General features: G+C 36.3%; 5 protein-coding genes across 5 annotated transcripts; 2 read left to right on the top strand and 3 right to left on the bottom strand.

Annotated features, from left to right (window-relative positions):
• The first annotated feature begins 4121 nt into the window (after positions 1 to 4121).
• LOC104216009 (endoglucanase 18-like) lies at positions 4122 to 10110 on the top strand. The gene is made up of 8 exons (XM_009765970.2): positions 4122 to 4372; positions 4996 to 5208; positions 6101 to 6301; positions 7365 to 7442; positions 7525 to 7677; positions 8496 to 8604; positions 8716 to 8882; positions 9506 to 10110. The coding sequence occupies exons 1-8, from the start codon at positions 4166 to 4168 to the stop codon at positions 9911 to 9913; spliced, it is 1536 nt and encodes a 511-aa protein (XP_009764272.1). The 5' UTR covers positions 4122 to 4165; the 3' UTR covers positions 9914 to 10110.
• A 5657-nt stretch (positions 10111 to 15767) lies between these two features.
• On the bottom strand, positions 15768 to 16214 carry LOC138876363 (uncharacterized). Its single transcript, XM_070155275.1, has one exon. The coding sequence runs from the start codon at positions 16212 to 16214 to the stop codon at positions 15768 to 15770; it is 447 nt and encodes a 148-aa protein (XP_070011376.1).
• Positions 16215 to 20225: 4011 nt separating this feature from the next.
• Positions 20226 to 22527, bottom strand: LOC104216018 (probable WRKY transcription factor 29). Its single transcript, XM_009765980.2, has 3 exons — positions 22133 to 22527; positions 21708 to 21821; positions 20226 to 20846 (listed from the first exon to the last, which is right to left on the bottom strand). Exons 1-3 carry the CDS (start codon positions 22465 to 22467, stop codon positions 20354 to 20356), a joined length of 942 nt encoding a protein of 313 aa, XP_009764282.1. The 5' UTR covers positions 22468 to 22527; the 3' UTR covers positions 20226 to 20353.
• A 29789-nt stretch (positions 22528 to 52316) lies between these two features.
• Positions 52317 to 55338, top strand: LOC104219790 (meiotic recombination protein SPO11-2). Its single transcript, XM_009770527.2, has 11 exons — positions 52317 to 52398; positions 52628 to 52711; positions 53132 to 53261; positions 53338 to 53475; positions 53578 to 53666; positions 54189 to 54317; positions 54393 to 54487; positions 54622 to 54684; positions 54764 to 54840; positions 54922 to 55052; positions 55134 to 55338. The coding sequence occupies exons 1-11, from the start codon at positions 52321 to 52323 to the stop codon at positions 55266 to 55268; spliced, it is 1149 nt and encodes a 382-aa protein (XP_009768829.1). The 5' UTR covers positions 52317 to 52320; the 3' UTR covers positions 55269 to 55338.
• Positions 55339 to 55603: 265 nt separating this feature from the next.
• Positions 55604 to 60697, bottom strand: LOC104219789 (G-patch domain-containing protein 1). The gene is made up of 11 exons (XM_009770522.2): positions 60500 to 60697; positions 59594 to 59678; positions 59208 to 59284; positions 59086 to 59113; positions 58909 to 59002; positions 58754 to 58820; positions 58233 to 58317; positions 57363 to 57544; positions 56607 to 56834; positions 56172 to 56282; positions 55604 to 56019 (listed from the first exon to the last, which is right to left on the bottom strand). Exons 1-11 carry the CDS (start codon positions 60575 to 60577, stop codon positions 55954 to 55956), a joined length of 1101 nt encoding a protein of 366 aa, XP_009768824.1. The 5' UTR covers positions 60578 to 60697; the 3' UTR covers positions 55604 to 55953.
• Positions 60698 to 60948: the final 251 nt, after the last annotated feature.

The raw sequence follows: 60948 nt of genomic DNA, 5'->3' as shown, positions 1-60948 counted from the left end.
TACTTGTCTTTTTTCTTCTCATTTTTTTTTGTTTTTTACCTTCAAAAAGTAAGATTTCCCTATGAAACTAAAATTGACAACATTTATAATATAGAGGTCTCCTTTACTGTCCATAGAAAAATCATGTTCCTAAGAATGTGACACCCTGGGCGAATTCCACATCGATAAAATGCGGGAGAGATGCTGGGTATATAAGTAGACAGACTTTAGACATTAGTGACGCGTTTTAAAGTTGTGCAGAATTAGGCCCAAAAGCGAAAAACATCGCTAGTGGGCTGGGCTGTTATAATACCTCAATAATTACAAAAATTACAAAGATACCTCAATAATTACAAAAATTCCAACTTCTTTACCTTTCACAGAGGAGAGTTCAGATAATGAACTGGGAAGGGCAATATGTACGCAGACCTTACCCCTATCTTGTGAGGATAGAGAGGCTATTTCTCAATGAAACAAATCAAACAACATTGTATTTTTATCCAAAAGATAACAAATAAAACTATTAATAAAAACTAACATGCATGTATAGATCTATCCATCTTTCTTTTTCATATTTACTAGTATTAATTTTGGAAGTATATGGAAAATAAAAGTCACATGGCTTATTTGGGATGGGCATAACACAAGGACTTGGAACTCAGATCAGATATATACAATAAAGCTTCAACTATACACTCGTGATTTTGCGAGATAAGAAGGAAGCTTGTGTATATCAAAAAAGTCGTTGAGACATTTGAAGTTTGTCCGTTTCATTTTTGTTCATCAAATCTTCTTGGGATGCATTAATTTGGAATAAAATATTGGATAGTTCACAAAAAGCCAGAGGAAGATGAAAGCTGAATCAGACAAGCAAAGGAAACAACGTGGAAATTAGTTTAACCATAACCCTCGTCCAAGTTATCATCTCATTTTGTTCTGTGAATAAAGTTTCGCGTGGTAAGTAGAAAAGAAAAAGATGACTTGGATACTTTTAATGGCATGAAATATTTAGAAAAAATTATGCGGGCTTGTCTTAAAGCGGACAAACACACCATGTTAAGAGTATCTTTGGGTCGTTTTAGCCCAACAATTTTTTCTTATTGTTCTTTTTAGCTCTACTTAAGGGTGACGAACGAGGAGGTCGGATTGGATATGGTCTGGTTGGAAACAGATAACGTAAAAATGGATAAAATATATGATCCGACCAATATTTAATACGAATAGAAAATATTTTTCTTGTCGTTCTTATTAGTTCTACCTAGGAGTGACAAACGGGCGGGTCGGGTTGGATATGGGCAGGTTGAAAACAGATAACGTAAAAATAAATAAACTATTCAATCCGACCCCTATTTAATACGAATACAAAATAGGATAATCGGCGGATAATATGAATATCTATATTATCCATTGCTTCTTGAATATAATCACTTTTGGAAGAATTCTCGGCCTTAAATTTGAGTATTTACAAATATAAAAACTAAACCCACTGGTTATCCATTTTGTAAATGAATAATATGGATCTTATATATTCGATCCATTTATAAAAAGTTTATTATTTAACCCATTTATTAGCGGTGAATTAATAATTATTTTTTAATCTATTTTTCCACCACAAGTTCTACATTATTCGACTATGTTACATGATTTATATCATTTTCTTTTCCTTTTTCGGTAAATGTCCCATGTGTTCATCCATTAATTTCATCATTTCACTCTCCAATGTTTTCTACCGTGAAGTTTTAACTAAAATTTTATGGGAATATCCTCTTTTGTGATGTAGTAAATGTTGGACTAGTAAAGATTACATCTTATATGCGCATGCTTTGCACATAAAATTGACATATAGAGAAAGCTTAAACTTAAATTGAGAACTGTGACGTTAAGGAGTGGGTTCAGCATCTCAGCCCATGGCTCTGCGTAATCTCTGTTGACTGTTTTAAATGGATAATAATAATGAACACCTTTGGTCCCATCTTTACCTTATCTACTGTATTAGAGTCGGATTCAGAATTTAGATTTTATGGATTTAATTTTTAAAATGTTTAGTATTGAACCGATTATATTTTTAAACTTATGGTTCACATCTACTATTTTGATAATTTTAGTGAATTTTAATACATAAATTTATACATTGCATCAAAAGTTATGAGTTCAATTATTTACAATGGCATATTTTTGGTGGAATAAAAAAAACTATGGCATATTTTTCAAAGTTTGAAACTTCCAAGTAAGGATTTCCTTTCAACTTCCTCGGCGGAGACGTTGTGGTAAAGTAATCGAATAAGGCAAAGAAATGGAAATTACAGTTCCTCATGTTAAGGGACACTTTGTATTTTAAAAAAATCCAAATTAATTTCGTATATGCTATTGCCCTGGAAATTAATCCAGCATTATCTTGTCAGCAATAGTAATCATAATAGGGATCTTTACACAAATAGCCGTCTATATTTATTGTTTATTTTTTTAGCCATATACATAGTTTATATATTGATTATACACGATTTTACATATATAATGTATAAAACATACATCTATTATACTTTCACCGGCTATTTTTACTTTAAGCGGTTGGGTGGATGACTATTTGGATTAATTCTTGCAATTGTTATGCGATGGGGTTGCTGAGACCATCTCCAACCTTATCCCCATTCCCCATAATGGGGTAATTTTTGAGGTAATTTAGCTCCAACCCTCCCCCATTTTTGTTCCCAAAATAGGTGATGAATAATGTTCCCTCAAATATGGGGGTACACTATTCATCTCCCCCATTACTATTCATCACTTTATTATTATTATTTTATTATTTAATCTTTTAATTTATCTCTTTATATATAACTAATTATGTTTATATTAATTTTACATCTTAATATTAATTTTACATCTTAACTTTAGTGTATAATTTTGATAAATTAATTTTCGTGCATTTATTATTTTTATGTAAAATTGTAAGTTAATTTTATTAGAAGTTATAATTGTACAAAAAATATATAATTATCTCAAAGATGCTCATTTTGCACATAGAAGAATTAAGGACAAAGATGCTTATTTTGTACTTTGTAATGCATTAATAGATCATTTGTGGGAGAATACTAGAGGTTGAAGTTGAATATTTATGTAGTATTTCGAATGAATTTTATCGTTATGTAATATGTATTTAATTAATCTTGTATCGCAATGATTTCACTTTTATTTGAATTATTAGTTAATCTATAATAATTTCTTACAAATTATATTATTTAAAATTTTATGAAATTGTTTTAATGGAAATTATAAATTAATAAAAATAAAAGATGGAATTTATTTAATGGAAATTAAAAAATAAAATTGAAATAAAAGATAATAATATAATATAGAAGAGAGAAGAAGAATATAAAAAAGTTTGGGGAAAAAAATGGGGGAATGGTTGGAGTAACTTATCCCCAAAATGGGGAATCCCCATATTGGGGCCAAAAAATGGGGTAAAGGTTGGAGATGCCCTGAAGCCAATTTTGCATCAATGGTTTTTAATATTAGTAGTAAGAAAGTACAATAATAATAACTACGCTTCAATTTCAAACAAGTTCGGATCGGCGATATGAATCTTTACTTCTTTTATTAAAATCAACTTAAATCATCATCATTACTAAAATAAAATTAAAGTGTGTGAATATATATATAGTAGTTCTCTACCAAGTCTAAAATATATTTTCAACTAGTGGGTATCACCTATACGGATCTTCCTCTTCTATTGTGATCTACCTTTAACAAGGTCTGCATTTGTTCCAAGATTATCAGCAAAAAAATAACACCGTAAATAATTAATCTCTACGTGTAAATTAACTATCTGTATATTTTACTATTGTTGTAATTTGTTACATGCCTCATTTTCATGTTACTAATTCCATTTATCTTTTTAGTGGCCTTATAGAGTAATAAAAATCATTCTAAATGCATATAAAAATAACTCGACTTTAATTTGTAGAACTATTTTAAGTCATTATCCCCTCAACGCACACGAATTATTCTCACATGGCATAATTCTCTAACTTCCCAATATTACTTAATGGGCATGTCCCAGATTTTGCGCTTCTTTTCAACTGTCAAAACATTCACATTTCATTATTAGCTCATAGCCCTATAAATACCACCAAAACATGATCAAACTCTAGCAACGACTAAAAATTAAATAATTATAAACCTTATAATAATGGCTCGTTATTCTGCAATTTTTGCTGTTACAATAATTTTTTGCATTTTGGCTGGTCCAGTTTCCAGCTTCACAGCTTCTGACTATAAAGATGCAATTAGCAAAGCTATCTTATTTTTCGAAGGACAACGTTCAGGAAAATTGCCAGTTTCTCAAAGAGTCAAATGGAGAGGAGATTCTGCACTCATCGACGGCAAGATTGAAAATGTATGGGTTATATATATAGCCTAATTACTAAAGTTCTCATATTCTTTCTTTCTGATGAAAAATATTCAATCTGTCTCAAAAAGAATAATATTCGTTTTTACTATTGAAGAGTCGAATAGTAATTTTTTTTAACATCGAGAATTTCATTTTAAGAATATTCTCAACAATTTAACTAAAGATATTTTTTATATATATGGTATTCTAAATATGTAGTATATTTTTTTCAGAGACAAATATATTAATTTACACAAAGTTGACCAAAAAAAATATTAATTTACACCTAAAACTAGATCCAATCACCTTTATACTTGGAGTCACTATTTTTTTTCTGGACATAAAGGAGTAAAATTTTCATGAAACTTCAATAGAAAAAGACGAGAGGTGTCTATGTTGGTGGGAGGCAGCACGTACCCAATGAATTTTGTTGAGGTGCTTGTAAGTTGGCCCAAACATTATAAAAAAATAAGTTTTAAGATTTGTTTTTCAGAAAAAAAAAACTTTGTTAATAACATAAACCATCGTTTTGCATGCAAATTTCGTCATTGTTTAGTTACTCTCTCTTCGTTTTATAAAAAAAGAAAATTATTTCAATCTATTAATATATCCATTAATCTATCTATTAGGTGAATTTGATTGGAGGCTACTATGATGCTGGCGACAATGTGAAATTTGGATGGCCTATGGCATTTTCATTAACATTATTGAGTTGGGCTGCAGTTGAGTATCCAACAGAAATCTCTTCAGCAAATCAACTTCTCCACCTCCAACGTGCCATTCGGTGGGGCACAAATTTCCTAACCCGAGCTCATATTTCAAGTACCACTCTCTATACTCAGGTAAACAACCCACCCTTTCATATGCTTTTTTTAATAATCATTCGGTATCTGGAATTCACTTACTCGACTATTATATATTCGTATTGTACAAATGTCTAATAAAAGAGAAATACTCTCTATCATGATTTTTTTTATTGGCATAGCTCGAATCTACCATTTTTAGTTAAGAATAGAGAAATCATATTCATCCCACTCCCTTGTGCTGGAACATATATAGCATGGCTATTGTCAAATTACAAATACCCCTTATCTAAAAATTCAAAATTAATAAAGATGGAACGCAATTGTTTATTTATTTTAGGTCTAAAATACGAGCTCTCAAATCTGTATCCTGCCTCTTTTTAATGGTCTAAGCATGCGGAATTTTTCCCACAACGGATGACAATGAGAATGAGACCTGAATCTAAGGACCCGTTTGGCCACAAATTTTGTTGGCCTTTTTTGAAAAAAGGTGTTTGAAACAATATTTGTTCATAGAACATAATCAGTTTTTGAAAAAAAAAATTGAGAAAAATTTCAAGTTCCCAAAAGATAATTTTTGGGTGAAAGTTTTTCTTCTACTCACAAAATTTCAATTTTTTTTTAAAATAAAATGCATGTCCAAATATAATTTCAACTTCCAAAAATTATTTTTCAATATAACTTCGAAAACTCATTTTACAAGTTTCAATCAAATCTATATCCAAACGCCAGCTAAAACTTTTGTCTGCTACAATACCATATTGAATTATTTGTTATATGACCAATCGCGCCGTATAAATATTAAGTTATTAGAGAAGAGACACATTTATTTGTTTTGGTCTACAATGATTATTATCTTCATTATATCTAAAATTAGAAATATGGATTTAGTTATGTAATTTATATGTTACAAAAAATGTTATGTGCACAGGTTGGAGATGGAAATGTTGATCACCAGTGTTGGGAGAGACCTGAAGATATGGATACACCTCGAACACTATACAAGATCACTTCCAATTCTCCAGGATCAGAGGTTGCAGCTGAAGTAGCAGCTGCTTTTGCCTCAGCATCAATTGTTTTCAAGAAAATAGATTCCAACTATTCTACCAAATTATTACGACGATCAAAATCTGTAAGGAAACTCTAATCAGTTTAGATTACTTTGATTTCTACTAAGTAGTAATTATCTCCTATTTTTGTCCTTCCCATCATCATCTAATCAATTTAGAAGAATTAACCCAAATAGCCGCCCACCCAATCAGTAAAATTAAAAATAGTTGGTGGAAGTATAATATATGCATAATTTATGTATTATATATGTATAATTGTATATAATTATTGTAAAATCTATATATATGGCTAGAAAAAATAAAGAATGAATATGACGGACTATTTGTGTAAAATCCATTTTCGTTATAAGTGTCAAATTTGGCCCATAAATATAAGCTGCACATACTTGGGCGGTATGTATTTGGCATATGTTCATGAGAAAATGTTGTATAGCTGAGTTTAAAGTAATAATCAAAAAAGTATCTTTTGTGTGTGTACATATATATATATTATATACAAAATATACAAATTTTATACACTTTTACTACTATCGAATGTAAATAGTTCCGGCCGCGGTCTAAAAGTGATATTTGCTCTATATTCATTGGAGGGTCACTTTGGGCATATAACTCAAGCTAGCCCATTTAAAAGTTTGTGTCAATTTGGGTTGAATATGTAGCCTAAATTGATTAGTTTGATATAGTTATAATATGTAAAAGAAAAGGCTTTTATCAATTTAAGTTTAAAATAAATTATAAAAAAACAAATAAATAAATAATAACAATGAGTTGGACGAGTTGGGTTGTGATCCATTTTTGTAGCCTGACTCACTCATCCATGACCCAAGCAAACGTTGGACTGATTATAACACAATCAGTTATTAACTCAACATGCCTAAATGTAGGGGTGTATAGAGGAAAACGACAAACCGCACCAGTCACATAATCTTAGTCAAATTGAGAAAAAAATTCGATTATGGTTTGGTTTGGTTTGGTTTGATCTTTAGATTTAATAACCTGACACAATTAGTTTGGTTTGATTATTGAAAAATACGAACTAACCCGACCTATTTACATCCCTGCCTAAATGTAGCTTAACACACCCATTTGACTCTCAAAATTTTCGTTTCCTCTTTCTGTGCACAGCTATTTGCGTTTGCTGACAAGTATAGAGGATCTTACCAAGCTTCTTGCCCTTTCTACTGTTCTTACTCAGGTTATCAGGTAATTAATTTCAATAATTTAGGCATAATTAATTCTTTTTTCCAATCATAAGTTTAATTAGTGTTTTAAATAATTTTCAAAGGATGAATTGCTGTGGGCAGCTGCTTGGCTATACAAAGCTGGTGGAGGAAACAACTATTTAAACTATGCTTCAAGCAATCAAGGCTGGAGTCAGGTTGCCTCTGAATTCAGTTGGGATAACAAATTTGCTGGAGCTCAAACTTTACTAGCTAAGGTTAATCCTTTATATTACTATACTATATCGCGCTCAAGATCAATATTGTATTTGTCAATTGTCAGGGGAGTATTTTGAGCCCAAACCTATTTAACCTGTCCAATTCGTTCAAGGTTGGACCGGTCATTGACTCGCCCATTTATTGAACTTAATCCATATTGATCCAACTCATTTTAGCCCATTTAAAGTTGAACTAATTTTTGGCCAAAATTGATTCATGAGTAACTTTGCTAAAAAACTTTACAATAATTCTTTACATTTGATATATTATATGTGACCATAACGACAAGAGTGGATTGCTCTAGTGGTGAGCACCCTCCACTTCCAACCAAGAAGTTGTGAGTTCGAGTCACCTCAAGAGCAAGGTGGGGAGTTCATGGGGAGAGGAATAACGAGGGTCTATCGGAAACAGCCTCTCTACCCCAGGGTAGGGTAAGGTCTGCGTACACATTACCCTCCCCAGACCCCACTGGTGGGATTATACTGAGTTGTTATGTATATTATATGTGACCATAACAAAAGAAAAAAAAAGCTTTTTGATAATAAAATAATTCATAAAAAAAAATAACACACACTAATTAAAGCTTGATAAGAGTAGGACGGGTTGGGTTATGACCCAAATTTTAGCCCATCTTGATTCAGTCTATCTCTGCCCAAGTAACTTTTGGGCGGGTCAATTTATTGGCTCAATCCATTTTGACCCGCCCAAAATCAGTCCAACACACACATTTGACACTCCTAGTATGTGTACAAATATATTTTCACTATGTACACTATCAGTCACCGAGTACATATTTAACATTCTTGATTATCATCAGGAGTTCCTCAATGGGAAAAGCAATCTTGAAAAGTTCAAGAATGATGCTGATTCATTTACTTGTGCATTGATGCCAGGAAGTAGCTCTATACAGATTAAGACAACCCCTGGTAATTCTAAGTTTAAAATCATATTTTTTTTTCTTCAATAACTTGATATATTTTTAAATAAGGATTTATAAATAATCTTAATACTTTCTGCTACAATGGTATAATTTGCAGGTGGACTTTTATATACTAGAGACAGTAGCAATTTGCAATATGTTACTGGTGCTACCATGGTACTTTTTATGTATTCTAAAGTCCTTGAGGCAGCTGGAAAAGGAGGAGTTACATGCGGTTCAGTTACTTTTTCCACCTCCAATATCAAAGCCTTTGCAAAATCACAGGTCAAGCATAATGAATTTTTACATCATTATTTAACTAGCTATAATAGATTAATCATTAACCAATATTATAGGTCTCCAATCATTGCTTATTAAAATAGAAATCATGTTGTTATAATCAAAGACGGAGCTAGCTAGAATTTTAACCTTATGGATTCAGGATAATCATTTTAAGTTACTTGGTTTTAAAGTAATAATTTATATATATTCATTAGATTTTTTAATACAAATACAGGGTTTAAACAAAAGCTAATAGGTTCAGCTGAGCCCATAACCAACACTGTGGCTTAGCCCCTGTTGTTAGTCCCCCCGTTTCAATTTATGTGAACCTATTAATATTTGGAGAATCAAACAAGATTTTTTTTACCACGTTTTTTGCACATACTTTTTAAATGTTTTAAATTATTAACTGTTGTGACTTACAGTATTTTCTACTCCTATATAGTTTTTTAATTATATAAATTTTATTTCAAATTTTTTGAAAATTCTATATCTGAATTTACGCCAAAAATAAATCAGTTTGACCCTTATAATCCAAAAAAGTTCAAATAAATTAAAGCGGAAGAAATATATATTAAGTAACCTGATCGTATAACTGCATAAACTCATACTATTTAGTTTTTCAGGTAGACTACATACTTGGTAACAATCCACTCAAGATGTCATATATGGTTGGTTTTGGGAGCAAATACCCAACACAGCTCCACCACAGAGCTTCATCAATCCCTTCAATTTATAATCATCCAACGAGGGTGGGGTGTAACGATGGCTATAGCTCATGGTATAATTCTAACAATCCCAATCCAAACACACATGTCGGCGCGATCGTCGGCGGGCCAAATTCCGGCGACCAGTTTGTTGATTCGAGATCAGATTACTCTCATTCTGAACCCACGACTTATATGAATGCAGCTTTTGTAGGATCTGTGGCTGCTTTGATAAATCAAGGCAAAGTAGAGCAGTCTTTTCAAATGCCGCAACTTAACAAAACAACATTATATGATAGACAAAGCACCAAGAATATTTCATACTAAAGAATCATGCTCCAATCATATTAATTAAATGTGTACATATTTAATTATATTACTGTATTTGGTAGAGTAATGTGTATTATACTAAAATCCTGATGTAAGAACCTACGGTAATTGTTGTACCTAGGATAACCGATCATCCTACAGGTTCATTATAATTCAATAAAATTCAGAAGACGACATAAGATGTCTTCAATTAATTTTTGTGCCTTTTTCTTAATAGAAACACAAGCGGAAGAGTTAGGTTAATCCCTGCCTATTTAGGAAAATGATGTCTTATATGAGTGAAATATAAGCTCATATGTATAAATAATACTAGGATTTAATAGAATTTAATTTATATACACTAATAATATAAAGAATGTAATTTTGTAGCATTAACTTACATAGTTATAACTAGGGGTGTACAAAGCAAACCGACAAACCGCACCAACCCGATAATCCGAGTCAAACCGAGAAAAAAAACCCGACTATGGGTTGGTTTGATTTGGTTTGGTGTTGGAAAAAAACCTGACCATAATTGGTTTGGTTTGGTTTTAACTAAAGAAAGTCAAAACAAAACCAAACCAACCCGACATTACATATATAGAAATTTTAGATATATGTAATATATAAATATACTTATTGTGATGTAATTTATAAATATTTCTTAAAAGATTTCATAATTTTATTTTTTGAGGTATTATTTCAAGGTTGGACTTAGAACTTTTGAATGTTCCAATAAGTTTTATAACCATTAACATTAGTAAATTAAATAGTGCTAACAAAAGCCCAAACCAAAATTAAATCAATGCTAATGCTAACAAAAGATATTTAATTTAATACTACGAAGGGGATTGTATTGAATATCTATTTTCTGTTTTGCAATAATTTAGATAAAAATGCATTACCTATTTTTATTTTTTCTTTAGCGTTTAGTCATGTATTTAATACTCCTTTATTAATATACTTATTTTAGCATGACTTAGTACTCTTAGATTATGTTTATGTTTATTATGGCTTTTTAATTAGCAATATTTATATTATATAATTTTATTGTCTTTATTATATTGTTGAATATTTTAGGATAATGCCATGACATATCTCATATTTTGTATTATTTTCTTGGAAAATACTTTATATATTTGTATCTTACTAGGACTAAAGAAATATTTTGAGCATAATTCATAAGTTTTTTTTACGAAGATTTTACCGGAAAAAACCGCCGAAAAAACCCGAATAACCCGAAAACCAAAGAAAACCCAAGAAAAACCGAGAGTGAAAAACCCGAGTTTTATTGGTTTGGTTTGGTCTTTAGATTTAATAATCCGACACAATTGGTTTGGTTTGGTTATTGTAAAATCCGAACCAACCCGACTTATGTACACCCCTAGTTATAACTAATTATAATTTTGGTGAGATAAAAATTTTATTATTGTACTATTTAAATTGTCAATATTGGAGTATACGTTTCAACAATAACAACAACCCAGTATAATTCCATCTTGGGTCTGGGGAGGGTAGTGTGTACGCAGATCTTATCCCTACCCTGGAGTAGAGGAAGGTTATTAAATTTCCGATAGACCCTCGACATCCCTCCCTCCAAGAACTCCTCATGGCTCTGTGGTGACTCAAACTCACAACCTCTTAGTTGGAGGTGGGCGGTGCTCACCACTAAAGCAACTCACTCTTGTCGAACCCAATATTGGAGTATACGTTTCAGGAGATATTAATTCCCGTAAACAATAATGATGACGACGAAGGATAAAAGTTTCTTTAGATTATCAATTAAAGTTACTGAAATATAATGTTTTTTTGCAGGAACAGATTTTTTCTGCATAACATAACAGGCTTTTGTCACCTTTTAATCTGCGTCAGAAATTATTTATATTCGTTATCCGAAAAGTATATAAAATTTATATAGTTTTTATATATAATATACAAGATATATATATACAAAAATATAATATTTTTTCCTCTATTATTTTGAAAGTAGCTATTCAGTGTCTTTTTTCTAACATAACATTGTTTAAGATATTCCAATATAATCTTTCCAATTATCGACGTAAATTTGCCCCTGTGGTTGAGAATATTGCTATAGTTACTGTTGCATCCAGAAGAATTATGGCGTAAAATATTGACCCGAAAAAATATTAAAAAATGTCAAGAAAGTTGGCATAGTGTTCAACATCCACGCGTACTTCTTCGTAGGAAATTTTGGTACAGCTGACAACAGAAATTGAAAAGTTGCATGAAATGATGTGATTTCTAACTCTGATATGGTAAAAAAATGTTGATGGTACTTAACTACTTACTAAATTTGAAAGCCATATGTCATTTACGTGGAACACTTAAATGGGTACAGTTATATGCTTTTAGTATGATGTACTTAATAATTAATATCAAACATCATTGTGTGTGTTCTTTTTTCTTTTCTTTTTGTCGTCCATCTTCTTAATAAAGCAAAGGAAAAATGAAGATTTTTCATTTTTCTCTTTTATTAGCGCTCACCAAATAAAATTATTCATTTTATTCGATATATATATAGTGTTGCAGCCCTGAAATTAATTTTACCGTAAACCATTGAAGTATAAAATAAACGAGAAAGAAAGTAATCGATCGAATTTGGTAAGCAATAAAGAGAAGTGATGAATATAACCTTAAAATATGGAAATTTCCATAATATTAGCCTTAATATAATCTTCTAAAAATAAAAATATATAGTCATCTAAATTACTCCATATTAACTAAATCAGTCAATGGATGGGGAGTTCGATTAATTAACTCTCATAACATATTAATCCTGCCAACTACTCCTAACGTACATGAAGCTGATTCTTCAGATGATTGCTACAACAAAAAAATATTTTTTTTAACTCACATTAAGTCATTGTACTGAACTACTGATACTTGTCGCCAAGATTTCACTCCAGGCGAATTTCATCTTCTTCTTTTTCTTTTTCTTTTTCTTTTTCTTTTCCTTTTATTTTTTACCAATACACTCTACGATCACTATTGTGAAGGTGAGAACTGTTCACCTACATTTGGGTTAGAGGAAGAAGGTTTAATTTACCTTATTGTATGTATTTAGTTATATTTTGAATCTTAATCTATCTATACTATATATTTTTTTGGTAAATAAAGAATTTTATTACCAAGCAATATTATGTACAAAGTTTCAAACCTATAAAATCAGACAAATTACACTCGCGAGCTGAGCATAGTGCCCCAACTGCAAGGTACTTCCTATCTATCTATCTTCTACCTTCAGTGCCTATGGATATGAATCCAATTCTTTTAATCTATTAGCTACTTTTGACTTCTTGTTTCCTCGATAAAATATATCTTGTACTATCAACCGAAGGATCCCATCAACACTTTTCTTCTTGTCCTGGAACAATCTTGTATTCCTCTCAGGCCATATATAGTAGACACACCCTGCGAGAGTCATTCTGTAGGCCTCCGCATTGGCTTTCTTTCCATTTATTTCTCGGACTGTCCATTCAATCTCCTCATCCCACTTCAATACCGACCTTTGGAATCCCTGCCATTTTAGTAGTCTCCCCCAAATTTCTTTTGACATCCTACATTCAAAAAGAAGTGTGGAATGGTGTCATTCTCCTCATTACACAACTCACATTTTTGGTCTATTGCTTTGCCCCATCCTGCTACCTTATCTTTCGTGTGCAACTTCCCTTGGATCGCCAAATTTATTATAAAACTCCACCTAGGAACAGCATAGTTGTTGCAAGTTAGTCTCCTCTATGGCACCTTTGGGAACCCCCCTCTCATTCTATGGTACATCTTTTTAATAGAGAAGGATTGCTGGCCCATCAACTCTGTAACCTCCATTCCTGCCCTTTCTAGGTATGCCTTGGCTTTAAGAATTTTGAGTAGTACCCAGGATGCTTGCTTCACTTGGACCTCCCAGATGTTCTTCCCCTTCCCGTAGTATATATGGACCCACCTTACCCACAGTTTATCTTTTTTGGTACGTAGGTTCCATAGAAGTTTAATTATTGCTGCCTTGTTCCAAGTTTCAATGTGTATTACATTAAAGCCCCCTATTGTTCTGGGCCGACAGACCTTTTCCCAAGCCAACAATGCTCTCTTTGATATCTCTGTTGTGCTAGTCCAGAGAAAGCTTCTACATGTTGCCTCTATCAGTTTTACAACTTTCTTAGGTAGCACAAAGATTTGGGACCAGAACACTTGGACTGAGAATAGTACACTCTTGATCAGTTGGAGTCTCCCGACATAGGACAAGTATTTTGTGGTCCATGAAGTTATTCTTCCCAACATCTTCTCTACAAGTGGCTGGCATTGTACTAAGGATAGTCTTTTGGAGCTCAGAGGGACGCCCAAGTACCTAATAGGTAACTCCCCTTTTGTAAACTCCAGTATTGTTAGAATTTCCTCTTGCACCTCTCTGTTTACCCCTCCAAAATAAATGGAGCTTTTATCTCTGTTTGCTATCAGTCCTGAGCGTTGTGAGAATTCATTAAAACAGTTCATGAGCAATTGAACTGAGATTTCATCTCCCCTGCAGAAGAGAAGTTAATCATCTGCAAAACATAGTTGAATAAGCTACAGCTTTGAGCATTTAGGATGAAAATTAAAATCTAGGTTGTTTTATAGTGTCTTGAGTTTTCTATTGAGGTACTCCATGGTAATAACAAAGAGGAATGGGGATAATGGATCCCCCTGCCTTAGTCCCTTCTTGGCTTGAAATGGCGAGCTTGGTGTCCCATTAATGATAACTGAATAAAAGACACTTGTAATACATATCATGATTCATTCTATAAATACCTTTGGGAAGTTCAAAGCATGTAAGATTTGTTCCAAGTAGCGTCATTCTAAGGAGTCATAAGCCTTTTGCATGTCTACTTTGATCATACATCGGGGGCACTCCTTTCCTTCCATAACCCCTGACCAATTCATGGCTAATAATAATATTGTCTGATATAATTCTTCCAGGGACCAAAGCTTATTAGCTTTGGTCTATTATAGTATCCATTACTCCTTGCAGTCTCTTTGTAAGAATTTTAAATATCAGTTTATACAAAATTGTGCAGCATGATATGGGCCTAAATTGCTTGATAGTGGAGGGGTTCTTAACTTTTGGCATTAATGTAAATGTAGTGCAATTGATAGGCAGATGCATGGTCTTTGTATTGAAGAAGGACAAGACAGCATCAGTTACCTTATTCCCTATAATGTTCCACGCTTTCTTGAAGAAAAACGCATTGAAACCATCACAGCCTGGCGCTTTCTGGCCATCTATATCTTTCAGAGCATTCATCACTTCCATTCTTGACACTGGTGCTATCAGTTTCAGCTGCATCTCTCTGTTCAGACAAGGTCCATTTTTCATTTCAATGGGGTTTATTGCAGGTATAGAGTCAGATGCTGAGCCAAGTAGTCGTTTATAGAACCCTATGATCTCTTCTTGAATTGCTTTTTCACTCTGCAGCAGTACACCATTATTATCTATCAAATTTCTGATTTTATTTTAGGATAGTCTATTCTTCACAGAGGAAAAGAAGTAGGTTGTATTTGTATCCCCCAATTGCAACCATTGGTTTCTAGATTTCTTCTTTGTTATACTTTCTTCAATAAGGATCTACTTCTCTAGTTGCTCTCTAATTGATTTCTCTTCCTTTTTTAATTTCTCTGATATCCCCCTGATTCTCAACTCCTCCTGGACTGACCATAGTTGTTGTCTACTTTTTTGATTTTCTCATCAACTCCTGAATAGTGAGTACTGTTGAGTTGTTTCAGTCTGTGTTTCACTCTTTTCAGTTTTTCCCATACTCTCTGCATATTCACCTCTTTATTCATGTTGATCCACCCTTCTATTACTTTTTGCTGAAATTCTTCATTCTGCTATGACATTGAAAAATCTAAATGGTCTATATGTCTTCTTCTGGTGATCCTCCAATCTAATAGCTAATGGACTATGGTCAGAAAAGCAAGGCGCCATGATTATAATATCAAAATGTGGATATTTGAGCATCCATTCTGTATTTGACACTCCTCTATCTATCTTAATGCTAACTGAGTTATTCGACCATGTGTACTTTGCCCCTATACTTCTCAGCTCTGCCATATGATAATCATTCATAAAGTTTTTAAAATCTTTAACCTCAGATTCATGTATCTGGTTGCCATTTATTCTATCCTCTATATTCAACACTGTATTAAAGTCTCTCATTGCTAGCCATGGTCCTGCTTGATCTTTTTGAATTAGCCTTAGTTCATGCCATAGACCTCTCCTATCACCAATTGTATGCAGACCATAGATAGTTGTGAAGTTAAATCTCATCTTTCTATCCAATATGCAAACATGCCCATGAATGAGTTGTACATGAGTAACTTTTACTGTGAAACTGACCCTGTTAGGATCCCACAGTAGCCAGATTCTTCCTTTATCTCATGTTTCATAGTTGTTGCATCAGTTCCACTGTGGAGCTATTTTATTTTTGATCTTTTTTGCGACTACTTATGTCACTCTATGTTCTACTATAGCTATTATTGTTGTATTATTTTCCTTTATAAACTCATTCATCTCCTTCTGCTTGTACAGCTTATTCAACCCCCTTACATTCCATGTGACTAACTTCATATTGGAATGAATATGTGTTGTGTCTCCCCTCCTCTACTTGTGCTACATTGTCCTGCTTCCATCCCCTGTTTGGTTATAGCAAATTGCAAAAGATCACCTGTTGCTAGAGGGTCAAAATCATTTTTTGTTTGCATGCCTTCATTTTGATAGCTCACTGGAGACTTGCCGGTTGATTTCCCCCTCACTTCTGTCCACCCTTCTTCCTTTTCTATTGTATTTTCTTTTATCGGTTCTTTCTCTATAGTTGGTATCTCAACCATCTTAGTTGTCTCAGTATTGCTTTGTGCCTTTGCTATTTGTGTTCTCCCTTTTGCGTGACATTCCTGTCTCTACTTAGAGGCATTCTTTCTCACTTGCTTTGGTTTCCCTTTGACCTGTTCTTGTTTCTCCTTTTGTTGGCAAGAGTGTCCCAATTGTAGGCAAACATTACAATATTTAGGGCGCCAATCATAGGTCACTACCTGCTCAAAACATCTACCATTTGGATCCTTCATATCGATCTTTTCAGGGAGCTTTTTTGTGATGTCAATCTCAATTAACACACGAGCATAAGAAATTCTATCCACTCTGGTAGTACAGTCATCAGCATACAGGGGTACTCCCAAACTACTTGTTATTCGAGTCAGGGATGTCGTCCCTAGCAATTCAGAGGTAAGTTTGGAAATCTTACCCATATTGGCAAAGTATTCAGTACTTCATCCTGGAAGTTGAAATCAGCTATCCATACCCTTGTTATTATCGGCTTGTTGTTTATGGTGTTGGGGGATGCATATAATGCCTTGTCTCTATCATCTATACTATAGAATCGGATTAGGAAATAGCCATCATTATGGTAGTAGACTCTTGGCTTTGTAGCAATTCCCCCATTGACTTGTTATGAACCTCTCTACAGCCCCAATTGTAGGGGAGTCCCCAACCACATAGAAGACAATTGCCTTGCACCATTTTTCAGTTTCCTCTTCCACTTCTTCTTTTTCTAATTCTACGATTTTAACACCATCTCGTATAGTGGGGGCGATGTAGCTCAGATTCATACCCTTGGAAGCAGATTTGTTTCCTTCAAACAAGTTCACCAGGGCAACTTGGTTGGTGGATCATGCTCTAGGTCCAGTCTTTTTTGCGCCTTATTTGTCTCTGCCACTAGGTTCCCATTTTGATTTTCTGAACTAAGTGCTATTATATCCTTACTTACATCTTTCACTTCCTCCATTGCCGTGGAGAGTGGCGTTTTGGTCTTCTCATTGCAGCTGGGTAGAGCAGGCCATGGACCTTCCTTCTGTGGCAATTGATCCCTTGGCGTATCAGTAATCAACATACTTGTGCTCAAAGGCGGCCCCTTTGTGGGCGGTGTAAACTTCTCTGCCACCATCTTTGTTGGTGCGGTGCAAATTTGGTCATTCACATCCCCTCTGAGATCCTCCTGCTCTGAGTTCTCAGTTCCCATGGGTCGTCGATTAACCTTTGTCAACTTCACATTTGATAGTTCAATTCTGTGCGCTGCCTTTTTTGCTCGGCCCCTAGCCATTTCCGGCGAGGCCGTACGTTAGTAATCACCACTATCGTGCGCCTTCAGAGGAAGAGCTAGAGAGGGACTTTACTTATCTATACTATATTAAAAGCACGAATACCCTTAGCAAAATGTCGTTCGCTTTTTTTATCCTTTTAAAATAGAGTTTACACTTGATAAAATAGTCATTTGATTAATTTTTATTATTTAGAAATAATCATTTTATTAATTCTCTACTATTTAGATATAGTCATTTATTAATTACCTACTATTTAGGAATAGTCATTTAATTATTTTCCTAATATTTATAACATTAATTATTCCTTTTGGTTTTAGAATTTCAAGCTCATACATTAGGAGAGCTTTTCGTTAATTACACAGTATAAAAGTTTATGTTCAACTCCAATTTTTATTTTGAAGCTTTATTAAATTTCTCCTTTTATATTTAGGAGGATTTTTTTCATTTAATAAAATTTTGACTAATTTATAATACACTAAGAAAGTATCGGTATAACTTTTTGACAAGTAGTTTTTTTATAAATATATTCGATAAAAATGAACTCTTTGAATTTCTTTTTGATTTAAGAATCTTTATTTGTTAATAAATTTTTACACGATTTTATATACCCAAATACTTCTATAAAAGATTCTATAGCTCCAGCTTTTTATCATCAAAAATTTGTCTTGTTCGAGCAACAGTTACAAAATTAAGGATTTCTGGTTCTCTTTGACGAGCAAAAAGTTTTGGTATTATTAGTTAATTTTGCATTCATGTAATTGTATTAGTAGTTGAATTTTTTCGATATATTTGTAAACTTTGTATTTGTATTTATATTTACTATTTTTTTAATTAATAGTAGTTAAATTTTGCATTCACGTATTCAACCAAGACATTTTTATTTTAGTCTTCTTGAATGTGAACCTTGGTTAAATAGTTATTTTTTTGCATTAGATTGTGTGCTTGAACATTTTGTCAATCTATTTTTTCTTTACTATTTTGTTGTACTCGCATTAGACCTTATCTATGTGTTGGTTGTCCAATTTCATATAAGTTTTTAATAGATTTCATATTGACAAAATTATAAATAAAATCTTTTACTTAATATTTATAATCAACTAAAATTTTGGTTCTAAACTTTTTCTTATTTGAATTAAGTAGGGAGTCCTCATATTTAGTAATTTAAAATTATTAAGATTTTGCCTTATATAATTTTATTTTATTTGAACTATATAATAATGGAATGTGATTTCTATATGTACTCTGGTTTGTAATGGAATGTGAAAAGAATCCTTCCCTTATAGTTATTTGGCCAATGATTTTGTCACTTCGATTTCATGCACAATTCAAAACTATTGCCCAAGAAACATCAAAGAAAGGATATAACATAGTATATTTTAGGAACTTAATTATACTTTTTAAATTTTACCTTATAATTAAAATAATATAATATAAAAAATTAATATTGATTGAGATGAGGCGTGCAAATCGCGTATCCTAAAACTAATATATTAAAATCATCCCTGATCTAACTTTGTGCCCTCTAAGCAAAGCAATTTTGCTTTAAAAGAAAAGGATGCATAACTAAAAATAAATGCGTTGAACACATCGTCCCTACCCCAAATTAAATTGCCTATTTAAAGCACCCTGATAAAATTGAAATATTAGAAAAGCTGATTACGTCAATTTCCATGCTTTGCAGTAGTTCTTACCATTTCTGAGTAATGCCTCCTAAAATTAATATCAATAAACAGTAAGCTTTTAAACATGTCATGATATTTATATAATTATAAAAGCAAAAGCTATTTCGTTAATAGACTAATATAACAAATAGTATTACCAGGGTTGGAGGCACAAGCCGACTTACGGATTCTGTCGGACCCAACAGCTTTTGCTCAAACAATATATTTGGTGTTTTGAATTCAAGTATAAATATTAAATCTAGAACCCAGTTATTAACATTTGAAGTCGTGGTCCAAAAATCTAGAACCCATAAGATTGAAATCCTGGAGACATCTCAACTTAAAAGGGCAGCTCTATGCACTAAGCTTCCGCTATGCGCGGGGTCCAGGAAAAGGCCGGACAAAAGTCTATTGTATAAAACCTAATTTATATTTTTGCAAAAACTGTTTCCATGGCTTGAAAAATACATCTCAACTTCCGATCAATAATTAAGTCGAGACTCGAGAGCTTGAGCCCTAGATGGGGTGAGAAAAAGAAATTAAAAGAAAAGAAAAATCTCATATACATAGCTAATTAGTCTCTTATCCATCTTTAATTTCTCTGAATGGATTAATCTCTACAAAAAACAAAAATTCCAGTACATATATTCCATCAACTAGAAAAGGGAAATGTTGAATTACATCCAAACGAAGAACTAAATCCGTCATGAATATCTTCTAAACCGGCAAAGAAATCTCCATCAAACATATCTTCAATTGAAACACATTCATTCTCATCACTTCCTTCAAACATATTATTCTCTTGATTTATTTCTATTTCCGGAAATTCTTTTTCTGGAAATTGTGATTCATGAATATTGGATTCAATATTCAAAAGGGTTGCTTTGGATAAAACTAAATCTGATGTTGAACCATGGGTACTTGAAATTTTTTCTTTTTCCATTTTTGGACTTCCATTTTTATTGGAGTTGTTTGAGGTTGGAAATTTGGTTTTGATTGTACCAGCAAGAGAATTTCTACGAGTTGGCTGACTATGGCTGTGTTCAGCTGTGTATGTCACAATAAAAGTCCCAATTTCAGTGCAACTTTGTTCTACTTGTTTCCTTGCTAAACATCCCTTTGAGCTGCTGCACCTATAATAACTCCTATTTTTAAGAGAAAAAATAAACATCCTAATTATTGTGAAGACATAATTAAGTAAATAAAGCGCATTCTCATTAATAACTTAAATTTTTAAATGAGATTGTTACATGCTAATTCGACAAGAATAACTAAAGAGTTGCAAGCAGTGGCGAAGCCACATGGTCACAAGGATGATCAATTGACCACCCTTCGTCGAAAAATTACACTGTGTATATAGGTAAAATATTAGTACGTTTTAAAGGTATATAACACATATTGAATACCCTTTGCCGAAAATTTTTTTTCACTTTTTTCAAATTTAAATACCCTTGGAAAATTCCTAGTTTCGTTGTTGCAAGCTTCTGTTTCAAGAGTCAATTTGGCTAAAGAATTTTTCACTTCCAAATGTCTTATAACAAATTCAATATAAAGGAGTTAAATTAGAGGACCATATTTAGATCTAAGCTCCACATATGGTAAGTTCTAAGCTCTAGAGTCTAGTGTATATCGTCTATACACAAACATCGTAAAAGAAACTTTTATATTGTGATCAGATCACTTAAAAGAAGACTACAGAGAATAGTCCATAAAAATGAGATCAATAATCAAGAAAATATAAGACATATAATTATGTGCTAACTACAACATGTTAAAATACGATGATAGCATAACAATTCTTCATACTGTACTATATACTATGTTGCTCGAACTCTCCAAAAATATCGTCAGATATGTGTCGGATCCTCCAAAAGTAATGTATTTTTGGAGGGCCTAACATGGATGCGGCAATATTTTGAAGAGCCCGCACAAACAAATGTATGTATATATATACACATACATAAGAGTGTTTCTAATGAAGAATTGAATTTGGAGAGAATTAAGACCTTGGATAAGGGGAGCCTTTGATGGGTTTTTGGCCATATTTTCGCCACGCCCATTTATCAGAAGAAAGATCTTCTGCTTTTAACTGAAACACCACTCTCTTCTGTTCATTTTTCCTGTGAAAAAATAATCAACTTCATATCAAACACCAAATACTTTAATCAAATCCACATAGTAAAAATTTTACATTATAATTAAAGAAATTAAAACTCCAAGAGTGGAGCCTTGGCGTAATTGATAAAGTTGCTGCCATGTGACTAAGAGGGTCATGGGTTCGAGCGGTGGAAACGGCCTCTTGCAGAAAGGCAGGGTAAGGCTATATACAATAGACCTAATTGTGGTCCGGCCCTTTCCCGGACCCCGCACGTAACGAGAACTTAGTGCACCAGGCTGCCTTTAAAAGAAATTAAAACACCATTTTCCTTACCTTCTTTTGTATTTTGGCACATATGCAGGAGCAGCCACAAGAGCAAAAGATTGCTGCTCATTTTCTCCTTTCTGCTCTTCTTTAGGTTCTTTAGGAAATGAAACAGAAGAAGCCATTAACGTATTTTGTCCAACAACTGGGTAAAATGGCTTGTAAAGCTCTTCTAGTTCATCACTCAAACCCTCCGTTTTCATATCAGAAAAAGCTAAATATTCACTTTCTTGAAAATCCAAAGGAGAAAAATAAGATTTTTGATCAATATAATTTGCTCCATATTGGATATCATTACAGGTTGATGATCCTATAACAACAGCTTGTAGACCCCAATCCATCATTTTAAGCTCTTGTTTCTTGAATATACAAAGAAGAGGAAACTGCAAAATAATGGCGCTGACTTTTTGATAGCTAAAAAAATGTAGTTTGATGGCTATTTAAAGACTGGAAATAATAATTAAATTTGCAGATTTTTTTTTTCTTTACACACGCAGAAAGGACTAGATAGTTTTGTTTTTTTGGTTATTATACGATGGATTCATGAGTTGACTTTGTTATAATGTCAAAGGGTAATAACGTTTAGCAAATAATACACGCTTTTGTCTGAATTTTTGGCTTTTAAGTTCTCACTGTTGACTAAGTCATCAAATCCTACTTAGAGATGATCACCCGGGACGAATTCAAGATTTAAATCATATGGATTTAACTTTTAAAACTTTTAGCATTGAACCCATTATATTTTTTAAATTATGGGTTCATATCTACTATTTTTGCAATTTTTAATAAATTTTTACTTATAATTACTTCGCATCAAAAGTTATGAGTTCGATTAAACCCGTCGTTAATACACAACATCCCCTGTGTCTGATGACACTCAGTATGAATCTGTCAGCAATGTTTTTTTCCAAGTCTAATTTGTTTGGCCTTTCACTAAATAAAGGGTTGTATACAGTTAATTAATGATTTATTAGTGTTGCTAATTAATTTGCATACCAATACAATTTAAGTATTTGAAATACACAGGATAAATAAAAATTAGCCAGCTTGGTTGTTTTTTTTGGCGTTTTTAATATCCAGTATATGTCCCATTTGACAAAGGGCACTTTCTACCAACAAATGGCACTTTCTACTTCTGGTAGAAAGTTAGAATCATTAATGTTTGAATCATTACATTGCTGTCTTTTTATATGATCTTCATGCATTATATGAGTAGTTTTTTGGGTTAAGTTAGGTATAAAGCTATACAAAGGTCCATTTTCTTACCTCATACTTCCTCCGGTCCACATTAAGTGACCAATTTATCTTTTTATTTTGGTTCAAAATAAGTGTCCATTTATATAATCAAGAAAAAATTCAATTAGTTTTTCCAAAATTATCCTTATATGCGTATCCCAAAAAAGTTTTTTATTTCCTCACATTAAATTATGCTGCAACATTTAATTAAGGGTAGTTTAGTCACATTATTTAATTTTGTCTAGAATTTAGTATTTCCTTGATGGATGTGCCCAAGGCAAATTGGTCACTTATTGTGGATCGGAGGGAATATCAGAGTCAGACTCATCTCATTCTTCGTTTAATGTTGACTCTTTTTTCTTATTTAATTTATTATATTATATTGTCCACGCTCCATATATTCAATATGTATGTGAAGGGATGTGTTAGGATACTTTTTCTCATATATAAAATTTAAACAATCCTGATTAACTCATGAACTACTTTAATTTTGAAGTTGAGTTTGGCTTAATGAATGTGCTCTTAACAATAAAGAGAGATACTTATAAATTAGAACTTTTGAATCCGTTGAGTTATAAATTATGTACACGACCATAAATGCATGAGTAATATATCCAAACTCAATGATTTAATTATTATTCCAAATTAAAAAGAGTAGTATCATTACCATACTAATTTGTTCATGTACAGTACAAGTGTGAAAAATTGTTAAAAGGACAAGAAAGAAATATGTTCCATATATATTTATTATTGCTCATCATTCATACATAAGTTATTTATTTATAAGAGAAAAGAAAAATAACCTAACAAAAATTAAATAAGCTAATTTTACAAATTATTGTATTCCACGTACTTATTAAATAAAATTATAAGAATGTATACGTATGATGAGAAGAACCAAAATACTAATATTGAAACATTAAAATGGAATTGGCTCCCAAAAGTCCACATTAAGATATTTATCAATCGAATGACTCAATTATTATCAAGTATCAACGTAAGCATATGACCCATACGGGACGAAATGAAACAAGAAAATGGTAGCACGCGGGCAAGTTGCGTTATGTTGTCTCCTATTAAAAAAATAGTTATTTAATTAGCAAATATATTGCGTGAAGTAGAGGGAACTTTGAGTAAAACAAATTAAATAAATCTTCCTCCCTATAGTATCTTTTTTTTATATTAAATGGACCACCATTTATGGGGTTACCATGCCTAATTATTCAGTATTTTCTTCTCTACCACCTTAGCCTTTGGCTTTATTATTTAACATACTCCTATTAGTACTCCTACAATTACATCACATGCATAGGTGTATGTAGGGGCAGTAAACAAGCGGGTCAAAAACGAGTAATGTAAAATTAGATAAATTATCTGACTCGATCTATATTTACGTAAATTTAGTTTGATTTTAATTTTTCCGACTGATTTGATCGGAAATTTTGAATTTAATTTAAATAATTATTAACAGCACCACCAAAAAAGTCGGAACTGACACAAAATAATTAATTAATTATTAAAATCACAGACCAAAACGATCGGAGCTGGCACGAAATAATTATTTATTTATTTTTGGTCGCAAAAGACAATTTTAGCTGATCACCCTGATTTTTCTTCTTTGTGACTGTTTTGGTCGCAAATTTCTGACTGTTCTCTTTTTCGACAACTTCATTTCCGTCGGAAATCCATCAGAAATAAGTGATTTCCGACCGATTTGATGGTCAAAAATTTGACATTTTCTATTAGTGTACTACATATAGAAAACAGGTTAACCGACGGATAATATGAATATCCGTTATTTCTTGAATATGATTATTTTTTGGGAAATTCCTAGTCTCTCAAACTTGAGTAATCCCCAATTTGAGTTTTGTAAAAGTTAAACTCACTAGTTATCCATTGGTTATACATTTTCTAAGTGGATAATATGGTTCTTATCCATATTTGACCCGTTTTTAAAAAGTTCATATCCAACCTATTTTTTTTTGTGGATAACTATTTTTTTAATTCATTTTGCCACCACTATGTGTATGTATACATATATGTATATTAGCTATTATAGGGTGGGGTGGACTATAGAGGGTAGTGGGGGTAAAAGAACAGAAAATGAAAAGGTTTGAAAGCTCTATATTTTGGAGTTGAGGACTGAATTCTCAAAGCAACTAGATGAGAGAAACCGTGTTTTTCTTACTTTTTTGTGTTTTTCTTAAGAGAAAACTTCACATCAGTTGGTAGTTCAAATTCAATATTTCACGCAGCAACTTGTGTTTTTTCTTTTCTTTTTTTTTATATAAAAAATATACAACTTGCTATCATGAATTTATCATGCCAAGAATATTTATTATATTAAATAGGTGACTACTATATGCCCTACAGAATTTTCAGGAAAGAGATAACTCTACTTTTTTATAAGTTAAGACGAAGAATAATCTAAAGAGTGGGATTTTAATTTGTGATTCTATTAAAGGAAAGTCTTTTTCAGTAAATAATTTATTCTCAACAGTCCAATTTGCTACCTTCTTTTTTTTTCCTATTCCAGATTTATTATTCGTACATGGATATATAGCCGATAAATGATAGGGCACAACGAAAGTTATATGTATAATATAACCAGGGTTCATCCGACTAAGTTTTAATTTTTGGAAAAATAACAAGTATTGTCGCTCTTAAAATAATAGTCGAAAAAATATATATTTTCTTTATATATTTATACATTATGTTTGTTATATATAAAATTATGCTACCAAATAATTTTTGGATCGGATTAAAAGTAAAAGTAAAAGTAAAAAAAAAAAACTTTAATTTTCAACATACTCTTATCTTACAAGTTACAACCAGGCACCGCCAACTTGAAATGGAAAAATAATTAGTCGTAAAATTTACTCAATTTTCGAACGATTTCTACCTCACTCACCCATTTTTCAAATGTCACATTTGACCTGAGCCTGTGTCTAGAAAAATTGTAAAAGTCTGGAAAAAGAATCTTAAATTCACATCACATGTCAACAAAACAACAATGTTAGCTAATTTAGCTTTTTACAACGGGTTTAACTGATTTCATTACTTTTAACTTGGTCCATGTATATATATATAAACAAAATTAAAATTAGTAGGTGTGTCAGTGTATGTATAATATAATATACCGTGCCAATTCATACACAACTCTAAATATTGAATCATATTTAAAGTCACAAATATCTAGAATTTGCTACCATGTAAAAGAAAACATATACGACTTATAAATTTACTAATTAATACATATCCTATATGTACACATGTACTTGGAAAATAAAAACAAACTGAAATATTCCCTCTCATATTTCGTAGTGAAAATAGCACGGGCTAGCCAAGTTTCGAACTAGTAATTAAAAAATAGCCAGCATTTGCAAAGTCATTGAAAAATCGCCACTATTTTACTGGAAAACTGAATGTTCCAGCATAATATGTTGGATTATAGAACTCCTGCGTATAAACTTCCAGCATATTATGTTGGAACTCCAACACATTATGATAGAATTTGTTCAGATTTTATCTTTATATGAAATGGTGGCTTTATTTTAATTATTTTTGAAACTGTGGCTATTTTTTAATTATCAATAGTAAATTTTGCTATTTTTTTTTCCCTAATTCGTGAGTAATAAGAACGAATTGGGAAACAAACCGGCCTAGCCCAAGTAAGTGTTCTAACTCGGCCCATATATCCAAATGACCAAAAGTGGGCCGAAGGAAACCATCCACCTATAAATAAAGGAATTTTTACATTCCTATGCCACATAAGAAACCTTATTACCCTCAATATTTAAGGTTTGACTTAATTACACTTAGTATACAAAATTACTAATTCTATACCATAATTAATTAAGGGTATAATTAATTGTACATTATTTACTCCTTAATTAAAGGAATCTGCACGTTTCTCTCTCTTAACCCCTCAGTCCTGTGAGCACGTGATTTTTGTTTCACGAAAACTAATCCAAAAGAAATCAAAAAATAAAACAAATTGCCTTTGGGTACAATTTTGAGAATTTTGCGTGACATTTTGTATAATTATTTTTGTCTGTGAATGTTTATCTTGTTTTAATTAATTGAAAAATACCAAAAATACATGTTGCATGCATATTTAGGATTTAATTGTGCATTTTTGAATTAATTAAACCATGTCCTATTTTAAAGAATAAAAATCACAAAAATATGAATTTTGGTAGTTTTGTCATTTTTATTGTTTAATTGTGTGATTTTATTTTAATCAATATTTGATCTTGTGTGTTAATTATTGTTAAGGGTTAATTAATATCTTTTTAAAATAATCTTGGTTTTATAATTTAATTTAGAAATTTTGGTTTTTAGGAATTAAAAGAAAATGAAAGGAAAAAAAGAAAAGAGTGAAAAATTGGACCAAATCGGAACTGGGCCAATTTCAATGCAAAATCAGGCCCAAATCATATCAAACGATCCAATCCAATAAGCCTGGTCTCTCAGACAGTCCAAACGACGCCGTTTCGGCGCCTCAGATCTAAGCCGTTGATTTATTTCCATTAGACGGCTCAGTTCAACCCAGCATTATTTGAAACGACGTCGTTTTAGGCAAGTTGATCTGAGCCGTCCGTTCCCAATGATCTAACGGTCCCAGCCTTCCCCATAACCCGGTCCATTTCAACCCGGGTCGACCCAGTCTCGATGCATGACCAAACGTCATTATTTCATTTAAGTGAATTGATCCAGGCCGTTGATCGTGCTTGATCCAACGGCCAAGATTAAACCACACCCTCCCTATATAACCTTAATCTCTACCCAGCCCCCCCCAAACCAGACCCCCCTGTTCATCGTCTCTCTCAGAGACGGAGCCTCACCATAGCCCAAACCCTAGCCGCCCTCTCACACCTCCGCCTGAAACCCGGCAGCAACAACGCCGCTAGTCACCAAATTAACACCCCTAAGCCATCTGACCGCCCTCGTTACGGATCCACTAACCGTTTGCCTCGAATCAACCTCTAGCTTCTCGAATCTTCAATTGAAGATTCGAGTAGAACCTAAACCTACCCCGACCAGTCCCGAACTCACACCACGGCACCCCCTGACCACCCTCGTTACGGATCTGTTAACCGTTTGCCTCGAATCAACCTCAAGCTTCTCGAATCTTCAATCGAAGATTCGAGCAGAACCTAAATCAACCCCAACCAGTCCCAAACTCATACCGGTCATCTCCCAAACCTCCCTCGTCACCAAACCACCGTTGGTTTGGTTCGAATCAGACTAGAACCGTTCGAACCCCAAATCGAACCCCCAAGAACCCTAGAAAACCAAAGGTTGAAATCTGTCCAAATTAAAGGATGATTTGGGGTCTAATCGACCTTAGTCGAAGTGTTCTCAGTTGAGAACACTCGATTAAGGTCCGTTCGACCTCAAAGAGTTCGAGTCTGATTTCGAATAAGGGTCATCCAGTTTTCGAGTTCTTGAGGTATTTTTCCTTTCCTGTTTGTTCCATTTTGTGTTTGTTTATATCTGTTTATTTGTTTAGTGTAGTTTTATTGATTTTTCAATTTTTTGTCGATTGATTCTGTCCTTCTTAAAACACCTTTTATTTGGTCGAACTTTTTCTGGTCATGGTCGAGTATATAATAAACTATATAATCGATTCAAATGAGCTCCGTCGACTAGTTAAGTTTCATTATAAATCCCTATTTCTATCAATATGACTCGAATCACCTCTGTGCCTGTTCGATTCTAATTATTTGCTATTGATTGTATGTGTTCGTGTAGTCGATTCGATAAGTGTCGCCGATTAGTTTTACAGTCTTGAATGTTAGAATAACCTGATAATATTTTGATTCATACTGCTTAAATTTTGATTGAGTCATTGTTTGACTTTAGTTGTGAATTGGTTATAGCTGATGTGTTTATTGGTTTAGAGTCAGTTCATTTGTTTTCAGTCATTAATTAAGGATTAGTTTAGGTTAATCAGTGATTAGGTTTCTTATTTAAGAATTGGTTATAGCTGATATAGTCGCAGGGGTTTGAGGCAGAATAGTTGTTCAGGGCATCACAGGGGTAATGTGGGGTGTCAAAACTTGAAAAATGCTTTAGTTTGAATGGCTGTCAGTAGGGTACTAAAGTACCAATAAACTAATGAATTGTTTAGTAATAGTGGGGAACAAGGCTTAATGGCATGGGAAGTTGATTAAATAAGTTAAGTCACCCATAACCTTGGATTAAAAAAGAGAAAAACATGTAGTAGTGGCTGTCAGGGAATATCATGGGCAGAAAATCTGATGGTTTCAAGGCAGAGAGGGCAGGCCTGTTTTTTTGGTGATAAATAGAGTCATTTTAGACATATTGGGGGGGCTTTTTTTTGGAATCTGAAAAAAAGATCATTGTTTGAGAGAGAGAAAAAGGGTTGGCTTTTAAAAACACCACTCTTTGAAGAAGTCACACTTTTGAAAATCAATGGAAAAGGGTCTTAAAATCAGTCTAGGATAGATGTTAAGTCAGTTCTTGTTTCTTCTTTAGCTTGGGAGAATCAGTTTAAAAGGAAAAAAGGTTAGGCATTCATGGAGTTTTGTTACTGTGCCATTGGGGTCCAGAGTTGTTGCTGATTTGATTTTGAGTAAGCTGGGTCTGTTGTAGCTGTTTGGTTTCCTTCCTGAAGTTGAAACTAGTGTGCCGTCTAGTTAAAGTTGACATTTGGACTGCTTTCTGCTACTCTTTTGGTTTGAAGTTAGTTTCAAGTTAGGTTCATTTTGGGTGTTGTTATTGCTGTGTTGGTTTGTTTGTGTTGCTGTTTGGTATAGCTGGGGAATTTTAACTGGTTTTCCTGAGTTGCTGCTGGATATCTGTTACTGTTGTTTTTGTGTTGTGCTATCTGTTGTGTTGATCACTCCTTCTTCTTCTCCATTGCATTCCATTTCCAGGTACACATTCTAAAAAACCTGTGTTGATGTAAGCTCGAATTTGAAGTTGAAGTTTAGATGAAATGGAAATGCAGCTGTTAGTTCTATTTGACATTACTGTATAAATAAACTGAAATTGTTTCTTTATTATCTAGATTATCACTCGATATGTCTTGAATGTATATAAGCATGTGATCTCGAGCAGTGGTTGTATTTAGTTTTATGTTAGGTTAATAGGATAGTTAGATTAATTTCAGTTTTGGTAATTTGTTTCGTGAAGTCATTTGAAAGCGATTCACATTGCAATAAACCTTTAGTAATGGTCGTCATGTGTTTTGTACTAAAATAGGACTGTTTATTTGCTACATCATGGCATGTTAAAATTGGCCCATAAAGAGTGTTGCGGTTATTTTGTTCAAGTTGTTCCAAGTAGAATGACGTACTGCTTTCACTATAAAATCAGGATGCTTACCTAATGACATGCAAATGAATAAGTAAATGCTTGACTTCAGGGGCTCGATCCCTCGATCTCTCCTACGCAGCTCGGCACGCCCCATTCGGTTTTGGGCTTGCCTCAAGGCCCACCTGTTGTTGTTCGTTCACAAGTAGAATTAGTTGGCCCATTTAATTTGGGCCTGATTAAAGGTTTCAGTATATTGTTAACACGATATAAGTTTGGGGTTTTGAGTTAGGTAGCGGGTTCAAATTAAAAGGTCCGTCCTTTTGTTTGGACTCGAACTTGAACTCGAAGCCCGCTTTTATAATATTAACTAATTAGGGCCATTTCTTTACCTATAGAAAAAAAATAGAAAAATCTTAGTCGCTTTAGGATATTCTTTTAAATAAAATATGAGACGAGTCTCACCAAATAAAACGTACAAACAGCGGGGCCCTCAATAAATGGTTATTTTAAATACTTAGACTTCGGGATGGGCCGTTTAGCAAAATTTCACGGACTTCCCCAAAATAATGATACGCTAGTCGCTTTAGGCGCGCCTTCAATAATTTACTTTCTTAAACTCGGGTGCACATTTATGTGACCCAAATCCAAATCTCGACAGAGTTGAAATGTGTCAATAACCACAGGTGCATTGATGTGACGTGGTTCGAGATGTATTTTCACGACGTCGCAATTAGCGTTAAACAGTTAAAATTTGCACATAGGTTCAACATGTATTAAAATCAGATAAATAAGCCGAATATGACAGTTGAGCGACCGTGCTAGAACCACGGAACTCGGGAATGCCTAACACCTTCTCCCGGGTTAACAGAATTTCTTATCCGGATTTCTGGTACGCAGACTGTAATATGGAGTCATTCTTTTCCTCGATTCGGGATTAAAATTGGTGACTTGGGACACCCTAAATCTCCCAAGTGGCGACTCTGAAATAAATAAATAAATCCCGTTTTGATTGTCCTTTAATTGGAAAAACTCCCCCTACGCCCCTGCGGGCGCAGGTGAAAAAGAAGGTGTGACAGCTCTGGCGACTCTGCTGGGGATTTAACCCAGAATCTCCGGTTCAGGGTTCAAGAATTCGAGCCTGGAATAATTGTTATTATTTGGCTTTATTTATTATGTGGTCTTATTACATGTTTTGGCCTAAATGTGCAAAATGTTGCTTTTATCGCTTTGATATTATCTGAACTGTATATAAACTGCTACGAAACCCTTCTCTTCTCACCTCCGGGGATGTGCTTACTGGTTGAGACTCCCTATTCTGTTAGTGTCATACCCTGAAATAAGAAAGAAGTCGGACAAGTTACAAAGTCGGATGATCTCGCGGGTCCCCGGTACGTAGCCCCCTCCTCGATTCGAGTTGTCCGCTCGAGTACACAGTCTAGAACAAATACCTAGGTTACGAACCTAGAATAACTCAGCTTCATGTCGGATCCCTAGTAGGAACGTTTGTTTGCATCATGGGCATTTGACTTTGGAGGCTCAACACAGGGGTTGGGCCTGTCTAGGACAGGTGAACCAAAACGACAAAAGACCATCCTGATGCATCCAACTTGTTACCTGTGCATTTATTTGCTTCGGACTTGCATGCTGACCGGCTTTTGAATACTTTGAGGAAAGATAGATAGAGGTAGTTAATCGCTTGTTTTGAAGAAAAAAATCAATGTCCAAATAGCGTCAAAACTCTGTCGAATTTTTGAGAAAAAGAAAAAAAAGGTTTTTGTTTATGAAAAATGGTTTTATTTGCCATTGAAAAGAGTCTTGTTTTCAAAAGAAGTTTGTTTTATCTACCCGAACTACGCCGGTTTGATTCTCACAGGGTGCGGGATACGTAGGCAACCCTCATCGGGTCCAAACTACCTTTACAAAAATGTCAAAATTTTAATTTTCGTCATAAATAAGTTGGGTGACGCCGTTTTTGTCAAAATAGCCGAATGTTCCCAAAAGGGACGCCGGAAGGCTGACTTTGCATAAACAGCCACTTGTAGTCATTTTTTTGGATTTTTGACCGGTTGACTCATCCAGCCTCAAAACCTTCATTCCCGAAGTGCTGAAAGGCCGTGTTCGGAACTGGATCTTTCTTTTAATCTGTGAAAAATTAAAAAATAGCCAATTGGTTGAGTCAAATAAATTTTATTTTTTGCTTAAATCACCTTAATAAATGTGCAGGATGAGCACGATGCAAAATGAACCTTTTTCAATAATGACTAAAATCCCTTTCAAGTTGCGACTATGGTGGGATGATTTAGGTGGTGAACGGCAAGATGAGGTCAAGAAATATCTAAAAGGTCTTATGGGTTTTTTGGAAATTCAGCCTCGGGGGGATATCATAAGAGCTTTGGTCACCTGCTGGGACCCGACACACAATGTCTTCCACTTCTCCGATTTTGAACTCACCCCGACTTTGGAGGAAATAGCCGGGTACATCGGAAATGCTGAAGTTCCGTTGAGGCAAAAATACCTGGTTGCTCCAAGAGCTGTCACTGTGCATCGGTTTTTAGATTCGTTAAAGATACCCAGGACGGTCCATAACCCAGATTTGGCCGCAGATTTTTGTAATCCGCGCTTCATATATGACAGATACGGTCATGTCGGAGGATTCAACAACCCGGGTAACAAGTTATGCAGCAATAGTAACCGTCAGAAATGGGACGAGCATAGACGAGTGGCTTTTATGATAACCTTTTTGGGCCTTTTGGTATTTCCAAGGAAAGACGGAAACATTGATCTAAAAATAGTCGGGGCCGTCAGTACCTTGCTCACTCAAGATGAAAGCACTCTTGCGCCTATGATAGTATCTGATATCTTCCGAGCTCTCACCGCCTGCAAAGCCAGAGGGAACTTTTTCGAGAGGTGTAACTTGTTGCTACAAATATGGATAACTGAGCATCTCTGCCACCATTCCCAGCTCTTGAGTTATGGTTCCTCGAAAAAAACTTGCATAGAAGAGTTCTACACAAGAATCAAGGGGGTCAGTCTACCCGAGGGAGTTACGGCGTGGACATCATTCTTTCGGACCCTCACCGCTAGCCAAATATAGTGGACATTAGGATGGTTGCCCATTGACGAGGTCATCCATATGCCGGCATCTAGGACCCACTTTCTATTGATGGGGCTCAAGAGCATTCAGCCTTACGCGCCATATCGGGTTTTGAGACAACTCGGGAGATGCCAAACAGTGCCACAGGAGGAAGATCTTAGTGCTCAAGTAATTGAGATTAGCCCTGACGGACAGTTCCCTGAAGCAAGAGTCCGTCAGATCTGGAGTGAATGCCAATATTTAAAAGCAGATACTTGCGTGCAGGATCAGGCCAAAGGCGAAGTGGCGCCAAGATACCTTGCTTGGTACATGAGAGAACTTGAGCACGAAAGGCCCGCTAAAAGACCCCATCTCCAGGAATTCGTCAAGGCGTCGCAAGAACAGTAGGATTGGTTGGCTAAAGAGCACGAGTACAGGGTTACAATAGCCAAGTTGGAAAAGCAAGTTATAGATTTGAAATTTGAGAAAGATTTGCATATCACTGCAAATGAGGGAGAAAAGAGAAAACTAGCTCAGGGAAACGAGGTCCTCAAAGCTCAAATCCGGGAAATGAAAATAGCTACCAGAAACCCAAAGAGAAGCTGGGTTGATGAAAGGCTCATAAACGGTCTAAAGAAGAAAGTCCTCGAGTATCAAGAAAACCTGGAAAAATCTAAAGCTGGTCTAGCGAGAATCCAGGTGAAATGGATAAAAAAGGCAGAAGAGCGAGCACGGTCTATGCAACAAATGAAGAGGGACTACGAAAGGAACATCGCTATATTGAGGGAAACAATATCCACTCTCAAAGAGCGGATCTTCAGACAAGCCCGAGATGCCAGAGCAGATAGGAAGCGCTACTATGATCTAATCTCCCGAATGGAGAAACAGATGAATGAGTTTCAAGATCAACTCATTTACAACTCTCAAATGCTGGGGACGCGGAATCAACAAATAGAGCGATTGCTTATGGAAAGGGACAGAATCAAGGGAAGAATCGACGATATTGGGCACTATATCACCATAAAGTGCCTAGCTTGTGAGGATATGTCTCGTACCACCTTCTTTGTTTAAATAATGATTTATGTCCACCAGATCATGAAAGATTTGAAAGAACTGCAAAGGGGCCTTGCACCAAAGCCCGCGGCGAGGTCGAACAACGCCCCGCAGGTGCCAAAATTCAAAACTCTGAAATATTCATAGTTTGAGTCTGCATTTTCCTTGTCTTCAGAGTCTGTTGTCCGTCGAAGTTTGTATTTCCTTTTTTTTGGCATAAAGTCTGTAGTCTGTATCAAGTTTGTCAATTTCCTTTCAAAAATGTTTTGCCTTGTAATAAAACGTTTTGCTAGTAAAGGTTGAAAAAATCCAAAAATGGTGTCTTTATTTTCTGCACTTGTGGCAGAACTATGCGCGGTCTGATTCATGTAGGGACATGATACGTAGGCAATCCACATAAGATTCGACCACCACTAAAAAGAAAGAGAAAAGGCAAAGTGAATAAAAGAAAGGAAAAGTAAGAAATAAAAAGAGAGATAAAGAAAGTTTCAGAAACACTTAAACGAGGCACAAACAAAGTAAGCCGGAATGACACATGCGGTCGAAGTAAAGACATGTTAGAAATGGTTAAACTGCCTAGGAACATTGCATCCCCCAACATGAAATTGTAATATGTGTTAAACTCTAATGCTAACAAGTTTGTTGTTTATTCAGAGATTTCGAACCAGTTAGTTTGTTAGAACGTTCTGGCAGATTACCATTACCAAACAAGATCCAAAGGGCCTGTACTAAAAAGCATGACTAGTTCAGACCAAAGTGTCGAGGATGAAAGGACAGAGAATCAAATGTTGAAGGAGGAAATGGATAAGATGAGACAGGAGATGAAAGAAATGCAGCTGGTGTTAGCTAGGGTACAAAAAGTGCCTAGCCCTCCCGTTACTCCCACTCTCCCACCAGGACACACGCCAGAATACCCTCCCCCCGGCCCTTCGACAAGCTTCCCTAGTCACCAATACTATCAGGGAAGAAATGCATATGATCCCCAAGCTTCACAACCCAATCAGAACCCTCATCCACCAAATGTTCCTGTTTTCATGGCACCCCCACCAGCCACGCTGCAAAGATCATCCAGCAAGTCGTTGTTTCAAGCTCACGATAACCAATATTACCCCCCTAAACCAACCTTCAAAGTACCCGAGCCTCATACTTATAATACTCACTTCGAGATCCCGGTAGAGACTGAAAAGCCGGCTAAGAGCCCAGAGCAAGATGAAATGCTTCGAAAGTTTAAAAGCCTGGAGCAGTCCTTCAGGAATATCCATGGGTTAGGCAACCAAGTCGGTATGGCTTACAAAGATCTGTGCCCATTCCCCAACATTCAATTGTCGGGAGGGTTCAAGATGCCAAAGTTTGATCTATACGAGGGGCACGGTGATCCAATGGCACATCTGCGAGGTTTTTGCAGTAAGATGAGAGGGGTCGGGGGAAAAGAAGAGCTGTTGATAGCTCATTTTGGTCAAAGTCTAAGCGGGTTTGCACTGGAATGGTACACAAGACAGGATCCTAGCAGGTGGTACACCTAGGGCGATCTGGCACAAGCCTTTGCAGGCCACTTCCAGTACAACCTTGAGATCGTCCCCGACCGTCTCACATTGCTGAAACTTGAGAAGAAGCCCGGGGAAAGCTTCCGAGAATTTGGATTCCGCTGGAGAGAGCAGGCGGCAAGAGTTGATCCTCCGATGAGAGAGGGGGAAATGGTGGACTACTTTCTGCAGACTCTGGAGCCGACTTACTTCGGTCACCTGGTGACGTCAGTTGGCAAATCTTTCAACGAAGTAGTAAAAATGGGCGGTATGATTGAAGAGGGACTTAAGTCTAATAAAATCCTGAGCTATTCGGCGATTAAAGCAACCACTCAAGCCATCCATAGCGGCACGGGAGGTGCGCTCGGAAAGAAGAAAAAGGAAGATGTCACAACTGTCGAGGTAGGTACTTGGTCCATATCCAGAGGTCCCCCCCCCCCACTACCAACCTAGACCCCATCACTCAAATTACCCACACATTCCATACGGCCCTCCACAGCCCTACTACCCACCACAAGAGCACATTTCTCTGTCCATCACGCCCAAACTTACACCCAGCCTCCGGCTCGCCCGCAATGGCGTGCACTGGCTCCCCAGAATATATATCCACCTCCAAAAAATACATATCCACCCCCACAAAACATACATCCACCTCCATAAAACACATATCCACCACCAAAGGCCTACAGGAATCCTTCGGGACCAGGTTTCCATGAGAATCAGACTTTCAAGAATGAAAGGGTGCATAGGCAGAGAACATTCACTCCGCTGGGAGAAACCTATACTACTCTGTTCCACAAATTGAGGCAGTTAGGCCTATTGAGTCCTGTGGAGCCCAAATTGCCAAATCCCCTTCCCAAAAATCTGGACCACTCGGTAAGCTGTGAATATTGTTCGGGGGCTCCCGGGCATGATACTGAGAAGTGTTGGAAGTTGAAGACTGTCGTACAAGATCTTGACACAAATAGGATCGAGGTCCAGGAGCCAGAGGCACCTAACATCAATCAGAACCTGTTGCTGGCACACCATAAAGCCCACATGATCGAACTAGTGCACGAAGGAGGGAAGCTCAAGAAGCCCTTACAAACGGTAATGATGATCTGTGCCAGTCCGAAAGAAAAGTCGATCAGTGGAAAAACGGTAGTACAGTCAGAAAGAGTAGAAGTCAAGCCAGTGGTGGTGATGGGGAAGAGTTCATCTGATGTTGCCAAGAATCCAGAGCCGGTCAAAGTAACGGTGCAAGGGATATCAAGTAAGCTAGTAGCCGTGAAGGGGGCATGCATAAGACCAGTTGTTATCAGGCCAGTAATGCAGTTGTCGATAATCAGCGAGAAAGCTGTGCCATGGATCTACAGTCAAGTAATGGTAATGCATAAGGGGAAGGAAGTTGTGGAGGAAATATGTGAGGCACAGGGGTTAACTCATTCGGGAAGGTGTTTTGCTCCCGCAAAGTTAAGAAGGGCCAATCCAGTAGTGACAAAGAATCCAGTTACCGAGGAAGAGGCGGAAGAATTTTTAAAGAAAATAAAGGTGCAAGATTACTCCATTATCGAGCAGTTGAGGAGGGCCCCGGCACAGATCTCATTGTTATCCTTGTTGATCCATTCAGATGAGCACCGTCGGGTATTAATGAAAATTCTGAACGAAGCCCATGTTCCGAATAAGATCTCTGTGAACCATCTGGAGAAAATAGTAAACAAGATTTTCGAGGTCAACAGGATCACTTTTTCAGACGATGAGTTGCCCGTGGAGGGTACAGAACATAATAGAGCCCTCTATTTGACTGTGAAGTATGAAGACTCGGTAGTCACTCGAGTACTGATTGATAATGGGTCTAGTGCCAATATCTGTCCTTTGACCACCTTGAACAAACTGAAGGTCGATGGTGACAGAATTCACAAGAACAACATCTATGTTCGAGGGTTTGATGGTGGTGGTACAGACACAGTGGGTGACATCATACTTAAATTAACAATTGGTCCGGTCGAGTTCACCTTGGAGTTTCAAGTGTTAGACGTGGCAGTGTCATATAATCTTCTGTTGGGGCGATCCTGGATCCATGCCGCCAAAGCAGTGCCCTCTACATTACATCAGATGGTCAAATTCGAGTGGGATAGGCAAGAGATTGTAGTACATGGAGAAGACAATACAAGCGCCATAAGTAATGCCATCATACCCTTCATAGAGACTAACGATGACAAGGGGGAGTGGGTTTACCAAGTTTTCGATACGGTTTTAGTGGACAAAGTTCCCGAGGGTAAAAGTATCCCACTTCCCAAAATAGCAGCGGCAACTGTCATGGTAGCTTCGGAGATGTTGAAGAACGGGTTTGTGTCAGGCAAAGGTTTAGGGGCTGATCTTCAGGGTATTGTTCAACCGGTTTCTTTGCCCAAAAATCTGGATACCTTTGGGTTGGGGTTCAAGCCTACAGCGGCGGATGTGAGACAGGCCCGCAAGTTGAAGAAAAGAGTCTGGGTCCTTCCCAAGCCAATCCCGCGCCTATCCAGATCATTTGTCAGAGCAGGTATCAGAAAGTTGTCGGTCCCGAAAGTTCTCGGACCACTGATTGGGCCAGATGGAGATTTGAATGAGGGCTTTGAAAGGCTGTTCGCCGATGTCAACATGATAGAAGCTGGAGAAGGGTCCAGTAGGTTAGATGTACAGTTTGTGGGGCCTAGGGCAAATATCAACAATTGGATGGCTACTCCCCTTCCTACCCGGAGGGAGTCTTGGTAGTGGGCTCTGATTTTTCTTTCTTATTTTTTTGGATTATTCCAGGGTTGTAATCCAGTTTTATTTTGTATTCGGCTAAGTGTGAAACTCTGTTATCCCGTATTTTAATAAAGTGAAAGCTTTTTTCTTCTTATTTTGTTCTAATTTTGTTTTCTTCTTTTCTCTTTCTGAACAGTTCTCTTTATATTGGTTCTAATGACATGGCATGCACAACGGATCTTCAATCCAGTTAAGAAATCAATCTGATTCCCAACTAATTATATAAGAGGTCGATTATGATGATAAATCGGAATACGATGAGGATGAAGCCTTCGAAGAGATAAACAGAGAGTTAAGCCAGTTTGAAGAGAAATCCAAGCCTAACTTAAATGACACAGAAGCCATCAATTTAGGGGATGTAGATGATATCAGGGAAACTAAAATAAGCGTCCACATTACACCGAATATCAGGGAAGAACTAATTAAAGCACTTATTGAGTTCAAAGACGTTTTTGCATAGTCGTATGATGACATGCCGGGGTTAAGCACGGATTTAGTGGTTCACAAATTGCCCATTAACCCGGTATGCCCTCCCATCAAGCAGAAATTGAGGAAGTTCAAAACAGACATGAGTGTGAAGATTAAAGAGGAAGTAACCAAGCAGCTGCAAGCAAAGGTTATTCGAGTCACTCGATATCCTGATTGGTTGGCTAATGTGGTGCCGGTGCCGAAGAAAGATGGGAAGATCAGGGTGTGTGTCGATTACCGCAATCTGAACAGGGCAAGCCCAAAGGATAACTTTCCATTACCCAACATACATATCTTGATCAATAATTGTGCCGGACGTGAGATCGGGTCATTTATGGATTGCTATGCTGGGTATCATCAGATTCTGATGGATGAAGAAGATGCGGAAAAGACGGCTTTCATTACCGTGGGGGACTTATTGCTACAGGGTAATGCCATTTGGTTTGAAGAATGTTGGGGCAACGTACATGAGAGCAATGACTACTGTGTTTTATAACATGAGACACAAAGAGATTGAGGTATATGGACGATGTGATCATAAAATCCAAGCATCAGGAAGACCACGTAGCAGACCTAAGGAAGTTTTTCCAAAGACTTCGAAGGTACGATACTAAGCTCAACCCGGCCAAATGTGAATTTGGTGTTCCATCTGGAAAGCTGTTGGGATTCATCGTCAGCCGGCGAGGCATTGAGTTGGACCCGTCAAAGATCAAATCCATCCAAGATTTGCCACCGCCGAAGAACAAGACAGAAGTAATGAGTCTGTTGGGAAGGTTGAATTATATCATCAGGTTTATTGCTCAACTCACAGCAACTTGTGAACCCATTTTTCGGCTACTGAAGAAAGATGTTGCGGTAGAATGGATGGCAGAATGTCAGGAAGCATTTGACCAAATCAAAGGATATTTATCAAATACACATGTGTTGGTTCCACCTGAGCCGGAAAGACTGTTAATTCTTTATCTAATGGTCCTAGAGAATTCGTTCGGCTACGTACTGGGGCAACACGACATTACAGGAAGGAAGTAGCAAGCCATCTATTATCTCAGCAAGAAGTTTACAGGCTATGAGGTTAAGTACACTCAACTCGAGAAGACATGTTGCGCCCTAACTTGGGTGGCCCAGAAATTGAAGCATTATCTGTCATCATATACTACTTATCTCATTTCACGCTTGGATCCACTGAAGTATATTTTCCAGAAGCCTATTCCCACAGGGAGATTGGCAAAATGGCAGATATTACTCACAGAATTCGACATCGTCTATGTGACGAGGACGGCCATGAAGGCCTAAGCGTTGGCTGATCACTTGGCTGAGAATCCTGTTGATGAAGAATACGAGCCCTTGAGGACGTATTTTCCTGATGAAGAAGTGATGAATATAGATGAGTTGGAAATGACCAAGGAACCAGGATGGAAGCTTTTTTCGATGGAGCCGCAAATGCGAAGGGAGTTGGAATAGAAGCGGTACTTATTTCTGAAACAGGACATCATTATCCTGTTACGGCTCAGTTGCGCTTCTATTGTACCAACAACATGGCTGAGTATAAGGCATGCATTTTGGGTCTATGGCTAGCTGCAGACATGGATGTCTAGGACGTCTTGGTCTTGGGAGACTCGGACCTCCTGGTGCATCAGATTCAGGGTGAATGGGAAACAAGGGATTTGAAGCTCATACCATATCGACAATGTTTGCACGATCTGAGCAAGCGATTTCGATCAATGGAGTTCAGACACATCCTAAGAGTTCATAATGAGATTGTCGATGCTTTGGCCACCTTAGCATCAATGTTCCACCACCCAGACAAAATTCATGTTGACCCGTTGCATATTCGGGTTCTTGATCAGCATGCTTATTGCAACATGTTAGAGGAAGAACTAGATAGCGAACCATGGTTCTATGATGTCAAGAAATACCTCAGGGTGGGGATATACCCGGAGCAGGCCACCGGAGATCAAAAGAGAGCCATTCAGCAACTGGCAAATGGATTTTTCCTCAGTGGAGGAGTGTTGTACAAAAGAACACCAGATTTGGGATTGCTGAGATGTATAGATGCTAGTCAAGCCACGACAGTTATGACAGAGGTACATGCTGGAGTTTGTGGGCCACATATGAGCGGATATGTATTGGCGAAGAAGATTCTTCGAGCAGGGTACTATTGGCTCACTATGGAGTGTGATTGTATAGTTTCGTGCGGAAATGCCATCAGTGTCAGATACACGGAGATCTGATTCATTCTCCGCCGACAGAATTGCATACAATGTCAGCACCATGGCCATTTGTTGCCTGGGGCATGGATGTCATTGGACCTATTGAGCTGGCAGCTACCAACGGTCATAGGTTCATTCTGGTGACCATCGATTATTTCACTAAGTGGGTTGAAGCTAAAACTTTCAAGTCGGTAACCAAGAAGGTAGTGGTAGATTTTGTTCATTCCCATATCATCTGTAGATTTGGGATCCCAAAAGTGATCATCACGGACAATGGTGTTAATCTTAATAGCGGTTTGATGAAAGAAGTATGTCAACAGTTCAAGATTACACACCATAATTCCATACCATATCGTCCCAAGGCGAATGGAGCGGTCGAGGCGGCCAACAAGAACATAAAGAAGATACTGAGGAAGATAGTAGAAGGATCCAGACAATGGCATGAGAAGTTACCATTGGCATTGTTGGGCTATCGCACTACTGTTCATACTTCGGTAGGTACAACTCCATATTTGTTGGTATACGGAACTGAAGTAGTGATACCGGCAGAAGTTGAAATTCCATCCCTTCGGATTGTCGCTGAGGCTGAGATTGATGATGATGAGTGGGTCAAAACCCGTTTGGAGCAGTTGAACTTGATTGATGAAAAGAGATTGACAGTTGTGTATCATGGCCAGTTATATCAAAAGAGAATGGCAAAAGCATACAACAAAAATGTGCGTCCTCGGAGGTTTGAAGTGGGCCAGCAAGTGCTGAAACGCATCCTCCCACATCAGGCTGAGGCAAAGGGCAAGTTCGCCCCGAATTGGCAATGGCCATTCATTATAACCGGAGTGTTGTCCAATGGAGCTTTATGTTTAACAGATATCGAAGGGAAATACGTCGACATGGCTATCAATTCTGACGCAGTTAAGAGATATTATATATGATTTCTTTTAATTGGAATTGTTATTTGTTTGCATTTGGCATGGTATCGGAGAATGAAATGACGGAGGCAATTTGTTCTTCCATATGAATACTTCAACCTTTGCTTCCTCTTTTGAGCCTTATTTATTCTTTCATACCCCTCTTTTGGAATCAGTAATGAAAATGAAAGAAAAAGAGAAGAGAAAAATAATGATAATAAAGACAAAAAGAAAAGTCACAAGAAAAACAAAGAAATTGGAAACTACATTTGACCTGATTCCTAAAAAAGGATACGTAGGCGCCTCACGGCTCGGTCATAGTGTAATAAAAATCAAAAATCCCCAAGCAAGAAAAACTGGGGCAGAAGTTGTGTTTGTAATTTTGGGAAGGAAGTTTGATTCCAAGAGTTGTAATGTTTTACCCATCAAAATTATTTTGAACCTTTTGATACCCCTTTTCTTTTAGCCATACACAAAAACCCATATTGATGTCCAAAAAAGACCTCCCGATCAGTATCCGAGAAGTGCCAAGTCATGCAAATGGAAGTCGGGAATAACACTCTGATCCCCAACAGATAAGAGGATCATAAGCCGGAAATGAATTGATAGCCGAAAGAATCACCACCAGAGAGAGTCATATCGGTAACACTCTAATCCCAGCTGAAAAAATAAAATAAAATGAGAGAGTCTTATCAGTGAAAACCTCCACGGGCACCATAAGGCGACGGAATTTTAGAGAAATAAAACGAGAGAGTCTTATCGGTGAAAACCTTCACATGCACCATAAGGCGACGGGAGTTGAGGGAAATGAGAGAGTCTTATTAGTGAAAACCCCTCGAAGGGCACTATGAGGCGACAAGGGGTCAAAAGAGGCAAACAAGATAAGATTGACGGAAAGAATCCGTCGAGGCATCAAGCAGTGCAAAGATGTTGAGTCAACAAAAGAATTGGGCGCTTACATATCCCCAACCAAGTAAGGTCATCAGAAAGATTGATTGATATAAATAGACTGGGTTGGCTAATCCAAAATGCACGACGTGATCATTAGGATCGGTTGTACCATTCAGATAAGCTCTTTTCTTTTTTCTTCTCCCCAACATTTTTCAGAAAACTACTCTTCTTTTATTTGGAATTCATCATTTTTATTTTTAAAGACTTTATCTCCCCAGCAGTTTGTTTTTGAAAAGGATTTTCAGAGCTTATTACCAGTTGCCAAGATGGTGCAAAAACACAATGTGGATAGGACGGGCCAAAGATAATGCAATGGAACGAGAAAGACGTTCGTTGCAAGACCAAATGATGGATTGTTCTAGGATTTCGGGGAAAGTATGGAGAAAAGTGGGAAGCAACAATTGGTGAATAAAGAATCGTCAAGAAACAAGAGCATCCTTGGCAGATTATTGACCAAGTTCCAAGAGGGTCGGACAACACGGAGCAGGGAAAGAAGAGGGGGAAAACCATCCCCAGCAGGAATATGATCGCCAGCAGGAATATCATCCCCAACAAACAATCTCATCCCCAGCAAGCTTTGGTGATGTAATGAAACACAAAGCTGGGAAAGGAGAAAGAGAAAACCATCCCTGGCAGGAGTGGCACGACCATTCGCCACGTTTTAAACTAACAAAAGTTTTCTTTGATTTAAAGCAGGGACAGGAAATGTTATAGATGATGAAAAGACATCATGATACAAGAAAGATTGTCAAATTGGGGCAGAAAATTTTCTTTCATTTTTGAAAATTTTTCTGGAAGTCCAGTACCCACTTGGGGAAGAAGCAAGATAACACAAGTTTGGAGAAAAATGGTATCCCCGGCAGTTTTCGGAAGAAGGCCAAACAAGTTTAAAGGAAGCAATTTCGGAAGAGAGATAACACAAGTCTTAAGGGAAGTAGTTCCAGTGGAAGGAAAAGCACCAGCTTTAAGGGAAGTAGTCTTTGAAGGAGGAAAATAACATATTTTTGAATAAAACACCGGTGTTATCCCCAGCAATTTTCAGAGGAATGAAACACCAGTTTTGAGGGAAGCAGTTCTGAAAGAAGATGATTCGAGTTAAAGGAGTTAGGAGCCCGCCTGTAGAACGGAGGTTGTTATGTTTTAAGTTGAAGAAGTCAGGAGCCCGTCTGTAGAACGAAGGTTGTCATATTTTAAGTTGAAGGAGTCAGGATCCCGCCTGGAGAATGAAGGTGTTATATTTTAAGAAGTAGTTGAAGTCAAGAGCCCGCCTGGAGAATGGAGGTATTATATTTTACGAAATAGTTGAAGTCAGGAGCCCGCCTGGAGAATGGAGGTCGTATTATCTTTTAAGAAATAGTTAAAGTCAAGGGCCCGCTTGGAGAATGGAGGTATTATATTTTACGAAATAGTTGAAGTCAGGAGCCCGCCTGGAGAATGGAGGTCGTATTATCTTTTAAGAAGTAGTTGAAGTCAGGAGCCCCTCTGGAGAATGGAGGTATTATATTTTACGAAATAGTTGAAGTCAGGAGCTCGCCTGGAGAATGGAGGTGTTGTATTTTCAAGTTGTAGTTGAAGTCAGGAGCCCGCCTGGAGAATGAAGGTGTTATGTTTTTAAGAAATTGTTGAGGTCAGGAGCCGCCTGGAGAATGGAGGCTGCATTATCTTTAAATTGTCGTTGAAGTCAGGAGCCCGCCTGGAGAATGGAGGCTGCATTATCTTTAAATTTTCGTTGAAGTCAGGAGCCCGCCTGGAGAATGGAGGCCGTATTATCTTTTAAAGTCAAGATGGAGTCAGGAGCCCGCCTGTAGAACGGAGGAGTACATTTCAAAACGAAGTCAGGAGCCCGCCTGTAGAACAGAGGAATAAATTTCGAGTTTGAAGTCAGGAGCCCGCCTGTAGAACAGAGGACTACACACAATTTCAAGTCAAGAGTCAGTAAAGCGGAGGGTTACAACAAAATATCCCCAGCATAAATTCCGCTGCAGAAATCAGAAGGAAGACTGCAAGAGCAAGTTTGAAGATAGATAAGATATTGTAATCCCTAGTTTAGTCTAGCTTCTTGTTTTTCTTTTAGCACGGTGTAATAAGGAGATCGAAAAGCAGTAGTAACAGCATGTAGCAGTAGTAACAGCGAAATTGCAGTCCCATGGTAGTCCCAGCTACCAAAACTTCCCGAACTACATTAACCTGATTCCCTTTTAGCCAGGGATATGTAGGAAACCTGTGAAACAAAGGTTCGGTTAAATCTTTTCAGAAATGCTTCACGCGGAGTATTCCAACGGGCAAAAATCGCTCGTATCCGCTCACTTTATCTTTGCGCAAAAACTCTTTGTGTTTTCGGATAAAGACTGTGAGTACGTGATTTTTGCTTCACAAAGACTACTCCAAAAGAAATCGAAAAATAAAACAAATTGTCTTTGGGTACAATTTTGAGAATTTTGCGTGACATTTTGGATAATTATTTTTGTCTGTGAATGTTTATCTTGTTTTAATTAATTGAAAAATACCAAAAATACATGTTGCATGCATATTTAGGATTTAATTGTGCATTTTTGAATTAATTAAACCATGTCCTATTTTAAAGAATGAATATCACAAAAATATGAATTTTGGTAGCTTTGTCATTTTTATTGTTTAATTGTGTGATTTTATTTTAATCAATATTTGATCTTGTGTGTTAATTATTGTTAAGGGTTAATTAATATCTTTTTAAAAAAATCTTGGTTTTACAATTTAATTTAGGAATTTTGGTTTTAAGAATTAAAAGAAAATGAAAGGAAAAAAGAAAAGAGTGAAAAATTGGACCAAATCAAAACTGGGCCAATTTCAATGCAAAATCAGGCCCAAATCATATCAAACAATCCAATCCAATAAGCCTGGTCTCTCAGACAATCCAAACGACGTCGTTTCGGCACCTCAGATCTAAGCCGTTGATTTGTTTCCATTAGACGGCTCAATTCAACCCAGCATTATTTGAAACGATGTCGTTTTAGGCAAGTTGATCCGAGCCGTCCGTTCCCAATGATCTAACGGTCCCAGCCTTTCCCATAACCCGGTCCATTTCAACCCGGGTCGACCCAGTCTTGATGCATGACCAAACGTCACCGTTTCCTTTAAGTGAATTGATCCAGGTCGTTAATCGTGCTTGATCCAACAGCCAAGATTAAACCACCCCCTCCCTATATAACCTTAATCTCTACCCAGCCCCCTCAAACCAGACCCCCCTGTTCATCGTCTCTCTCAGAGATGGAGCCTCACCATAGCCCAAACCCTAGCCTCCCTCTCACACCTCCGCCTGAAACTCGGCGGCAACAACGCCACCGGTCACCAAATTAACACCCATAATCCATCTGACCACCCTCGTTACGGATCCGCTAACCGTTTGCCTCGAATCAACCTCTAGCTTCTCGAATCTTCAATCGAAGATTCGAGCAGAACCTAAACCTACCCCGACCAGTCCCGAACTCACACCATGGCACCCCATGACCACCCTCGTTACAGATCTGTTAACCGTTTGCCTCGAATCAACCTCCAGCTTCTCGAATCTTCAATCGAAGATTCGAGGTGAATTTAAATCTACCCCAACCAGTCCCAAACTCATACCGGACATCTCCCTGACCTCCCTCGTCACCAAACCACCGTTTGTTTGGTTCGAATTAGACCAGAACCGTTCAAACCCCAAATCGAACCCCCAAGAACACTAGAAAACCAAAGGTTGAAATCTGTCCAAATTAAAGGATGATTTGGGGTCGAATCGACCTTAGTCGAAGTGTCGATTAAGGTCTGTTCGACCTCAAAGAGTTCGAGTCTGAGTTCAAATTAGGGTCGTCCAGTTTTCGAGTTCTTGAGGTATTTTTCCTTTCCTGTTTGTTCCATTTTGTGTTTGTTTATATCTGTTTATTTGTTTAGTGTAGTTTTATTGATTTTTCAATTATTTGTCGATTGATTTTGTCCTTCTTCAAAGACCTTTTATTTGGTCGAACTTTTTTTGGTCATGGTCGAGTATATAATAAACTATATAATCGATTCGAATGAGCTCTGTCGACTAGTTAAGTTTCATTATAAATCCCTATTTCTATCAATATGACTCGAATCACCTCTGTGCCTGTTCGATTCTGATTATTTGCTATTGATTGTATGTGTTCGTGTAATCAATTCGATAAGTGTCGCCGATTAGTTTTACAGTCTTGAATGTTAGAATAACCTGATAATATTTTGATTCATACTGCTTAAATTTTGATTAAGTCATTGTTTGAATTTAGTTATGAATTGGTTATAGCTGATGTGTTTATTGGTTTAGAGTCAGTTCATTTGTTTTCAGTCATTAATTAAGGATTAGTTTAGGTTAATCAGTGATTAGGTTTCTTATTTAAGAATTAGTTATAGCTGATGTGATCGCAGGGGTTTGAGGCAGAATAGTTGTTCAGGGCATCACAGGGGTAATGTGGGTTGTCAAAACTTGAAAAATGCTTTAGTTTGAATGGCTGTCAGTAGGGTACTAATGTACCAATAAACTAATGAATTGTTTAGTAATAGTGGGGAACAAGGCTTAATGGCATGGGAAGTTGATTAAATAAGTTAAGTCACCCATAACCTTGGATTAAAAAAGAGAAAAACATGTAGTAGTGGCTGTCAGGGAATATCATGGGCAGAAAACCTGATAGTTTCAAGGCAGAGAGGGCAGGCCTGTTTTTTATGATAAATAGAGTCATTTTAGACAGATTGGGGGGCCTTTTTTTGGAATCTGAAAAAAAGATCACTGTTTGAGAGAAAAAAAAGGGTTGGCTTTTGAAAACACCACTCTTTGAAGAAGTCACACGTTTGAAAATCAATGGAAAAGGGTCTTAAAATCAGTCTAGGATAGATGTTAAGTCAGTTCTTGTTTCTTCTTTAGCTTGGGAGAATCAGTTTAAAAGGAAAAAAGGTTAGGCATTCATGGAGTTTTGTTACTGTGCCATTGGGGTCCAGAGTTGTTGCTGATTTGATTTTGAGTAAGCTGGGTCTGTTGTAGCTGTTTGGTTTCCTTCCTGAAGTTGAAACTAGTGTGCCGTCTAGTTAAAGTTGACTCTTGGACTGCTTTCTGCTACTCTTTTGGTTTGAAGTTGGTTTCAAGTTAGGTTTATTTTGGGTGATGTTATTGCTGTGTTGGTTTGTTTGTGTTGCTGTTTGGTATAGCTGGGGAATTTTAACTGGTTTTCCTGAGTTGCTGCTGGATATCTGTTACTGTTGCTGTTGTGTTGTGCTATCTGTTGTGTTGATCACTCCTTTTTCTTCTCCATTGCATTCAATTTCCAGGTACATATTCTAAAAAACCTGTGTTGATGTAAGCTCAAATTTGAAGTTGAAGTTGAGATGAAATGGAAATGCAGCTGTTAGTTCTATTTGACATGACTGTATAAATAAACTGAAACTGTTTCTTTATTAGCTAGATTATCACTCGATATGTCTTGAATGTATATAAGCATGTGATCTCGAGCAGTGGTTGTATTTAGTTTTATGTTAGGTTAATAGGATAGTTAGATTAATTTCAGTTTTGGTAATTTGTTTCGTGAAGTCATTTGAAAGCGATTCACATTGCAATAAACCTTTAGTAATGGTCGTCATGTGTTTTGTACTAAAATATGACTGTTTATTTGCTACATCATGGCATGTTAAAATTGGCCCATAAAGAGTGTTGCGGTTATTTTGTTCAAGTTGTTCCAAGTAGAACGACGTACTGCTTTCACTATAAAATCAGGATACTTACCTAATGACATGCAAATGAATAAGTAAATGCTTGACTTCAGGGGCTCGATCCCTCGATCTCTCCTACGCAGCTCGGCACGCCCCATTCGGTTTTGGGCTTGCCTCAAGGCCCACCTGTTGTTGTTCGTTCACAAGTAGAATTAGTTGGCCCATTTAATTTGGGCATGACTTAAAGGTTTCAGTATATAGTTAACACGATATAAGTTTGGGGCTTTGAGTTAGGTAGCGGGTTCAAATTAAAAGGTCTGTCCTTTTGTTTGGACTCAAACTTGAACTCGAAGCCCGCTTTTATAATATTAACTAATTAGGGCCTTTTCTTTATCTTTAGAAGAAAAAAAATAGAAAAATCTTAGTCGCTTTAGGATATTCTTTTAAATAAAATATGACACGAGCCTCGCCAAATAAAACGTACAAACAGCGGGGCCCTCAATAAATGGTTATTTTAAATACTTAGACTTCGGGATGGGCCGTTTAGCAAAATTTCACGGTCTTCCCCAAAATAATGATACGCTAGTCGCTTTAGGCGCGCCTTTAATAATTTACTTTCTTAAACTCGGGTGTATATTTATGTGACCCAAATCCAAATCTCGACAGAGTTAAAATGTGTCAATAACCTCGGGTGCATTGATGTGACGTGGTTCGAGATGTATTTTCACGACGTCGCAATTCTCGTTAAAAATAATAATAATAAAAGCGGTAAACAGTTAAAATTTGCACATAGGTTCAACATGTATTAAAATCAGATAAATAAGCCGAATATGACAGTTGAGCGACCGTGCTAGAACCACGGAACTCGGGAATGCCTAACACCTTCTCCCGGGTTAACAGAATTCCTTACCCGAATTTCTGGTTCGCGGACTGTAATACAGAGTCAATCCTTTCCTCGATTCGGGATTCAACCAGTGACTTGGGACACCATAAATCTTCCAAGTGGCGACTCTGAAATAAATAAATAAATCTCTTTTCGATTGTCCTTTAATTGGAAAAACTCCCCCTACGCCCCTGCGGGCGCAGGTGAAAAAGGAGGTGTGACAAGTCCCACCCACATTTTACCCATACTCACGTTCTTTTTATTATTTTCCATCTTCTGAAACTAAATTTTCCATCTAAATTCACAAAAATTTGAAGATTTTTAAACAGAACAATATTCACAAACGTGAAGGCGAAATGTGCACTACTAATGTGAAACAAAAGCAACAGAAGCATTGGAACAACAAGCTTCGCGCAACAACATCATGATATTTCAGATTTGGGTTTTCAAATCAAAATCGCTACAAATCCACCATTGACAGCCATTAAAAAGCTTTGAATTCAAATTTGGGTTTTCAAAAATCATTATTTGTTTTGATTGGGTGTTGTAAATAATTGGGAATATGTTTTGGAGTTTATATCTCAATTTTGAGGGGTTTTGGTGAAGATTTAGACTTGGTTTTGGCTGAATTTCATATTGAAAGAAGAAGAAGAAGAAGAAGAAGAAGAAGAAGAAGAAGAAGAAGAAGAAGAAGAAGACATATTGCAGAAATTGTAGATAAATTGTAGTTACAGTTGGATTGATCAGAATTTGAACTAAATACATCTTCGCCGCCATTGACGGTTTCTGACGAGGAAACTCCTCTGTTCTCTACTTCTCCATTCTCCATTTCTTATTTTTACTTCTGTTGTACTTTTTCTATTTCTAATTTGGGTTTCTTGATTTCACACACTTTATACACACATTTGATACAGCAAAAATATGAAGTAGTTGCAGTTGGATTGATCGGAATTTGAAATAAATAAAAGAGATTTTTACATCCTATGCCACATATATTTCAAATTTTATGGAAGTCTGATTTTATGGTAATATCTATAAAATTCCTACATTTATCTACAAATAAACTACACATCAGTTTTAGGATGTATAAAGCAATATTATTTTCATAATTATCTACAAAATTACTACATTTATACTACAATTAAACTACAATCTATGTTGAAAAAATGTTGACTACAAAATTTTTCTCTTCATCTACAAATTTTCTACAAATCAGTTTAAGTATGTATAAAACAGTATTATTTGTAAGGGTATCTACATAATTACTACATTTATACTATAAACTACAATCTATGTCGAAAATCTACAAATTATCTACAAAATATCTACAAACTGGGTACATTGAATTTTAATATCCCAATTCCCATTCAATTATAGCATAACTGGGATTTTTGACATAATTGCGTTTTTTCAGAAGATTTGTAGAAGTTTTAGTCGTTTTTTATTTGTGAAAACAGAAAATAAAGCATCTACAATCAGAATACAAATAATCTACAATTTATCTACAAAATATCTACAATTTATCTACAATTTCTGCAATATGTCTTCTTCTTCTTCAACGAGTTTCAATCTGAATTCAGTCAAAACCAAGTTTAATCTTCACCAAAACCCCTCAAAATTGAGATATAAACTCCAAACCATATTCCCAATTATTTTCAACAACACCCAATCCAAAATTTTTTTTTTTTTTTTGAAAACCCAAATTTGAATTCAAAGCTTTCAAGCTTTTTAATGGTTGTCAATGGTGGATTTGTAGCGATTTTGATTTAATGACGAACTGAGATTTTGATTTGTAGCAATTGTGAGAAAAAAACGGAACAGAATTTTATTATAAATTGAAGATAAATGATTTTCGTGATATGATTTGATCTCCTTTCCGTTTCAAAACTTGAATTTAATGTAGAATCAATCAATCCCAAGATTCTTTCCTGATTTTTCGCGCGTTATTAAGGGAAGATTCTGCCCTATTAATTCCTAATAAACGAATGGTACAAAAATTGTAGGAAAAATGTGGACTAGGCGGGTAATTTAGATACTATATACATATTTGGTAATAAAGTTTAATATATGGTATAAGAAGGAAAAAATCTCATATATAAACAGCTAGCCCCACCCGCTGATTCAAATTTCAGATTTAGCGCGAAAAACCTACCATTTGAAACTATGGGAGAATTATGCAGATCAACCATTTTCTTCTCCGATCAACACCTCTGTTATGCCGATATTCTTCCTCCTTCACAGGTAACTCTCTCTCTCTCTCTCCGCCACAAACAGAATTCTTAGATTAACAGCAATGCCGAATGTATGAATCGCCTCATTTAGAAGTTTAAATAAGTCGACAACATTGACATTTTTTGTTTATTTATTTTAGGTTTCAGAGTAATTTTAGTCGTCTCATGTAAAAGCTTGAATCTTTTCATAATTTTAGCATGTGGTTGTATTTCTGATCTAATCGGATTTATGTGTTCAGGTCCGAGCTCGAATCGAAGTTGCGGTCCTGAATTTTCTTAAAGCCCTAAGTTCGAACTCTCCGTCCATTTCCGATCTATCACTGGTTCTAAATTCTACTTTCCTTTTTTATTTTTCTAAAACGAAATTTTACTAGTATAACTTGCAATTTTAGCGTACTTCATATGTGTGATGTAAACATCATTAGCTTCTGGAATTTCAAAATGAAATTCAAAAACTTTTATTACTTCATTGTGTATGTTTTTCCGAAGTTTTCAAAATGACTAATTTTCATGAAGTGGGAAAAATTGAAGAAAAACGCAAGGGAAATGAAACTACGTGCCAAAATTTGTATAAAAGTTAGCACTTTTGAGTGATTTATAATGTGAACCTTTTTGCTCCCTCAAGTACAAATTATTTATCAGTATTGGGATGAAATAGACCTAATTAGAAATAGAAAGAGATGATTCATCTAGTGGACATCAGACAAAATTTTGAGTGATGGTTTATAGTATATGTGACACAGATCAGTAGGAACTCCAGCAATAGCAGAGTGAGCCAGGGTTTACTGACCGGTGATTCATGGATCTTCTTGTCCCATTCTTTTTGCACGCGATCTTTAACAAGAGAGAATAGTGCCAAATCCTTCATAAGAGGTAAAAATAAAATTGCTTACCATAAAATTACTTGATTGTACAAATTAATAATGCTGGTTAACTTTTTATGATCAAGTTTGGAAGGTTATGGAAATGTGCTACCAAATTCTGGTTCAGGAAAAGAGGGTGACTCAGAGAGAGCTATATTACAAGCTACTCTGTGATTCACCAGATTATTTCACTTCTCAAATGCAGGTTAATAGGACCATCCAAGGTCAATGCTGATTCTTCTTTCTTTTCATCATTTCTGAATAATGATTTGTGTGTTTGATTGATTTTGGTGACGGGGTCTTCATTTACCTTCTATGAAGAACAGACTTGGTGGCCTTGCTTCGGTGCAGCCGTTATAGCCTTGGAATAATGGCATCGAGCAGAGGGGCTATAGCAGGCCGTTTATTGTTGCAGGTACTATTCTTAACCCTTCAGTTGTAATTTCAGCTGTTCATATATGTGCTGCTCTGCTTCCGCTCTTCAGAATCCATATTTTATTTGATCAAAAGCTTAGCATTATTAGCTTAACTTGGCCTGTAACAGTACACTATCTGTCAGTTTGGAATCAAATGCGCCTAATAAAGCAAAGGGGATATAGAGAATCCATATAGACAATCACTACTTGTTTGGAATTGAGACATAGTAGATTGATGTCTTTCTATAGGAGCCAACCTAGTCAAACTTTGAATGTTTGCTTGGTAAAAGTTAGCTGTTTTTGGCTGTGTAAGATAAACTATTTTGCTTTGTTTTATTCTGATTTTGTGCGAACAGTCAAGGAACTTAATACTTACCGGTACAAGTCATTAAGTTTCCCATCTAAGCTTTGGTCAAGGATTTGAAGTAGGTAGTTATCCAACACTTAGAACTTTGGTACTTCTTTTTTCCAGAGATGGATTAGTGACTTATGTTTGCTTGCTTCTTTAACCACTGAGAAAGGAGCCAAACAAGGAGGTTGTTGACTGCTCTACCTGTGGATCGTCCGGATATGCTATATCTGGAGACCTAGAATTGTTGGAAAAATTGGCCATGGAAACAGATGCACGATACATCATTGTGGTGGAGAAGGTATTATTTTTGTCTCTTTCTGAAAACTTTACACCACTGATTTTGCAAGAAACTAAAAGTAGTTCTACTTTTTAGCATGCCATATTCCAGCGACTGGCTGAGGATCGCGTATTCAATCAAATCCCATGCATTCTAATCACTGCCAAGGGATTCCCTGATATTGCCACTAGGTGAGGTGAAGAGTTAAGCATATAGTATATCATCTTCAAAGACAACTCTTTTTACCTGAAGTTCCAGCTCACAGAAATATTGTCCATTCAAATATTAACTTACAACATATTCTAATCTCAAAATACTTATTCAGGTTTCTGCTTCATCGAATCTGTCGGGCATTCCCCAATTTGCCAGTCCTGGGGTTTGTTGACTGGTATAAATGACTTCACTAGTGTTGCCCACCACATTAGATGCAGACCAACGTTCTTACATATAGAATTGTGATTTTTAAGGAATCCGGCTGGACTAGCAATTCTTTGCACCTTCAAATTTGGAAGCATAGGGATGGGACTTGAAGCGTACAGATATGGTGCTCGTTTCTCTTATAGTTATGTTGAATCATGTGCCCTTGGTATCTTATACGAATCTATTTCTCTATATGTTATTTTAGCTTGCAATGTCAAGTGGCTAGGACTGCGAAAGGATGATATTGATCAACTTGTACCCGAAGAATCTTTGGTCCCTTTGAAACCACGAGATCTGCAGATTGCCAAGAGTTTGATGTCATCAGAGATTCTGCAGGTATGAATCCAGTTAATTTGGAAACGTCCGCCTTAATCCATTATTTGGCTTAATAATCACAAAATTACTGATTTCTAGCAGGATAGTTACAAAGAAGAGGTTGCAGCAATGGTTCAGAGTGGTCGAAGGGCAGAGATTGAAGCTCTTTATTATCATGGATATGATTACTTGGTAAAGTTCCTAGCGACGAAAATAGTGCAAGCTAATTCCCTCTGATAATTCCCTCTTCCAAACAAACAAGTACTGAAAAGATACAATACTACTATTTTCCGAATTGAATGCTCCACCTGAACCATGTTGGAAGTTCCGAATTTGACAATTTCCTCCTAAAAATTGAAAACGCTACGCCTCTCATATGCAATGGCTTGGTTATTTCCTGCTGCTCTCTTCTGTTTACTCTACAGTAATCAGCAGGGCATCAACACTGAGGCTTTACGTTCACTCCAATGGGATATCTAAGTTTAGCGCATTTGATTGGGTGAGCTGGCGACATAGTTCGCGCAATCAACCATATAGAGACAACCCAGAGAGCCAATAACTCATCTCTCATCTATGTGCAATAACTTTAACAATTTATAAAGGTGTAACAATCAAATAATTGGGCATCTGTTCATAATACAACTTATATTGACCTTTATACTGACATCTATTCCTTGGCCTATAACAGACAAATGATAAATAACCCAAGAAAAAGGTTTAAAATAAAACAAAAAAAAAAGGGAAGAAAAAAAGATCAGGGAGGAATGCAGTGGTACGGAAATAGAAGAATAATAGAAAAAAGAACAAGGAAAGCTTGGCGAATGAAGACTCAAAATCTCCCACCTAATTGTTTTACTATCAACCTAGTCTCGGTGACCATCTACATTTCGTCACAGCTAATCCCAGCAAAGGAAAAAAAAATTCAGGCCCTCTTTACAGAAAGAGACACTCTCTTTCCCTCCACTGAGAACTTGTCACTGCCTTCAAGCTGCATACAAGGAAACAAGTCATTTGAGCATGCTAAATGAACAATGAAGAAAGATTATTGAAAAGACAGAACGAATGATATCTCCTCCCAAAAGACACTACAAGATTGCATGGGTTACAGAAGGCAAGTCTGCTAATGAAAATGTACTTTACCTTGCGCTTCAAAAAACCAAGTGCCTCTTTTTTAGTGAAACTACAAAGATCTGAAGATTGTTCATCAATTAGCACTTTAAGCTGCTTCAGCTTTAAAGAGTTCCCAGGTGCCTGGAGTGTCGGATATCAATGAAGGGAAGTCAAGACATGACTTTGAATAACAACAACAACCCAGTATAATCCCACTTAGTGAGGTCTGGAGAGGATAGTGTGTACGCAGACCTTACCCCTACCCTGGGGTAGAGAGGCTGTTTCCAAATAGACCCCCGGTATCCTTCCCTCCAAGAACTTCCCACCTTGCTCTTGGGGAGACTCGAACTCACAACCTCTTGGTTGGAAGTGGAGGTTGCTTACCATCAGAGCAACCCCTCTTGTCATCAAGACATGACTTTGAATAAATTACTTAAATCAGTGACAAAAATAATCTAAAGAAACCTGTTTCAAGAGCCGTTTGCACAATTTCTTCAGCTTCAATTTTGGTTCATCATTTTTGGCTGGGTGACTGATTTCTTCATATTCTGCTTCCATGGGAGGGTTCGACTCAGAAGAATCTTCTTCATCGCTATCATCAAAGGATGTCTTTTTCCCCTCGAAGTAGCAACCAGCAACCTTCTTTGGCCGGTCTTTGATACCCAGTCCTTGTTTTCCAGTTGTGGCTGTATTCTGCAGTTGAATGACATTGTCATTATATTTCTAGATGAACTTCCCCAATGCTAATACACATCACCAGAGAATATCAGCAAGGAAGCTAATCAGAAAAGATTCATATCAGAATAATAAAAAAACTGCAACCTACTAATAACTAAATCAGTATACACCTTGCACTTGCATTTGTTAACTAGACAAATGTATCTTATAATGTTCCAATTAGTCTATGTAAGAAGTCAGATCCTGATAATATTTGCCAGCATTACAGTTAGGAGGATATAGATGCATTAGGTGAAGTTAGTAAAGATACCATACATAAGGCACTTAAACTTTAAACTTCATTAGAAGTAGTGTTACATTATTCCCCGAAGATTGAGGAACAAGAAGAGATCTATTAAGAGAGATTTATTCTAGAGAAAATCTTAACAGTTGCATCCAATTACAAACTACACGAAAGATATGTTGCGGGGCCAGTGACAGTTCAAAGTCATTAAGCAATTAGAAAGTAAAACCTATGCTTCTTCGAATGGTCAGAAAGCATACTTGCACAAGGTTATAAAGATTTTCTTGATCCTCCTCATGGAATGTGGTCCTCTCACTGAAGTCTCGCATCGTCTCGGACGAAGATGACTTTTTTCTCCGAGCTTGACTTCCAAGAAATCCTCCTGAGACAAATCCATTTTTATAGCCCCACCATTCTGGGGGAACACCTTGATCTTCATTACCTGGCAAAAGGAATTATTTTAATAAACAATCAGTGGATGCATTGACAGCTTAAGCTTATATCTGAAAGCCCAACCAGTTATCGCAAGTATCAAAACCCATTTCATATCAACATATCCTTATTAAACATATGCACAGACAGTAGCATACTTGCAAACATACACCCCAACAACGATCCCACCACCCTGCAAGAAAACGAAATGTATAGACTCGATAGAGAAACAGGAGCTGCAATTCAGGTCAGAAAGAGATTAGTATTTATTCATATTTTCAAAATCTCCTTCCACAAATCACTGATCTCCCCACTCCCATCAGCCAGACAAAAAAAGAAAGCCTTGATATACTAGCAACTTTGAGTGGAAACTAACATAGCAAGAAAATATCTAGTAGATCAGAGGAGGTCTCCTTATCCTTTTCACTGAGATGATTATAGCTTGTTATCTTGGAAGTCCTTAGTGGATGATAATTAGGAAATTAGCTACTCCGCAGTAGTGTAGGAAATTACTGATTCCAGAGCAGGATTTGCACTCTTCTCTCTCCTTTTTCTTTGGCGCTCCTCTCCCTCTTAAAAACATGTTTATAAACAGCAACATTAAATTTGAACCAACGCATTTCCACATGCGCGTGCTTTTTTCATAATTCAAATGGGTCAGGCAACCTAACTGCTCAAATAACAAATCTCGAACTTACATGCATCATCTGCAACAATAATAGTCTCCGCCGTATCTGCTGCCTTATGATCATCATTTGTCGGAGAAGTCTTTGTCTTTTTGACCTACAGAACATGTAAATATGGCTAAGCAAAACACAAAATTATAGAAGAAATAGCCAAAAGGAGCGTGAATTACAAACTTTGAGTCAAAAAAAGGCTCAAGCATGAGCAAGTGAGTGCATTCTTTTTAACATAATGGTCAATTTGCAAATATAATCGTATAAGAGAATAAGCTGATCCAGTCCCAAGTCAACCATTAAATCATATAAAAAGAAAACAAAATTCCTAGTTTTTATGGAAGAAGTATACAGGTTTTGTCGTTTTGAATGGACAAATACCCTAAAAATATTCTGCTTATTGACTGTGAATTGCAAAAACAAAATCATAACATCCTAGTAGGCTCAGATATAACATCAGAGTAAATTGTTGGTGAACTTGTTATAGCCCTAATCAGTATCCATATAGTGGAAACATCACTTTCATGCAAAAGTAAACTTACAAGAATTCCTTCAAGATCCTGCGCTGAATATGAGTGCACAAGCTTTCCTCTTTCCCTTCTCTTATATCTGGTGCACAGAAAAATGAAAAATTGGTTTTTCATTACAATGTGTTCCAGCTCACCACATGTAAAGAAGCATATACCGACAAACTTACCTTCCTTGAGGCCGAGTAACCTTAGCTACAGTCTCTTGTTCTCCATTAGAAGATCCTGTTTTCGTGTCATTTTGCACTTCTTTTTTCTCTTTTACTGTTAGAAGCACCCGAAAAATTTCATACAACAGAACGAAATTGTTTATGTATAACTAAAGAATGATTTTCAATTCAATGTACCTTCATCATTGTTGATTTCAGCTGTTTGCTGCCAAATAATGAAAATAGATGTTAGTCATATAGCACATTAGGAAACAAACTTGGTGAATACATTACAACTCAAAGTTGAAGAAGAGAGTTACCACTTTTAATCTTTTAAGGATGCTATCAAACTGCGCTGTATCAAACGCCCATTCATTTGGCTTTTCTGTACCGATACCTATTCCATAATTCAGAAATAAAAACCAGCTAAGCATTTACTTCTAAAAATAAAATATAAGGAAGATAACAACATTTCTTTGAATTTCACTTACTACCTATAATGCTAAGGAGGTCTTACTTTGTTCCCTTGCCTCCCATTATCTATCCTATGCTAAGGAGTTCTTATTTTGTTCCCTTTCCTAAGATTATCTTCCTTATCCACCCCCCCCCCACCAACTCATGAGAGAGAGATGTTTTCCTCCTCTATTGCAGCCATGCAACAAAACAGTTACTAAATCAAGATGCGATAAGGCAATCCATTAAAAACCTGCAGTGTCTTGTTTGTTCTGTACTCTGACATATCCTTTGATTCCTTGCTTGTTCTTGCCCAAGCCTTCTCCTTCTTCCCATCCCTATTAACCACATTTCATGCATATTACAAATATATATAACGGAAATTGCAGAGTAACTAGCTCAAGTACAAGCAGATATACAACAAAAGAAATCGAATATACTGAATCAGTTTATAATTATAGTTCCATCAATGGCAATTAACTCCATCAAATATACAGATCACAGAAAAACTTCAGAAACTTCAGAATCAAAAACTATATATCCTACATTTCGTCAGTCTCAAAATCAAAAGCTCAGGACCACTCGCTTGATATCCTTCACTTCTCATAATTACAAAATTTATGGACATTAAAAGAATCAAAAGCCGTCAGCTTCAATATTAATATGCACACAGAGGAGTTCCCATAAACATTACTCCCTACGTCCCAATTTAAGCGGCACACTTACAAAATTTTCACTTTAACATTAATGAGATGATTTAAAGACATACAAATGTTTATGGCTTATTTTAGACCACAAGTTTAAAAGTCTTTCTTTCTTAAACTGCATGGCCAATAAAAAAAGGACACATAAATTCCTATGGAGGGAGTAATACTTATTAATAATAACTATATCATCACCTTCAACTCAAGCAATCTTGCCTGCCGCGCACATATTTAATTTTTCTATTAATTCATTACATGTAAAACAAAATAATATTTTTCATCTCCTTTTTGGTACACGAACATGAAAATTCATCAATTTTAAAACTGAAATGACAAGGATCAAATCAGAAATCACATTTATAACCAAAAAAAATTGAATTTTGAGATACAATTAACTCATTTCACATAAATACGGCAATTCGAAACGTATGTGAAAGAAAATGAAAACAGCAAACCATTTGTTTCATGAGACGAAAGGCGGCGGACTTTCTGGCAACTCCGACATAGCAAACGGGAGCTTCCGGCGCCGCCATAGCCGATTAATCGGAGATAAAGAACGTGCCTTTCGTAACGCCTCTATTCCTCTCTAGTCTAACGAAAACGAGTTTCAAAACCAGAGAGGAAGAGAGGGTTGGTGAAAGAAATAAGAGGTAACAGCTCGAGACCTAATACTCTGGAGTGGAAGAAAGATCCGTTACTGTTTGATTGGGCCAAAGGCTGAAAGTTCTGATTTTAGAGACCCGTTAGGTTGGCCCATCGGGAAGCTGGGAATTGACCCAATAAAATTGGCCCAAATGATAAAAGTTGGCCCATAATTCGAGATGTCTGATGGGATCTTTACAAAAATAGCCAACCTGTATTTACTATTTATATTTTCTAACCAGTAATACATAAATTATACGTT

The sequence above is a fragment of the Nicotiana sylvestris genome, chromosome 8 (assembly GCF_000393655.2).
Source record: "Nicotiana sylvestris chromosome 8, ASM39365v2, whole genome shotgun sequence".
Classification (NCBI taxonomy): Eukaryota; Viridiplantae; Streptophyta; class Magnoliopsida; order Solanales; family Solanaceae; genus Nicotiana; species Nicotiana sylvestris.
Note: the sequence above shows the minus strand (reverse complement) of the source record. Positions and strands in the feature narration are given on the sequence as shown.

Coding starts and splice junctions, on each gene's coding strand:
- LOC104216018 (XM_009765980.2), bottom strand. CDS start 22,467: ATGATGGATTGGGGTCTACAAGCTGTTGTTATAGGATCATCAACCTGT. Junction 21,822..22,132: donor GTGCCAAAATACAAAAGAAG/GTAAGGAAAATG, acceptor ATTTTTTCACAG/GAAAAATGAACAGAAGAGAG. Junction 20,847..21,707: donor AAAGGCTCCCCTTATCCAAG/GTCTTAATTCTC, acceptor TCTTAAAAATAG/GAGTTATTATAGGTGCAGCA.
- LOC104219789 (XM_009770522.2), bottom strand. CDS start 60,577: ATGGCGGCGCCGGAAGCTCCCGTTTGCTATGTCGGAGTTGCCAGAAAG. Junction 59,285..59,593: donor GAACAAACAAGACACTGCAG/GTTTTTAATGGA, acceptor ATTATGGAATAG/GTATCGGTACAGAAAAGCCA. Junction 58,821..58,908: donor GTTACTCGGCCTCAAGGAAG/GTAAGTTTGTCG, acceptor TCTGTGCACCAG/ATATAAGAGAAGGGAAAGAG.
- LOC104216009 (XM_009765970.2), top strand. CDS start 4,166: ATGGCTCGTTATTCTGCAATTTTTGCTGTTACAATAATTTTTTGCATT. Junction 6,302..7,364: donor TATTACGACGATCAAAATCT/GTAAGGAAACTC, acceptor TTCTGTGCACAG/CTATTTGCGTTTGCTGACAA. Junction 8,605..8,715: donor ACAGATTAAGACAACCCCTG/GTAATTCTAAGT, acceptor TATAATTTGCAG/GTGGACTTTTATATACTAGA.
- LOC138876363 (XM_070155275.1), bottom strand. CDS start 16,214: ATGAGATTTAACTTCACAACTATCTATGGTCTGCATACAATTGGTGAT.
- LOC104219790 (XM_009770527.2), top strand. CDS start 52,321: ATGGGAGAATTATGCAGATCAACCATTTTCTTCTCCGATCAACACCTC. Junction 54,685..54,763: donor GTCCTGGGGTTTGTTGACTG/GTATAAATGACT, acceptor GTGATTTTTAAG/GAATCCGGCTGGACTAGCAA. Junction 54,841..54,921: donor ACTTGAAGCGTACAGATATG/GTGCTCGTTTCT, acceptor ATGTTATTTTAG/CTTGCAATGTCAAGTGGCTA.